General features: G+C 36.8%; 4 protein-coding genes across 5 annotated transcripts; 1 reads left to right on the top strand and 3 right to left on the bottom strand.

Moving 5' to 3' along the window:
• Nucleotides 1-2,843: 2,843 nt before the first annotated feature.
• On the bottom strand, nt 2,844-5,353 carry LOC144432449 (uncharacterized). The gene is made up of 2 exons (XM_078120594.1): nt 4,350-5,353; nt 2,844-3,075 (listed from the first exon to the last, which is right to left on the bottom strand). Exons 1-2 carry the CDS (start codon nt 5,092-5,094, stop codon nt 3,053-3,055), a joined length of 768 nt encoding a protein of 255 aa, XP_077976720.1. The 5' UTR covers nt 5,095-5,353; the 3' UTR covers nt 2,844-3,052.
• Nucleotides 5,354-27,765: 22,412 nt separating this feature from the next.
• On the bottom strand, nt 27,766-30,693 carry LOC120334450 (modulator of macroautophagy TMEM150B-like). The gene is made up of 5 exons (XM_039401962.2): nt 30,577-30,693; nt 29,242-29,503; nt 28,902-29,085; nt 28,533-28,558; nt 27,766-28,276 (listed from the first exon to the last, which is right to left on the bottom strand). The coding sequence occupies exons 1-5, from the start codon at nt 30,687-30,689 to the stop codon at nt 28,007-28,009; spliced, it is 855 nt and encodes a 284-aa protein (XP_039257896.2). The 5' UTR covers nt 30,690-30,693; the 3' UTR covers nt 27,766-28,006.
• A 3,046-nt stretch (nt 30,694-33,739) lies between these two features.
• LOC120334451 (transmembrane protein 150A-like) lies at nt 33,740-40,830 on the bottom strand. Of its 2 annotated transcripts, none has more exons than XM_078120595.1 (5): nt 40,511-40,830; nt 36,111-36,372; nt 35,195-35,378; nt 34,652-34,677; nt 33,740-34,393 (listed from the first exon to the last, which is right to left on the bottom strand). In XM_078120595.1, exons 2-5 carry the CDS (start codon nt 36,294-36,296, stop codon nt 34,136-34,138), a joined length of 654 nt encoding a protein of 217 aa, XP_077976721.1. In that variant the 5' UTR covers nt 36,297-36,372; nt 40,511-40,830; the 3' UTR covers nt 33,740-34,135. The 2 variants fall into 2 exon arrangements, with proteins under 2 accessions (XP_077976721.1, XP_039257897.2); XM_039401963.2 differs by lacking the exon at nt 40,511-40,830 and adding an exon at nt 37,185-37,396.
• A 5,974-nt stretch (nt 40,831-46,804) lies between these two features.
• LOC120333955 (protein disulfide-isomerase A4-like) lies at nt 46,805-49,413 on the top strand. Its single transcript, XM_039401384.2, has one exon. It carries the CDS (start codon nt 46,871-46,873, stop codon nt 48,740-48,742), a length of 1,872 nt encoding a protein of 623 aa, XP_039257318.2. The 5' UTR covers nt 46,805-46,870; the 3' UTR covers nt 48,743-49,413.
• The last annotated feature ends 22,676 nt before the right edge of the window (nt 49,414-72,089 follow it).

Raw genomic sequence — 72,089 nt, 5'->3', positions numbered from 1 at the left:
AAGATCAATTGTAAAATGAAAAGATTTAGCCTATACATTAAAATAACCCGGTTAGAATAGTTTATAAGCATAATAAAACAAATATTTGAATGTACACAATGGGAGTGCTTGATCTACTAATTTTAAGGCACAATTCAAAGCAGTATAATTACAAGGTTGCAAACATACACATGTATATAATACAAGTGAAAGTCATATGTGAGGTAGTCACTATGTTAACACCATAATTGGTAAACATGCAATAATAAGAAAATAAATGTTGAAAAGAAAACTGTGAATATACTATACATGAAATGGCTTATTACATTCTACTGACAGATATACAACTCGATTCTATTTATACAACTAGCATTTTCTGCCGTTTTCTCCTGGTGTAAACTTTAAAAGGCACACTTTAAATGTTGTTACCGATAATATTGTTCAGTCATGACAATACATGAAATGGCTTATTACATTCTATGGGATAGAGATACAACTTATAACAACATAATTTCAAATTTTGCGACGTGATGGAAAATAAATATAAAATAAGAAGCCTTGCAAGAGAATGGCGGCAAAGTCCACCATGAACCATGCAAATGTGTCGCAGCAGTTTGAGGCACAGGGTCGCACAGAAGATAAACAATCAAAGTGCCAATTTATTTATCGACGTCATTTCAACACGTGGCAAAGCGCTAAAATTCGTTTGAATATTTCTCTTGAGAAAACAACAACACCGCGATGAGGGCGAACTTAACTGTGAATCGTAGGGTCGGCTTATATGTGATTTTTATAAAATCGCAGTTTCAAAACAGTTTTTCATGGAGTCGGCTTATATACACGACCGTCGTATAAACGAGAATATGTGGTAAGTTATTGTTCACAGTTTAGGTATGTGGGCTTCAGAATTTTGATAAAAAATGAAAATGTAGGTAAAAAAGCACAAGTATTTGCAAAGTGTGTGAACCAGGTATAAATAACAATTTATACACATATCCACATCAGTATCCAATTTAAAATGGTACTTATTGGCTTTACAGTTAATATTTGGATATGATGTGTTTCATGAACTCAGTTTTAAATTTTCTATATGAAAATGTTTTGAAAATGTCAGGAATGTCATTCCAAATTTTGGGTCCCATGATTCTGATTGAATTTTGAGCAAATTTAGAATTTGTTCGAGTAATAAAAAATGCACCCTTAGAAGCAGAGCGCGTGTTATAAGAATGCACAGAACTGCAGTCGGTAAAATACGAGATAAATGCCTCTGGTAACATATTATGTCTGAATTGGTACATCAATTTAGCAACTTCATAAATAAATACATCGTTTATTTTTAGAATATACAAACTCTTGTAAATGGGGCTCATACTATGACGCAAGGGAGTATTAGTCATAACTCGAAGAGCTCTATTTTGTAGAACAGAAAGAGCATTAAGTCTAATCTTATTTGCGGAACCCCATGCCACTATTCCATACTGTAAGTGAGAAAAAAAGAGAGAGAAATAAACAGTGCGCATGATTTTTTTAGGAATCAACCTTTTTAGTCTTGTCATTACTCCAACAGCTCTAGACAGTTTTAGTTTAAGGGAGTTGATGTGGTCATCCCATTTAAGCCTATTATCAATGAATATACCAAGGTATTTAATAGAGTCGCGTACTTTCAAACTGACACCATTTAGAGTGAAATTAGGACCAGGTGCATGTTTATTTATATTACAAGGATGATTAATTAATAGAACTTGTGTTTTCTCAGGATTTATAGTTAATTTATTAGATTTCATCCACTGGGAGACATTTAGTAGGTTTTGTTCAACTTGACTGGTCAAATCAATAACACTGGAGGATATTGACGTTGTGCTCGTGTCGTCAGCAAAAAGTTTGACAATTGCTGAAGTAGTGTTCACCACATCATTAATGTAAACAAGGAACAGAGTCGGGCCAAGAACTGAGCCCTGGGGCACGCCGACAGAAACAAGTTCATGAGGTGATTCATTGGCAGAGAATGAGACAAATTGATAGCGATTGCGCAGGTAACTAGAAAACAATTTACTGACAGTGCCGCGAATTCCATAATGTTGCAATTTGCTAATAAGTATTTTGTGATCAACTGTGTCGAATGCTTTTTTTAAGTCCAAAAATATACTACAGCCAACCAAGCCCTTATCTATGATTTCATAATATTTACTGATAATATCTAGAATTGCATGTGATGTTGAATGTTGATTTCGAAAGCCAAATTGATCGCTATTAATAATACAATGTTTATTTAGAAAATTTTGAAGGCGACTCAGCATCAACTTTTCAAAAACAATAGAGAGACATGACAGTATGGAAATGGGTCGATAATTGGATACCTCGTCCTTTTTTCCAGATTTATATACAGGAACAACTCTGGCAACTTTAAGATGGTCTGGAAATACACCATAAAGCACAGAGTAATTGAAGAGTTTACAGAGTATGGGACTTATGGTACTGCAGAGAAGTTTTATGAGATAAGCTGGTAATTGATCGTATCCAGTTGCTTTGTTTGTTTTTAAAGAATTAATAATGTTTACTACTTCATTTAATGAGGCATCTTCCATGAACATGGACGACTTATTTGGGGCACTCATGAATTTCAGGTGATCATGATCACTTACATTGTGAAAAGCAGAAGATAAGGTTTGTCCAATCTGAGAAAAATAGCTATTGAACATATATGAAATTTTAGCACTATCATGAACAACCTTCCCTGAGTGCTGGTCAATTAATCTTTGCGTAACATTATTATTAGTTTTTGAATTTATTAATGAATTAATTGTATACCAAGTCTTTTTTGGGTCATTTATATTTTTTTCAAAGCGTTTCGCAAAATATATCTCTTTGGCTTTCTTTTTCAAGTGGCATAATTTGTTTGCGTATCTCTTATAGTGCTGTTTTTGTTCAATGGATCCGTTAATAAAGTGCGTTTTATGCAATTTATCTCTTATTTTGGTTGAGCGCAAGATGCCAGCTGATATCCAGGGCTTTCTCTCTAATTGACGTTCCTTTCTGGTTAGGTTCCTTAGTGGTGCATGGTTGTCACATACACTTAAAACTTTAGAAATGAAATCACTGAAATGAAGATTAAAATTTTCAGGATTAACATTAAAAAGGTCATAAGAGGTAAAAACATTCAGGGCGTCTTGAACAAAGTTAACACTATTAAAATTTCTCATGTCACGTTTTAATTTATGTTGAAAGTGGGAAGATGCATGACTAAGTTGAATTTGACAAAAAATAGGATAATGATCTGTCATACAATTTTGCCAAACTAAAGACGAAACACATTTTTCAGATATGTTGGAATAAATATGGTCTATTAAAGTAGCACTTGAACTAGTTACTCTTGTCGGGAGGGTTATTACTGGAATAGTGGCATGAGACATCAACATTTCAAGAAAACCTCTTGTGAATGTTGAGAAGCTTAATAAATTAATATTAATGTCACCTAGTATAATGAATTTCTTTTTATCGAATGCCAAATTCTGAAGCGTGTTGCTAAGTTCGCTCATGAAATCAGATTCATTGGATCCTGGGTGGCGATAAACAATACCAATAACAATGGAAGAAAACTTTTCAAAATGAATAGGTATTTCAACCCAAAGCTCTTCACATGAGTTGACATTTAGCTTATATTTAGGCACCATTAAAGGATTGAGATGAGACCTAATATACAATCCGACTCCACCAGCATGAGTTTTGGTTGGTGCATGGAAAAAATCATAACCTTCAATATCAATATTAACAATTGGGTCTGCTTTAAGTTTAGTTTCAGAAAGTGCTATTACTGTAGGAATTGAATTTAGATCAGATATAATGTTTGACAGTTCATCGATATGCTTTTGTAAAGACCGAATGTTGAAATGTGCCAAAGTAAATCGCTTATCAGGTGTACCCGAAGAGCCTAAGGTGTTATATACATTTTCAATAGTCTCAAGTGATGAGCAGGGTTTAACATTCTCAAAATTGAAATCAGTAGTATCAAGAGGTTCTAATTCATTGTCTGTTATATATGGGCAGCTATAAAATGGAAAAATTGATTTCAAACAAGCACTGCAAAGACTACTATTACTTGTAAAACAGTTAAAGCAATACTGCTGGGCAGCCATTTTACAGGTCCAGTAGGCTACACAAATATATCAATACAATAATTTAGGATAATTTATCCAAATCTGAGAGCTTGGTAATTGGGATTCTAGGACTATCTTTAGATTTCTTCAAATAAATGTTGCCATTGGTTGTCCATAGTCTCTCAAACATTTTAGACTTTTTTATTAGTCTCGAGTTATAACGAAGATTGTTCCTGAAATTAGTGAGGTTTTCGTTTATGTAAAGTGAGGTCATACCTGTAATCCCAAAGTCTTTGATTCGTGACGCGTCATACTTTTTGGCTATAAACTCATTCTTTTTATTTCTGTTGGTGAAACGCACAATGATGGGCCCAGTTTTGGACGAGTCTCTCCTTGGAAGACGATGCGAAACTGAAATGTCCAGCCTTTCAACAGTTATGCCCAGTTTTTTCCCTATTCCCACAACTATTTTATCTGTGTTTTCACCATCTTTGTAAGGAATTCCATGAAATTCAAGATTTTCTCTTCTCATATATTGCGCGAGGTCTTCGAAGTCATGATCAAAACGCTGCTGAAGGGAGTTACAAATGCTGAGTAGGGTTTCATTTTTTGCAGTCAGATCTCTCACCACCTGGTCCAGTTTTGCAATATAATCTTTTTGAATCTCGAATTCTGCACCAATAAATTCTTGACTAGCTTTGACAGTGCATAAGTCGGTGTCCAATTTAGTATTGTTGAAACGCAGATACTCCAGTTCTTGAGTTACTTTGGAGAGCTTCTCAACTAATTGGTCAGTCTGGAGAAACATTGTTTCCAGTTTCTCAGTCATTTGTTGGGTATTATTCATGACTGAGTCGTTGATTTGACTTGATATTTTCTTATCGTGTTCAGTTATTGAATCTTCAAGTAGGTCCCTTATGCTCTCTTCTACGATTGCTTTGATTTCGATTTTTAAATTCTTTGTTATGCGTGATTCCATCAGTTCCAATGTTGACTTCAGTTGGTCAATTTTGCTTTCCATTATAATCAGATTAGAACGACTATATAAATTAGTTTTAAGTAAGTATATGCAAGAACCTGTGAATCCTTAAACAGGGAGTAATGTTTGTTTTCGGAAGCATGGACTTGTTGGTGGAGGAAGCCGTAACCGATCAGCGGTTACGTGAATCACCCAACGGCGGCGAGGAGTCCAGCAATCCTCTTGCACATAACCATCCCTGCATGGGATTCGAACCTGCGGACCCATGCAGAGTAATTAGAGGTGCGGTGGCGAGCGTATTCCTAACGCTTAGCCCGTTGAGCCACACCGCCGCGCATGGGATTTACATATTTATCCAAGGGTAGAGGAAAGCCGAGAAGAATGCCTAAATATATGGCAAACCACGGCCTCTCTCAATCATAGCTCTGTCCTCCATATGAATCACATGGCTCTGCGAGCTATTCGTTTACTTATTAAAAATACTGATTTTAACTATTTCTCTGGGATATCTTGCCATTGAAAACAAAAGCCAGAAATTGGAAGAATAGCAGAGAATGAAATGTGTGTATTATGTAATGAAGAACCTGAGTTTGTTTCACATATTTTCATGTATTGTAAATTTACAAAAAATATTTATGAGGATTTTGTTTTGGATATATTAAAATTGATTAGAATACATTTTGTTATCAATATGATTCTTGCATATTATTTAATTTCAACGATCCTTTATATAGTCATATAGATACTGTTGATTTGGATGCAATTATACTTTTGTAATCAATAGTGAGATATAAAATTTTGACCATGAGAAATTCTATTATATTCGAAAATAAAACACCCCATTTTGCCTTTCTCAAAAAGCAGATAAAAATGGCCATAATATGTAGAAAAATATAGAGAATTATAGAATAAACAACCCATTTGAGAGGGAATTGCAAAATTTATGTAAAGTGTTATTTCAAAAAGAAAATTATATGTTTATGATATGTATTTTATATTGACTAATTTCATTTTTATTGTTTTATATCAATGCATTTATTAAAATAACCTAATTATGGTATGGATTACTACTGGAATTGAACAAAATAAATACTGAATCATGGATGCAACATGGAATATGAACTTATTTATATTAACCGTAATTAAAATCACTCAATGGGTGAACGAATGAGCATACTGTAATGCTTATTGGGAATACATACCATTTATTAGGCAGAAAACTTAACTACAGAACAGAATATGAACCAGCCAAGTGGTGACCTGGGATATTGTATTCATTGATATAGATAGTTTATTTTGAAAAGTCCACAATCTGACAATACAAACAAATAAAAAATGGAGAGTTCTGGAGAGCGAGCAAAACCTTTAAAAAAGTTTAAAACACGATGAGTATCATGTGCCCGCCGTGTTATAGCAAGTAGTAATGTGTAATGAATTTAATTCACTGTGGTAAATGAATTGCTATCTTTTTATTTGTTATGAGCACACTTGCTGGAACTCCATAATCTATTATTTTATTTGTTAGTAACACTTTTTATAAAAATATCAAATTGTTTATCATACTTGCATCCATATTTCGCCCTAAATTCTATGACACTTTCTCTGTATCCAAATATCTATGTACATGACCACATTATTTATTTTTTAGTAATACTTCGTTTAAAAGTATCTTAATGTTTATTATACTTGCTATTCTGGTATTTAATCAATTTTTTGCCTTGAATTTTATTCTATGATACTTGCTCTGTATCCAAATATCTATATGTATATGAGCACTTTATTTATTTTTTAGTACCGGTAATACTTATTTAAAAATAACCTATTGTTTATCATTGCTATTTCAGTATATTATCAATATTTCGCCTTAAAATTCATTCTATGATACGTGCTCTGTAGCCGAATATAGCACTTGAGTACATGAGCACTTTATTTCATATATATAACTGCTGGAGAAGGGTCAAATCCTGATCATGTATTAATGTGTGTCACTATCCTCCAAATCACTTGCCAGTCATAATCAAGTATTATAATTTGATGTGTTCAAATTATAGTGTATAAAGAAATATACTCATGATTTCATTACTATTATCAAATGTTTATAATTAAAGTGCTATAATAATAGAATTTTCCTCATCTTTGCTCATAAAAAACCCATGTCCTATCACATTAATTTTTAGTAGACAAATTTTCCAAATAATAGGTATCCTTGCTAACCCATTTTTATGCAGTTGATATGCAATACATGTCAACTTATCAGCTGAATAAATGATGATCTTAGGACAAAACATGATTATTTAGTACTTTCCAAATCAAAAATTCTTGTGAATAATGTATATAGTGAATACGGTATATGAGAGCTATTGGAGAATTTAACACCGAACCTGTTAAATGACCCCAAATGTTGTAACGTTGTCTCCCAGTCAAACACCTGAGCATCTGTTTTTTTTATTATAATTCATATATGTTCATGGTTTGACGAACGAAATAAACTCTCTCTCTCTATTAGTTTAAAATACTGACTTCTGGACTTGGCTAATTTTATACATATCAAAACTTGTAAATATTTGCATATCAAAACTTGTCATTTATTTCGTTCCATCCATGTATTTTCAACTGTTTTTCCAATAAAATGTACTTATGCCTTACTGTTATTTGTAGCTTATTATTGTTAGCTAACTATTTTGAGGTGGGGCGCAAGACTTCACAAATTCTAAAAAGGGGGTGCGGCTTGAAAAGTTTGGGAATGCTTGTATGTAGTAGACCCTAACCTGGTACACATGGTTCCGGTGTCTACCAACTGGGTTTACATACTTCAATTTGTATTACAGTTGTAAAACAGAAAAAAGCTGAATGTCGGTTTTATTCCATCTGTAAATTTACCAAAATCTCCACAAAGAATGAACAATGTGCCAGACCATGTGTATTATCGATGAAATGAAAAGTGACATATGAAAAATACAGAAGCTGTAGAAAATATTTTGCATTCCAAAAAAATTAGTTCACATATTAAATATTTTACATTACAAAAAAAATGGTGCTCCAGAAGTATGTGTACCAATATGAAGGTAACTAATTTTGTTCGCCTATTTTATATCAAGTTGTGTAAATGGACTAAATTCTATCGGTAGGGGATATTCACTTGTGTAACACAGACAATTCCCGAACTTTTAATAGAACAAAAATAAGGAGAATCGTAACCTAACCTGGTACACATACTACAAGAGTACCGAAAAAACAGCCCACATAGTAAAAGCAGTTATGGAAATACTTGCAGAAAAATTAATTCACATAGTAAATAGCAGACGCAAGATGTATTTTGCATTGCAGAAAAAATAGCTCACATAGTTAATAGCAGTCCTGAAATATTTCTCACTATTGATAACAAAAGTATAATTGCATCCAAATCAACAGTATCTATATGACTATATAAAGGATCGTTAAAATTAAATGATATGCAAAAATCAAATTGATAACAAAATGTATTCTAATCAGTTTTAATATATCTAAAACAAATTCTTCATAAATATTTTTTGTAATTTACAATACATGAAAATATGTGAAACAAACTCAGGTTCTCCATTACATAATACACACATTTCATTCCCTGATTTTCTTCCAATTTCTGGCTTTTGTTTTCAAAGGCAAGATATCCTAGAGTAATTTATAGTTAAAATCAGTATTTTTAATAGGTAAACGAATAGCTCGCAGAGCCATGTGATTCATATGGAGGACAGAGCTATGATTGTGAGAGGCCGTGGTTCGCCATATATTTAGGCATTCTTCTCGGCTTTCCTCTCCCATGGATAAATATGTAAATCCCATGTTATATCAATGAATAAATACATAAATAACCGCACCCCTCTCGGCGACTGGTTCATATTCGGTTCTGTAGATACGTTTTCTGCCTAATAGATATGCATTCCCAATAAGCATATGCTCATAGTTGTATGCTTTCAGCGTACCATACTTCGAAACCCAAAACCAAATATGTATTGAAGAATTACAGCGCCAGTTATATAATAACGAGTGTTTGTCCTTTATTGTGTGTTAATAAGTGTTTGTACTGCCGACGCATCTGAAGCGTCAACTGATTACGATATGCCTCGCTGATTTCGTTTTCCTCGTATTATTTCTCTCGCGCAATAGCGCGTGTTATCGTGGATAATAAATTCACCACTGTGAAGCTAGTAGCAAACCTTCTTCTAATTTTGCGCAGCGGTGCGTATAATCTCGTTTTTGTGCTCATTGAAGGGTGATATGACAGTTTTGTGCTTATTGAAGGGTGGTGGCGTAAAACATGGGCGGGTCCTAAATTCCACACAGAGAACAATGATTAAGTTTGTAGACAGGCTGTGGAAGAAATACATCACGATAAGCAGTAAATTCAAATATATTTGACGGCAACTTAGGATACAGCGTGGAGAGCATCCCGGCGGTTTGATCGCCTATGCAGTTTCATTTGTCATAGTACGTTGTCGAAATTAAATATACTCGGCTGATAAAATTGATCAGGACAAATATTTTGACAAAAAATGTTAGATTACGTATTCATATAAGCTTGAAAATATAACGAAACGAGTGTTCCATGTCACCTGCATAGGTTTCGGTAATAACTGCTAATTAAAAGCTAAGTCATGTTCAATTTATGTGACATTTTTTGGAAATACTTCTCATGCCTGCAAACATTTATACAGAGGTGCAAGATGGTACGCGAACTGAGAGAAATAAGCAATATCAACCGAGCCATTGAGTTGAGGTCCAAATCGTCTGACCAACTCGATTTACATTATTAAACACTGTGATACCGATAAAAATTTATATGGTGCCCATTCCGTGATGCTTTATGCGCGCTGCTTATTTTGCTAAAGTGTTAATTCAACCAAGAGCCCCGAGCATTTTTGTATAACTTTAAAAATATTTCAAAACCAGCCTACTAAATTACAACATTTCGTAGCCGTAAAAGTGCTTTACTTCGTTTCAAACTGTGTATTGTATTACGTAACAAACGTTAAACTTCATTATAATATGTCTTAGTAATCTAAGAAGTTTCACATGCATTTTGTAGTATAAAGCAAATTCTTCAACACATGCAATAAACATAACGTAAAAATTGTTTTGTTTCAATATGTCTCACTGGCGCTGAAATCAGAAGTCAGGTTATTATATGTCGTAAATTATCGTTATATCGTAATTTGGATATTTTGAAGATCAGCATAACGTCTCTTCTATATTGGTGGCGCGAAATATTAATTTTTTATTCAAGAGATGACAAATTTCCAGAATTATGTGCAATCGTGTCATTAATACACGATAATTTTATAAAAATGGTACAAACAAAATTATGCAATTTGCAAAAGTCAAAAAAGCTAATTTTGGCAACTTCCAAATCCCAGCAGCACACTCTCCGCACAAGAGGCATTCGATTTGATTATTTTATGTTAAAGAAGTTTATCTGAAGTTTTTCACACAACTAGAACCTAAGCCTTTTTTAATTTTAGAATCTGGGGTATTCTCATAGCGAAAATGGCCTTATTTGGAAAAATTTCGTATAGCTGAAAAAGCTAATTTAGTCAATTTTCAAAGCCTAGCAGCACACCCTTCCGCACAAGAGGCATTCGATTTGATTCTTTTATGTTAAAGAAGTTTACCTGAAGTTTGCCACACAACTAGAACCTAAGCCATTTTTATTTTAGAATCTGGGGTATTCTCATAGCGAAAATGGCCTTATTTGGAAAAATTACGTATAGCGAAAAAAGCTAATTTAGTCAATTTTCAAAGCCTAGCAGCACACCCTTCCGCACAAGAGGCATTCGATTTGATTCTTTTATGTTAAAGAAGTTTACCTGAAGTTTTCCACAAATATAGAACCTAAGCCTTTTTTATTTTAGAATCTGGGGTATTCTCATATCGAAAATGGCCTTATTTGGAAAAGTTACGTATAGCGAAAAAAGCTAATTTAGTCAATTTTCAAAGCCTAGCAGCACACCCTTCCGCACAAGAGGCATTCGATTTGATTCTTTTATGTTACAGAAGTTTACCTGAAGTTTGCCACACAACTAGAACCTAAGCCTTTTTCGCTTTAGAATCTGGGGTATTCTCATAGCGAAAATGGCCTTATTTGGAAAAATTACGTATAGCTAAAAAAGCTAATTTAGTTAATTTTCAAAGCCTAGCAGCACACCCTTCCGCACAAGAGGCATTCGATTTGATTCTTTTATGTTAAAGAAGTTCACCTGAAATTTTCCACAAAATTAGAACCTAAGCCTTTTTTATTTTAGAATCTGGGGTATTCTCATAGCGAAAATGGTCTTATCTGGAAAAATTACGTATAGCGAAAAAAGCTAGTTTAGTCAATTTTCAAAGCCTAGTAGCACACCCTTCCGCACAAGAGGCATTCGATTTGATACTTTTATGTTAAAGAAGTTTACCTGAAGTTTGCCACACAACTAGAACCTAAGCCTTTTTTATTTTAGAATCTGGGGTATTCTCATAGCGAAAATGGCCTTATTTGGGAAAATTACGTATAGCGAAAAAAGCTAATTTAGTCAATTTTCAAAGCCTAGCAGCACACCCTTCCGCACAAGAGGCATTCGATTTGATTCTTTTATGTTAAAGAAGTTTACCTGAAGTTTTCCACACAACTAGAACCTAAGCTTTTTTTATTTTAGAATCTACGTTATTCTTATGGCGAAAATGGCCTTATTTTGAAAAATTAAGTATAGCGAAAAAAGCTAATTTAGTCAATTTTCAAAGCCTAGCAGCACACCCTTCCGCACAAGAGGCATTCGATTTGATTCTTTTATGTTAAAGAAGTTTACCTGAAGTTTTCCACACAACTAGAACCTAAGCTTTTTTTATTTTAGAATCTACGTTATTCTTATGGCGAAAATGGCCTTATTTTGAAAAATTAAGTATAGCGAAAAAAGCTAATTTAGTCAATTTTCAAAGCCTAGCAGCACACCCTTCCGCACAAGAGGCATTCGATTTGATCTTTTATGTTAATGAAGTTTACCTGAAGTTTTCCACAAATATAGAACCTAAGCCTTTTTCATTTTAGAATCTGGGGTATTCTCATATCGAAAATGGCCTTATTTGGAAAAATTACGTATAGCGAAAAAAGCTAATTTAGTCAATTTTCAAAGCCTAGCAGCACACTCTTCCGCACAAGAGGCATTCGATTTGATTCTTTTATGTTACAGAAGTTTACCTGAGGTTTGCCACACAACTAGAACCTAAGCATTTTTCATTTTAGAATCTGGGGTATTCTCATAGCGAAAATGGCCTTATTTGGAAAAATTACGTATAGCTAAAAAAGCTAATTTGGTTAATTTTCAAAGCCTAGCAGCACACCCTTCCGCACAAGAGGCATTCGATTTGATTCTTTTATGTTAAAGAAGTTCACCTGAAATTTTCCACAAAACTAGAACCTAAGCCTTTTTTATTTTAGAATCTGGGGTATTCTCATAGCGAAAATGGCCTTATTTGGAAAAATTACGTATAGCGAAAATGCTAGTTTAGTCAATTTTCAAAGCCTAGCAGCACACCCTTCCGCACAAGAGGCATTCGATTTGATACTTTTATGTTAAAGAAGTTTACCTGAAGTTTGCCACACAACTAGAACCTAAGCCTTTTTTATTTTAGAATTTGGGGTATTCTCATAGCGAAAATGGCCTTATTTGGGAAAATTACGTATAGCGAAAAAAGCTAGTTTAGTCAATTTTCAAAGCCTAGCAGCACACCCTTCCGCATAAGAGGCATTCGATTTAATTCTTTTATGTTAAAGGAGTTTACCTGAAGTTTGCCACACAAATAGAACCTAAGCCTTTTTTATTTTAGAATCTGGGGTTTTCTCATAGCGAAAATGGTCTTATTTGGGAAAATTACGTATAGCGAAAAAAGCTAGTTTAGTCAATTTTCAATGCCTAGCAGCACACCTTTCCGCACAAGAGGCATTCGATTTGATTCTTTTATGTTAAAGAAGTTTACCTGAAGTTTGCCACACAAATAGAAGCTAAGCCTTTTTTATTTTAGAATCTACGTTATTCTTATGGCGAAAATGGCCTTATTTTGAAAAATTACGTATAGCGAAAAAAGCTAATTTAGTCAAATTTCAAAGCCTAGCAGCACACCCTTCCACACAAGAGGCATTCGATTTGATTGTTTCATGTTAAAGCGGTTTACCTGAAGTTTGCCACACAACTAAAAGCTAAGCCTTTTTTATTTTAGAATCTGGGGTATTCTCATAGCGAAAATGGCCTTATTTGGAAAAATTACATATAGCGAAATAAGCTTATTTAGTCAATTTTCAAAGCCTAGCAGCACACCCTTCCGCACAAGAGGCATTCGATTTGATTATTTCATGTTAAAGAGGTTTACCTGAAGTTTTCCACACAACTAGAACCTAACCCTTTTTTATTTTAGAATCTACGTTATTCTTATGGCGAAAATGGCCTTATTTTGAAAAATTACGTAAAGAGAAAAAAGCTAATTTAGTCAATTTTCAAAGCCTAGCAGCACACCCTTCCGCACAAGAGGCATTCGATTTGATTCTTTTATGTTAATGAAGTTTACCTGAAGTTTTCCACACAACTAGAACCTAAGCCTTTTTTATTTTAGAATCTGGGGTATTCTCATAGCGAAAATGGCCTATTTTGGAAAATTACGTATAGCGAAAAAAGCTAATTTAGTCAATTTTCAAAGTAAGGCCATTTTCGCCATAAGAATAACTTAGATTCTAAAATAAAAAAGGCTTAGGTTCTAGTTGTGTGGAAAACTTCAGGTAATCTTCTTTAATGGGTAATAATCTAATCGAATGCCTCTTGTTCGGAAGGGTGTGCTGCTAGACTTTGAAAATTGACTAAATTAGCTTATTTCGCTATACGTAATTTTCCAAAATAAGGCCATCTTCGCTATGAGAATACCCCAGATTCTGAAATAAAAAAGGCTTAGGTTCTAGTTGTGTGGCAAACTTCAGGCAAACTTCTTTAACATGAAAAAATCAAATCGAATGCCTCTTGTGCGGAAGGGTGTGCTGCTAGGCTTTCAAAATTGACTAAATTAGCTTTTTCAGCTATAAGTAATTTTTCCAATTAAGGCCATTTTCGCCATGAGAATAACGTAGATTCTAAAATAAAAAAGGCTTAGGTTCTAGTTGTGTGGAAAACTTCAGGTAAACCTCTTTAACATGAAATAATCAAATCGAATGCCTCTTGTGCGGAAGGGTGTGCTGCTAGGCTTTGAAAATTGACTAAATAAGCTTATTTCGTTATATGTTATTTTTCCAAATAAGGCCATTTTCGCTATGAGAATACCCCAGATTCTAAAATAAAAAAGGCTTAGGTTCTAGTTGTGTGGCAAACTTCAGGCAAACCTCTTTAACATGAAAAAATCAAATCGAATGCCTCTTGTGCGGAAGGGTGTGCTGCTAGGCTTTCAAAATTGACTAAATTAGCTTTTTTCGCTATACGTAATTTTTCCAATTAAGGCCATTTTCGCCATGAGAATAACGTAGATTCTAAAATAAAAAAGGCTTAGGTTCTAGTTGTGTGGAAAACTTCAGGTAAACCTCTTTAATGGGAAATAATCAAATCGAATGCCTCTTGTGCGGAAGGGTGTGCTGCTAGGCTTTTAAAATTGACTAAATAAGCTTTTTTCGCTATAAGTAATTTTTCCAATTAAGGCCATTTTCGCCATGAGAATAACGTAGATTCAAAAATAAAAAAGGCTTAGGTTCTAGTTGTGTAAAAAACTTCAAGTAAACCTCTTTAACATGAAATAATCAAATCAAATGCCTCTTGTGCGCAAAGGTGTGCTGCTAGGCTTTGAAAATTGACTAAATTAGCTTTTTACGCTATACCTAATTTTTCAAAATAAGGCCATTTTCGCCGTAAGAATAACGTAGATTCTAAAATAAAAAAGGCTTAGGTTCTAGTTGTGTGGAAAACTTCAGGTAATCTTCTTTAATGGGAAATAATCAAATCGAATGCCTCTTGTGCGGAAGGGTGTGCTGCTAGGCTTTCAATATTGACTAAATTAGCTTTTTTCGCTATGCGTAATTTTTCTAATTAGGGCCATTTTCGCCATGAGAAAAACGTAGATTCTAAAATAAAAAAGGCTTAGGTTCTAGTTGTGTGGAAAACTTCAGGTAAACCTCTTTAATGGGAAATAATCAAATCGAATGCCTCTTGTGCGGAAGGGTGTGCTGCTAGGCTTTTAAAATTGACTAAATAAGCTTTTCAGCTATAAGTAATTTTTCCAATTAAGGCCATTTTCGCCATGAGAATGACGTAGATTCAAAAATAAAAAAGGCTTAGGTTCTAGTTGTGTAAAAAACGTCAAGTAAATCTCTTTAACATGAAATAATCAAATCAAATGCCTCTTGTGCGGAAAGGTGTTCTGCTAGGCTTTGAAAATTGACTAAATTAGCTTTTTACGCTATACCTCATTTTTCCAATTAAGGCCATTTTCGCCATGAGAAAAACGTAGATTTCAAACTAAAAAAGGCCTCTTGTGCGGAAGAGTGCGCTGCTAGCCTTTGAAAATGGACTACATTAGCTTTTTTCGCTATACCTAATTTTTCCAAATAAGGCCATTTTCGCTATAAGAATACCCCAGATTCTAAAATAAAAAAGGCTTAGGTTCTAGTTGTGTAAAAAAATTCAGGTAAACCTCTTTAACATAAAATAATCAAATCAAATGCCTCTTGTGCGGAAGGGTGTGCTGCTAGGCTTTGAAATTTGACTAAATTAGCTTTTTTCGCTCTACGTAATTTTTCCAAAAAAGGCCATTTTCGCTATGAGAATACCCCAGATTCTAGAATAAAAAAGGCTTAGGTTCTAGTTGTGTGGAAAACTTCAGGTAAACTTCTTCAACATAAAAGAATCAAATCGAATGCCTCTTGTGCGGAAGGGTGTGCAGCTAGGCTTTGAAATTTGACTAAATTAGCTTTTTTCGCTCTACGTAATTTTTCCAAAAAAGGCCATTTTCGCTATGAGAATACCCCAGATTCTAAAATAAAAAAGACTTAGGTTCTAGTTGTGTGGAAAACTCCTGGTAATCTTCTTTAATGGGAAATAATCAAATCAAATGCCTCTTGTGGGGAAGGGTGTGCTGCTAGGCTTTGAAAATTGACTAAATAAGCTTTTTTAGCTATAAGTAATTTTTCCAATTAAGGCCATTTTCGCCATGAGAATGACGTAGATTCAAAAATAAAAAAGGCTTAGGTTCTAGTTGTGTAAAAAACGTCAAGTAAATCTCTTTAACATGAAATAATCAAATCAAATGCCTCTTGTGCGGAAAGGTGTGCTGCTAGGCTTTGAAATTTGACTAAATTAGCTTTTTTCGCTCTACGTAATTTTTCCAAAAAAGGCCATTTTCGCTATGAGAATACCCCAGATTCTAAAATGAAAAAGGCTTAGGTTCTAGTTGTGTGGAAAACTCAGGTAAACTTCTTCAACATAAAAGAATCAAATCGAATGCCTCTTGTGCGGAAGGGTGTGCTGCTAGGCTTTGAAAATTGACTAAATTAGCTTTTTTCGCTATACGTAATTTTTCCAATTAAGGCCATTTTCGCCATAAGAATGACGTAGATTCTAAAATAAAAAAGGCTTAGGTTCTAGTTGTGTGAAAAACTTCAGATAAACCTCTTTAACGTGAAATAATCAAATCGAATGCCTCTTGTGCGGAAGAGTGTGCTGCTAGCCTTTGAAAATGGACTACATTAGCTTTTTTCGCTATACCTAATTTTTCCAAATAAGGCCATTTTCGCTATAAGAATACCCCAGATTCTAAAATAAAAAAGGCTTAGGTTCTAGTTGTGTGAAAAACTTCTGGTAATCTTCTTTAATGGGAAATAATCAAATCGAATGCCTCTTGTGGGGAAGGGTGTGCAGCTGGGCTTTGAAAATCGACTAAATTATCTTTTGTCGATATACGTATTTTTTTCAAACAAGGCCATATTCGCTATGAGAATACCCTTGATTTTAAAATGAAAAAGGCTTAGGTTCTAGTTGAGTGAAAAACTTTTCAAGCTTTTATTATTTATTTTTTGGTTATATACTTGTTATTTTTCCTAAATTATAAACATATTTTCCATAATAGTATGCTAATTTCGTTTATCTTCATTTTTTCGGGTGTAGATTCTGACACGCCTCCATTTCTGCCGTAAATATTAACCTTTCCGCTTCGCCGCACACAAAGGTCAAATTGCTACTAGCTTCACAGTGGTAATAAATTCATTCCTGTTTTGGATTTCATACAAGACGTTGCTTGTTTTTCTGTGTAAGGTCTTTGGCATTGTAAGATAATTACGACCAATTACTGGCGTGGTGGCAGCGAAGACGAATTCTACGCTGTATATCTCCTATACTGAGGTTAACAATGGCAGCTGTTAAAGCACCAAAGCAGTGGCCTCTGAAGAAATGTGAGACAATCACTTCCTTCGAAACATGGAGACAAAATCTGCTATACACTTTAGCCCTGGACAATAACTTTATGCCTTTTCTTGCCCCTGACGTCCAATGGGAGAAACAAACCAAAGCTAACCCACTGAGAGGTCTGACCGATGATGGAGAGGCAGTACCTGAAGACCGCAGAAAGTCGGCAATTCAAAAAAACGCCACTTTAGAGTTGATGCTCGGACAAATAGCAAATTATTGTCCGATTATGTCTCGCAACACCATCGTCAAGAATTCCACATCTTTGAACTGTATTTGGCAAGCGCATGCATTTTGGGTTCCACACTACCGGCGCCCATCTCCTGGAGTTAGCCAATATCAAACTTGAAGATGGGGAAAGAGCAGAAGACCTTTACCAACGCCTAATGTCTTTTTTTGAAGACAACCTCGCTACCACAATTAGCTCAATTACTCATCACGGCTCTGTGCCAACGGAAGACGAAGACTTAACTCCTACCTTGGAAAATACAATCGTTTATTTCTGGTTGTCTTTGTTGCACCAGGATTTACCAATGCTCGTTAAGCAACGTTATGGAACTGAGCTGCGTTCTCGCACACTAGCTTCTATCAAACCTGAAATTTCAGGAGCGCTCGAGTCGCTATTAGACGAGCTGGCCTCCATGGAATATGCCAAAGTGTGTAGATCTCTTCACTCTCAAAAGTTGAATTCAAAGAAGGATAGTTCCAGCCGCCGCAACATTAACATACGTCAATCATGCCCTCTGTGCAAGGAAGGGGGTCGACCATTCAAGCATTACCTGAGCCGCTGCCCTTTCCTTCCTGACAACGATAAGCAATTCATGGCTAAAGCACGTATGATCAGTACGGATCACGATGACATGGATCCTTTGGTGGACATAAGTTCAGCATCTTCTGACTGTCCTGAGGTAAATTCTAACTCTAACCATTATATTTACCGCTCACGACGTGTTAACATATGCCATTGCCCTCACCTGGTCTTGTACTGTAAAGGAAAACCCATCCGTATCGTGCTTGACACTGGTGCTGAGTGTAATATGATATCTCTATCCCTTGCTAGTCTTTTGGGCGCCAAAATATCAAAGTGCTCTCAAAAAGCTCTACAGGCTGACGGATCATCATTTTTAAATGTACTTGGCGAAACAGCTATTACCCTATCACTTGATGCTGTTTCTATGCCTTTTAAAGCACTGGTAGTTCAGCATTTAGATTCCGACATTTTGGCTGGCACCCCGTTTATGGTCGAGAACGATATCATTTTGCGACCTGCAAAGCATACCATCAGTATTCGCAACCTTCCTCCACTGTCATATGATGATAAACGTCTCAATAGTGAGGCTAGTCACCCGCCTCATATTATTAGACACTCCAGCAAGTCACGCGTCCTTTGGCCTGGCGAAACTATGACAGTTCCCTTACCAAATCATTTGCTTGATGTTGACGAGGTGGCTGTCGAGCCTCGCATCGATTGTCAGTCCGTTACCACTGAAAAATGGTTAACGCCTTGCATTGCTCCCCGCCATAACGATTACATCCTTATTCAAAATTCATCATGCGAACCTGCACGTATTGACAAGCATCAACAATTCGCCCAACTTTTACCTGTTATATCTCAACAATCCATTACCCAGTCTACCAACCATAATTCCTTCGTTCGACCATCCCCTCCGTTTGCAACCAACATAAAAGTCGATCCTGAACATATCCTGCCCTCAGACGTTGTCGCAAAATTTCAACACTTACACCAAAAGTTTGATAGCGTGTTTAACCCGAGCCCTCCCGGTTACAATGGAGCTGTTGGTCCCTTCAAAGCTGTGGTTAATATGGGACCTACCCAGCCCCCTCAACGGAAAGGTAGAATACCTCAATATTTGCGTGATAAATTAGTTGAGTTACAGCAAAAGTTTGATGAACTTGAGGCATTGGGTGTTTTCCAAAAACCAGAATGCGTTGGGGTCACTGTAGAATATTTAAACCCCTCCTTCTTAGTCAAGAAAGCCTCGGGGGGTTATCGTCTAGTCACTGCATTCGCAGACGTTGGGAGATACTCAAAACCACAACCTTCCCTTTTACCTGATGTTGACTCTACTCTGCGCAAAAGTGCATGTTGGAAATACATAGTCGTGTCGGATCTCACAAGTGCCTTCTATCAAATCCCACTTGAAAAGAAGTCTATGAAATATTGTGGTGTGGTAACACCATTTCGTGGTACCCGGGTATATACCAGATCTGCTATGGGAATGCCTGGATCTGAAACTGCATTGGAAGAGCTTATGTGCCGGGTTTTAGGTGACCTATTACAGGCTGGTATCATAACTAAAATAGCAGACGATTTATACTGTGGGGGAAATACTCCTGAGGAATTGCTCTGTAACTGGAGTAGTGTGCCTTCTGCCTTATCAAAATGTGGTTTATGTTTATCTGCTTCCAAAACTATTATAGCCCCCAAGTCAACCACCATCCTTGGCTGGATATGGTCAGAAGGCATAATTAAAGCATCCCCACATCGTATTGCCACATTATCCACATGCGACCCACCTAAAACTGTAGCAGCTATGCGGTCCTTTTTAGGAGCTTACCGTGTTCTTGCTAGAGTCATACCCAAATGTGCAAATTTTTTGTGTGACCTACAAAAAGTCACTGATAACCGTGCTTCCCAAGAAAGTATTTTGTGGAATGATGAGCTACGTCAAAGTTTTCACTCTGCTCAATCTCATTTATCTAGCAACAAGTCTATAACATTACCAAGACCCAGTGATTTATTGTGGCTAGTTACTGATGGTTCAGTTTCACATCCGGGTTTAGGAGCCACACTGTATATTACACGTGAGGGCGAGACACACCTTGCTGGTTTTTTTAGTGCTAAACTTAAGTCTCGCTTCACTTCCTGGATTCCATGCGAAATCGAGGCCCTCAGTATTGCATCTGCTATCAAGCACTTTGCTCCCTATATCATCCAATCTGCAAATACTACACGGGTTCTAACAGACAGTAAGCCTTGCGTTCAGGCCTTTCAAAAGCTATGCCGAGGAGAGTTTTCAGCTAGCCCAAGACTCTCAACATTTTTATCAGTCACAAGTCAATATCAAGTCACCCTGGAGCACTTAGCGGGTTCTAAAAATCTCCCCTCAGATTTTGCTAGTCGTAATGCACCGCAGTGTTGTACTAATAACTGTCAAATTTGTGCTTTTATTGATGATATCAAGCAACAACCTGTCATGCGTGAGGTTTCTGTTCGCGACATTTTATCAGGCCACACTAAAATGCCGTTTACTTCTAGGTCTGCCTGGCTTACGATTCAAAAAGAATGTGCGGATCTTCGGCGGGTCCACGCTCACCTACAACAAGGCACCAGACCATCAAAAAAATTGACTAAGATCATTGACGTGAAACGTTACCTCATGCATGCCACTATTGCTAGTGATGGATTACTTGTTTATCATACATCTCGCCCTTTTTCCTCTCGCCAAGATCGTATTATTATTCCACGTCATTTCGTTGATGCTATTTTAACTGCTTTACATATTCAATTAGAGCACCCCTCCGCTCACCAATTGACATCTGTATTTAATCGTTATTTTTTTGCTCTTGATTCTGATGCTATGATTAAACATGTTTCTAATGCCTGCCATCAATGTGCCTCCCTAAAAAAGTTTGTGTCCCGCCCCATACCACAAACTACCAGTGATAACTTACCATCCGTCGGATCAATGTTTGCTGCAGACGTTATTAAACAAAGAAAACAATTGATATTAGTCATACGAGAATGTGTTACCTCTTTCACACGAGCCTGCTTAATTGAAAATGAAAGAGAAGAGACTTTACGTAATGGTCTTGTGTGTTTAACTTTGGATATGACCCCTCTTGATGGTCCACCAGCATTAATACGCACAGACTCTGCTCCTGCCTTTGCTTCAATGGCAAAAAATAACAGACTAGCCAAGCATCGACTTACACTCGAACTTGGCCATTCGAAGAACATCAATAAAAATCCCATTGCTGAAAAAGCCGTACAAGAAGTGCAGGAAGAATTACTAAGACTTGCACCGGACAATCAGCCTGTTTCTCATGTCACATTATCAGTGGCCCTTGCTAATCTCAATTCACGACTACGCAAGAGGGGATTATCATCACGAGAAATGTGGACCCAAAGAGACCAATTCACTAATCAACAAATTCCTATGGAAGACAGACACATGATTGAAAAACAATATGCTAGTCGACTCCAGAACCATAAGCCCAGCCAAAAGTCAAAATGCCGTAACCCTATTCCTATATCTCCCATGATTCGTGTAGGTGATCTTGTATATTTATATGCTGACCGAAAAAAAACTAAAGCCCGGGACAGGTACTTGGTTGTGTCTGTCAATGGTGACTGGTGTAATATAAAAAAATTCATTGGTAATCAGCTTCGAGCCAATTCGTACAAAGTTCGAAAGTCTGATTGTTTTTTAGTTTCACCCACATTACCTTCCCCTTCCCAAGTTATACCAGATACCACAATCAATGACGAGAACTCTGAGGATTTCTATCCTCCGCTACTACCAAGCTCATTTGTAGATTTACTCCCCCAATTACCTACTGCGAATGTTCCCCCTCCTGGACCACCAGAATTATTTTTGCAAGATGGCCCAGCACCACAATCTCGCTACCCCCGTCGTGAGCATCGTAAGCCTTCATATTTGAGTGATTACATTTTAGAATAAGCCCGGTTTTGCTTTTGTTTTGATTACAATTTCGTTTACTATGGCATTCGGTTTTTAAGTGACCTATACTTTCCCGTCATTCTACTAAGTTTTAGTAATGTTTTTCATAGTAATACCCATTATGGGAGCGAAGGAGAGAAGGAGGGATGCGCCAGTTATATAATAACGAGTGTTTGTCCTTTATTGTGTGATAATAAGTGTTTGTACTGCCGACGCATCTGAAGCGTCAACTGATTACGATATGCCTCGCTGATTTCGTTTTCCTCGTATTATTTCTCTCGCGCAATAGCGCGTGTTATCGTGGATAATAAATTCATTCCTGTTTTGGATTTCATACAAGACGTTGCTTGTTTTTCTGTGTAAGGTCTTTGGCATTGTAAGATAATTACGACCAATTACTGGCGCAGTCCTCAATACGGCCAATTTCGCACCCGACTCGGCTGAAGCAAGGGATTTTGGCAGCGAGCAATGCGTTTTCTTAATATGCAACGAACCATTTAGCTGGACGACGTAAAAATGCAGGGAACAATACCAAAATGAGCAAATCTTTGCAAGTTTCCACTCATTGTATATATGCTCATTGCCGTAGTTTACTACTGGATCGTTTTGTTTTTATCAAGTTATTATCGCTCTGGGTATTTTTCTTCGTGTCATATAAAAAAATCGTATTTCTTCCCAACTCCCGAACCAATCGCTTTGAAATGTTCACTGTTTGAGGATTGAATTTTTCTCTAAAAGTATATTATTTTCATTCATTTCGAATATTGTTGTGAGCTGTATGGGGTTGTTGTTTGTGTGGTATGACGTCTTCAAATTTGCCACCCACTGGCGGTTACGGGAACACATGTCAACGGATCTCTTGCTCAGCGAACATCGTCGAATTTCGTGCTTAGCCGAAAAGTTAAAGATTTTATGAGTAATGGTAGACTGCGGTACCTGATTTGTTAATACAGAAATGACTCCGGATCGCTTGGTATTGAAAAAAGTATTCCCCAGTGTTCCCCCTAAAAATTGTTTGATCGCAACTTAGAAAAACATTTAATAGCTGAATATAATGTGATTCAATATTATGCAAATCTTAGTGTAAGCTGTCAAATCCATATATTGAATATGACTCCATCTTTTTATAGCTAGGTTTCTGTAGATTTCTGTGAAAATTATTGAAGATGCTATTATTAATATATATATATATATAGCTTTGGAAATTGGCCATTTTTTGCTTTTCCCATACATATATATAAATTGCCTCATGCTGGTAAATTGATTTTTTGTCTAACATAAAGTAAAACAAGATTGGGAAAATTATAAACATCTCTAAGCCCTTCCTATTCTTTTCGCACGTTATATCACTGTTGACAATTTTCATGATTTGCATTGTTATGTCTCCGAATACTGATACCGCGGCATATGCTGAATGTGAAAGCAAATTTACATAACGGCTTTTATGCTTTTAATTAAAACCGTAACATGTACTATTCTGAACTTCCAAAGTGTGCAAAACTTTTTGAAGCCTGACCTCGTGTTGTTCCCAAACAGCATAGAACAAAATGCGTTTGCCTGTTCAGCTTGAGAACAGAATTACTATTGGGAGAAGTGCATTTTAATGGGTAATTACTATAATAAGGCTCATAAGACGCAATAGGTTTGGTCATATTTCCGCTTATCGCTCGACTAGGTACAAAATCATCGCATTCGGAGCAAAAAAATTGTTGGGAAATAAAAATAGAGGTTTTTATATATATTTGTTTTTTATCAACTATAAAAAACAGCCTGTATTAAAAACGAGGTCATGTTTTTAAATCATTTTTTTTTGTATCTTTCGTATTTTTATTGAAATACCCCTTGCATCGCCGTGAAACTACGCCAAAATGTTTCATTCTGGCTGCTGCTCACTCTGTCGGAATAATAATTTCAAAAATGCAAGAAAAAATCCTTGCTTTGATGTTCTCTTTCATCGCCTAACTTTATCGTTAGTTTAGTACCGACACCAGAGTGATATGATTTTAACAGGAATGTTTTAAACGAAATATCAGGTGGACGCTTTGAGCAAAAAAGACAAGAAAAATCATGAAATATAGCTCGCGGGCCTACTAAAACCCAAAAGCAGTTGGATCAGGGTCCCGCCCACCGCCTAAATTCGGCAAAACAAGTGGGTTAATACAATAATGGAGATTATACTTAGATCGGCGGCAACCTACGTAGGTTCGAATCGGGGCCGCATTTAGACGATGAGACACTCTAGAGCCCTAGAACTAGGGCTAAGCTGTGCTAATTATGAGGCCTACTATCACATCTATATCTGTTTCAACATCATAATAGGATTGCTAGTTCATGTATAGGACATCACGAGTACAGTTTGAAATATCCTGAATTACAAAACTACAAGATACATACTTACAAAACGTCATGGCACTAGAAACCAGATCATAATACTCGTATATTATGAGATCTGGCATAGTAAAAATTATAAATATTAATGCTTACATTCTTTGTTGCTTTGATGAATTAGTATATATACTAGCTATATGTCGATAATTTTATTTTATAAAATAAAGGCATTATTACGGTGAAAACTGTTCAGTTAATTTAAATTAGCATTCTTTGTTTTTGAGGTTAAATGAATAGAGTTTTTCAAAGTTATACAAAGTCATTTATTCGGTCGTATTTTAATTATTTATTGTTTTAAACGGTAAATATTTGGAATGATTAACTTAAATAAAAAATATGAGATCTGTATTATCTGGACCAAGCCTTTTGAATTTAAAAACGATTTAAAATGAATAATAGTTTAAATTGATTGGCAATGCCCTCAAGGTTTGAGGCGCTTAGGCATGTAGCTTACCTTGCCTACTGATATATCCAACCCTGGTTAGAACCCCATGAATGATGTAACCAAGTGCAAGAAGCAGTATGTTCCCCAGCTTTTAATTTTGGGGGGGGGGTGTTGAAATTTAGGAGGTGATAAATAATTTGCTATTAGCGATGAAACTATTTGTATTCTCAAAAGTTTGTATGTATTTAAGAAATGATGTACATGAGGGGTCCTCTAAGTTGATTGTCGGCGAGCCAAAATACACAGCAGAAAAAAATTGTAGGGCCAGAAAAGGGGAGCGAGGGAAAGTGCGCGACGACACGGCTGGGGTTCAAGGCGCGCTTAAGCGCCCTGAGAAAATTTTGAGAAATAGGCACCAAAATAGGCTCTAAGCTTGATTTCAGATACACCTAGCATCGCAGTTTGTTATGTAATGAAATTAATAATTATAATATTTAGCTGATAGAATTCCCGAGGAATAAATAACAAGCACGGCTTTCAGCAAGTAATTTACAACTTATAGTGAATAATAAAGTTAGTTGCTCATCTAGCATATTGCATCGTATGAATGGCTACTTATGGCTTGTTTTGTTACACATTTCACATTTTTTTTGAACATGTTTGTTTGACGTTTGTACGAATCAAGCAATGAATTAAATTTCGAAATACGCGCGTCAACTGATCATAATGGCGAATAATGTTGTATTCCTTCAGAACTGAAATATTTTGTTGGCAAGGAAGACAAATCGCTGAAGGTTGATTTTTTCCCATAAAGAAATAAAAACTGCCATTCATCTAAAAAATGTCTGTTTTCAGTGCCTAGTTTTCGTTTTGTGACATCTTTAAGCTTTCTTCATATATGGCTAATACGGTATCTAAAACACTGCGGTGTGTAATCCTAATACCCATGCGTATACATAAAATACCGGCATAATTCAATTGTTACGAAATAAATGGGCTTAAACTGTGATAATGATGTAACGATAGACGGAATCTAAAACTCAAAAGGTACCACATGAAGTGTTAAACTATTTCACTCAAGTTCGACGGGCTATTTTAAATCGTTACGCGGGCCGTAATTGGCCCGCGGGCTGCGGTTTGGAACCCCTCGTCTACACTGAAAAATATTCCATAGTCGTTATATTTGAATACAATTATAATTGAGTTAGGGGGGGGGGGGGGGGGGGGGTGTAGGGAAATCACTGGCAAGAAGATTACTTGACTCTTTGCCGTCGCAGGGCAGTTCACGTAATGACTTGTTGGTTGCGTCTTCCTCCGCAAACCACATTTGCGGACGCACTGCGCTACAGTTTGAGAGAGCGTGTATGAGCAAATCATCGATATTTGTGGCGTTTTGAAGGGTTTAATCTTTTAACAATTCTTTCTGAAAAAAAACCTAAGTACAGTATACAGATAAAAATAAGTCGAAACTGTACAAGAGCTCTTCTCTAAATATGAGGAAAACAATTTTTACACTAAACTTAGTATTCAGTGTGCATATGCAATTTATCAGACTTTGTTAATGACACATTTTTTTCATGTACCAAAACGCAACCACATGAAACTGCAGAAAACTCTATAAATATGATATGTTCGTCACCGTCATTCGGAAGTCTATATCCAAATTCACACAAAGTTTTTTTCAATCTTCATTTACCGTTAAACTCCCAAGTCAATTTTGCCCTGTCAATTATTGTATGCAATTTGCAACCGTTAGATATTTAGGCCGAGTGGGGTGACCATACGTCCTTCTTTTTCGTTAAAAATTATACGTCCTTCGAGGACGCTCTAAAATGTCGAAATATCTATCCTCTTTGTTCACAAGATTGAATATTCAAAATTCTCTTATGAAATATTTAACAGTTTTTCATGTGTTAATAAAATTGAAGTCGAGACTTCAAATATCATTATACATATGACAACCAGTGTGTTGCGTTGTGATAGCATACGGGGTTAATTCCATTCCAGAATTTATGGAGGTTTAAAAATAAGCAACTTCAATCTAATTCAGTTTGCTAATGCAAACTTATGGCACATGAAAGTTGGACAGAATATTTTAAAACCTACATCAACAGCGACTTTTACAGCGATCAGGCAAAGATCGCATAATATATTACTTCAGCATAACGCCAAAGTTAAGCGCATTTTTTCTTTAATGCAACCTCAATGATCGAAAAAACGATAAAACTTCCTATTTGAATATGTTGCTAAAATACTTTGCCAATTTTTTTTACAATTTTAACGACATTTCTTGCAGCCAGTTTTACGATATTGCAAAAATAACTCGACAATGATGACGAAGATTAAAGGAACTGGCAAGTAACCATGGCCTCAGGACAAATGAATTGATTGTTCTGTAGATGTTTTTTTAATAAAGACAAACCTGCTATATTTCATTGTCGTCTCTTTGTTTTTTGTCACTTCTAAATCTAATGACAGAGAATTTAATAAATATATATTGTATATCTCAGGCACAGGTGAAATATAGACCTCAGATATAAATTTATCAATAAGCGTCCCGAAAAACGTATGATCGGCTCCAGACCCTAAATTACAGTTTGTATCATATTATTGTGTGAAGATGCACAACACTCTTCATTTGTTTTTATGCACTACAGCCTACATTTATCAGCAACCCTACGCCCGTAAAACTTTATTATGAACACCTCCAAAACAGAATTCAAAACAGGTTCCCCTTCTTATCGAACTCACTAACAACAGTTTAGCGGGGATTCGATTTTGATATTTTCAGTATCACCAACCAGAGGCCATATCAGCAGAACACGTTTTGTCTTACGTTAGATTTTAAATTCATTTTGTATATATATTTGTAAACATATATATAAAACGACAAGGTGCACGACAAGCTTCTTCAAACTTAAATAACTATAAAGTGTAAAAGTTAATTTGGTTAACCTGATAACATGGTCAGGAATTTGAAATCATAACCGTTGAAACAATGTCAACAGTAAAGGCGTAACGCAACAGTTTCAAACAAATGGTTACACGCCATTTGAAGATGACGTTACTTTTACAGTATTTTCTGATTCAATTACTTGTTCCACTTTCGGAGATTCAAAGATTTCCATTTCGACTACCTCATTGCAAACACCATGTAATGTTCTCGACGATTTCTTGAAGTATTTCAATTCGAGTTGAATGAATTTAATGTTACTAAACTCGTGCGACATACTTGTATAAAAAAGTAATTGTGCAAACAACATTATCCATTCCGAGATGACCGCGGGCTCTCTTTTTTCCCAATTTGACAACTGAAAGAAACAAAGGAAATTTAATGAAAACTTTTAATACGTAAGGATTAGAAAATAATTTTTGATTTGCATAGACTTTCGGTCAGGAACAACACTATTTAAGGAATTATACCATATTATAAAATCTGGATATTATTTACAGAAATTAATTCACAGCTATTCACGATAACAGAGACACCAAATTATTATGTATTCTGCGTTATTTACGCCATTTTACTTCTCTTTATAATTAAGTGGACAAAATCAGTATACTTACGAATATTAGACCAAGAAAGGAGCCAACTGCTTCTCGAGTTAAGGATGTTGATTTCACATTCAAAAAAATCAGCTCATTTTCAGTATAATTTTTCAAATAATATGTATGTATTCAACTCTCATTGAGTGCTATGTTTATAAACAGATCTGTATTTATAGGAGTGTAAAAACTATGTGTGTCGTGGCTCTTGTTTAAATATAACATTAAGCGTACTTTAAAAATTAGTGAGCTCTGGAAAGACTCATAGCCGCGCAGGTGCCGATGTCAGTGTTAATGATTTGCATTATAAGCTCGTTTTCAACAGTCATTTTATCATCAAACTATAATATAATGCTAACCTAAAGTTAGCTTGGGTTTTTGAAAGGATACGTAAAATAATGCAAACGGTGTGAATCGATGCTATAGTTATTCTGATGAGGAATAAATAAGGAAAACCGGATCTCTTGCGACAAAGCTTCCATGTAATTAAACAAATCAGCCAGCACTGTAACGTTCCACCACAAAACGCCATCGCTGCTCCAGTTATGTGAATTCCGACTAAATGATCCCTCCACTAGGTAAACAAGATGATTAGTTTTGTCTTACGTGGTAAATTAAATCTTTGAACGATTATCACAATTGCAGATTACTCTACGTAATACGCATAAATAGGGAAATAGAATCTGGAATGCTGGTCTCCAACATGACAACAATAGCATCAATCACTCACCGGAAAACAAGCAACGACGGTAATTCCACTTGACGTGATGCAGCCAAATACAAACGCAGCAACATTTAATAATGAATTACCCAACTGTGCACAGACAAATTTGTAAAATGATAAACACATAACAAACAAACACGCAGCACTCCAATTGAAAACGAATACAAATAGAGATGACTCCGGTAAATACATTCCGAAATGACTGACATAAGCGGGAGTTTCATTTTGTCTACGAAGAAAGTTTTTTTCCAAACTGGCAATCCCATAGCTGAAAAAATTGAAAAAGGTAAACATGTATCGTCTAATAGCATTGTTGAGTTCGGGGCGATACTAATAGCATGCAGTGTCAAACAAACCACTCGTGCACGTACTTGCAGGGAACGACACTAAAGATTCTGTACATTACGGGTATGAAAGTTCCGAAATTATATTTTTGTAGATGGCAACATCAAAGAAATGAATCCCATTCCCACTGACAAGCCTGTTAGCAGCACACAGTTTGACATGTCTAATTTGTTAAGCTAAATACCGCCACAATTATACCTCTACACAGGTATTAGGTATTGTGCTACCACGGGCATTAATTCCTATTTTTCTCAGCAAACTATACCTTAGTTCAGAAAAACGCACATTTTATAACACGATCATCGTCATAATCAAGTCAGTGAACCCGTTTTCCAACCGCTAATGACGGAGTAAAAACACCGAAAATTGTGTTTTATTTTTCAAGTGGCGCTGATTTTATTATTTCATGTCGGCCATTATGCTTTTATTTTTGCTTCCAAGTCAATACCGCCAACTTAAACTGGACGATATTTTCATCAACCACGCCGGGCTAACAATAAAATCCTTGATACGCGGTAAATTGCAATAAATGCAACTTTCTCGTTACGCTGAGTCATAAATACGATCGAAACAGAGGATGAAAACAAAAAATTATGCTTTCAGATTTATGGCCGTTGCCGCTCAGACTATCTTGACTATGTTGAAATGTACGATAATAATTGTAAAATGTTTCTAATCAAAAGCATCCCAGACCTGCTATAAGTACTTCAAGTCGGCGCTAATTTAAATCCTTTCAACTCGACTGTAATTAATTGCCGCGCCGCGCGTATCTGTCTTTGATTACGAAAAAACATAGAATGGATGAAAGCGTTCAAATATAAAAGTGCATTACAGTAATCTAAATGACACGTATGTTTCATTCATTTCCATATTTTGCTTGTCTCTCGAGTACATTTTATTCAATATCCGCTGGTGTAGAAAGATTGATAACCACTACCCAAGATATTTCTTGATACTGGCGCGAAACATTCAGTAGGACATATTAACGAAACTTACCAAGAAAGCAACCCGCAGACTGTCAGCACTAAAAATCCCAATGGCAGAAGCATGCAGCTTTTGAAATTCCACATTTTATAAGTACACATCACACTGTAAACAAGGCTTTTCATGAACTGCCAGAGGCAATCCTACGCGCACCGGTCCCTTATCTAACAGATCATCACAGTCGCGAGCAATTACTGGCCCATTTTATTTAGCTGGTTCAGCTAACAAAAGTTACATGAAAAAAAATTCTACTATTTGGATTATGATCTTAACACGACCACGTAATAAACAGAATTGCACCGGGCTCACAGACTGTCTGTTGTCGGCAAGTTTTTGTTCACTTAAAACTACACTTTTTTGAAAAGACAATATATCCAAGAAAACAAATGAATGATGATCTAAAATCTAAATCAGTGGTTTTCAAAGTGGGCGATATCGCCAAAAAATTCGAAGAGGGCGACGGGGGTTTGGGGCGATTGCGCATTCTCGAAAAGTCAAATATGGTTAAAATCGTCCAAAGTTTTATTCATCATCACGTGGGTATTTCGGGCGTGAAAATCATATTATATATTTCCGCGAAATCTCCCTACCCCTGAAAATGTGCGAGAGGATGTCGGTAAAGATTGTTTTCTCGTCCGGAACTGTGCGTAAAATGCTCGAAACTCGTTATTATGCGATCATCTGAAACGTGACGCTGAATACAACTTAAGAATTGAATACGCAAAATCCAGTTCAACTGCAAAATAGGCAAGTGTTATATTAAGTATAAAAGAAGCGGTTTCATAATATATGTATATATAAAATATGTAAAACGGAAAAAACATAAATTTTGTTCTAGGAGTGCCGCGACAGATTAAAATCTCTATATTAGACGTGTTTCAATCGCATAATTTTGGAATTTTCGATCGGAAACTATGTCGTAGTCACCTGAAGTTGGTCCATTCCACTATCCATTATTAAATTCCAGCCGGGTCTTACACGTGGGCTTTCCTTATTGTGAAGATGATATAAAACTAATGGTGCTCCCGAAGTATGCGAACCAAGATGGCGGACATCGGAACGTAACATGGGTAACAGGTTAGGGTTAGGCGATAATTTTTTTCCAATTTTCCCTATTTTAGTCCTATTATCAGTTCGAAGACTAGCCAAGAGTCTCCCGTAGTATTATTACCTAAACTTATGGCCTAACCCTAACCTAGTACACATATTACATTCCGATGTCCGCCATCTTGGTTCGCATACTTCGGGAGCCCCAAACTAATCAATGTAATGATGTAAAATTTATCGTCGACCTTAGGATTTTGCTAACAGCGATATCTTGAAATGTAATCTTTACCAGCTCAAATTAAAGTTACCAAGATCGCAAAAATGGGAAGCAATTATAATTGGGCAGTATACCATATATTTTTTGTACGCAGATTGCAGTATTTCAGAGCAATAATTTTATTGTAAACAGGCGCAACGGGATGAACTTTTGCCAACAACAAAAAAACTATCATCGCTGAAAAAATCGGCAATTCTAACAAATGGTATAATCGACAGCAATGACTTTTTCGATCGGATTTTTCGTTTCCGATTTTTAATACAGAATAAAATTTAATGAAAATATAGTTTAGTGCAAGTTATCTGGCATTTTTGAGGAGGTATAACTGTGGATTCCTTCGTTTCTAAGATCTTATTTGGCAGAAACTTAGTCATCCAATCAAAGAATGATGATAATGATTTGAGATTGTAACTTATTACATCATGCACCATGATTAGTCTATTCGTTTCATTGATTTGCAATAAATTTTCTTGTAACTTCATGTTTTTCACAATTCTCATTTGCCGTTAAACTCTCAAGTTAATTAGTCAATTTTGCTTCGTCAATCGTTGTATGCGATTTCCAACCATTGGATATTTAGTACAGAGTACACATTCAACCTCAGATATGATTTTAACATAAGTGTCTTGTGTCTTCAAAAATGTATGAATGATCTGCTTCAGACCCTAAATTACAGTTGGTATTATATTGTAGTGTATTCTTAGCGTTGGCGTTATAGTTCCATGTTAATCATATAGCCGTAAAGATTCGCCAATAAATTTCTTCTGTGTTTATGCACTTTAATTTGAATATAACGCTGCTACATTTGCGAGAAACCCTACGTCCACACTAACACCCACCCACACCGTAACGTCATTATGGTATTCTAACTCTATTATGAACACAATCATATCGTCACGCTAATAACCGAATTGCCTAAGTCATTTTTGGCGGTTTTGAGTTTTTCATAAAATAGGTATTTATGTAATGCTGCGCACCTGTCTGTTAACTCAGATTTTATTTTAAGAATTCCGAAACCCATAAAAATAAAGATTTTGTATGATACGCAAATTTGTTCAATTGTTTCGTCATAATGAATTATCATTGTCAACGCGGTACTATTATGACGTCACAAAGGCAAAATAACCTCGGCGAAGGATTTTCGAGTTTTTGCATCTCAGATTCTAGCTTAGCGCTTATAAATTTCAGTTTAAACTACAGTATAGGAAGGCGTGCACTTGTGATATTCACTGTCTGAATCCAATTCACCTTGGTTGGCTTTTATATAAGGGTACATTGCTGTTTTATTCTTTATATTTAACTTTAGTCTTATTTCGGTGGATGTGCAGAGCGTGTTTTTTTGAAATATATATTTTTAAACATAAAAAATAATGTAATTGAAACAGATTAGCTATTTTGGGGATTAGACATCGTATATACTAAGAATTACATTCATTTTTGGATTGTTTTGTTTTCAGGACTGGTACATATAGTCAAGTTGCAAAATTGCGTATGTCCCCTAGTCATAGACACATTTCTGCCTAAGTCACAGTGCGCCATTATGACGTCACTTGACTGCGTCATACAAATTAAATTGGATCCGTCTACGATCGAAAAATTGAACTATGGCAAATTATTGATTCTCAATGGCATAGCAATTTCATTAGGAAGTTTTTTACGATTTTCTCAAAACTGCTAAAAATGACTTACGCAATTCGGTTATTAGCGTGACGATATGCAGAACTCAAAATTTGACGAAAAGTTTCCCTCGTTTATCAAACTCGCCAACAACAGTCTAGCGGTGATTTGATTTTGACATTTGCAGTGTCACCAAGTAGAGACCATACGAGGAGAACACGTTTTAACCTACGGTTTCATTTTAAATTCAGTATATATATTTGTGAACTTATAAAACGGCAATGAGTAAGATAAGCTTCTTAAAATTCAAATCAAAGTTGCTCGGTGTGAATTCAAAAGAGCCTAGTCAAAAGAATAAATAATATATATAATGTGTAAAAGTTAATTTGATCGTAACTTAGTCAGAAACTTGAAATATAACATAATTATATCCGTTCAAGGCAACATAAGGGTATAATATTATGGTGTGATCATGAGATCAAACGCTTTGTATAGGAAAATGGAAAAATATAAACACAATTGCGAATTTAACAAATCATTTAAACTGCCCTGAGCATCAAAGTGAAAAACATACAACGTCGGCGGTAAATGCGCAGCACAACAGTCTCAAACATATGGTTACACATCATTCTAAGATGACATTCCTTTTACAGAATTTTCTGATTCAATTACTTGTTCCACTTTCGGAGACTCAGAGATTTTCATTTCAACTACCTCATTGCAAACACCGTGTAACGTTCTCGACGATTTCTTGAAGTATTTTAATTCGAGTTGAATGAATTTAATATTACTAAACTCGTGCGACATACTTGTATAAAAAAGTATTTGTGCAAATAACATTATCCATTCCGAGATGACCGCGGGCTCTCTTTTTTCCCAATTTGACAACTGAAATAAACAAAAAACTTAATGAAAATTTCTAATACTTCTGCATTAAAAACAATTTTCATTTGCGAGGACTTTCAGTCAGGTCAACACTATTCACGGAAATATAACATATTTTAGAATCGGTATATTATATACAGAAATTAATTCACAGCTATTTATTACAGTGCATTTTTCACGCCACCTTAGGTGCTTGGTGACTACAGAATTGATAATATCATTGTAGCAATGTAGCAAACAAAATCAGTAACCCATACTCACATATATTAGACCAAGAAAGGAGCCAACTGATTTTCGAGTTAAGGATGTTGGTTTCACATTAAAAAATGTCGTCTTATTTCCAGTATAATTTTTTTTAAATAATATATATAATACAGTATCTTCTCATTAAGTGCTATATTTATGTAGATATTTATATTTATAAGAGTGTAAAAAGTTATGAGTGTCGTGGATCTTGTTTAAATATTACGCTAAGCGTACTTTGGGATGGACTCAAAGCTAAGTGGCGATGGCCGTCTAGCAGTGTTCATAATTTGTAGGTGACCGTACATTTGAGCCCACGTACATTTGAACCCATGTAGATATCCGCGGGTTCAATCTATATGCGGGTGCTAAAACCCATGGGTTAGGGTTGGTATGGGTTCAAATAACGTAAAACAAAAAAAAATTTCATGGGTGCAATTGTCGTGGGTTCAGATGTACGGGAACCTAATTTGTATTATAAATACTCGTTTTAAATAGTCATTATCATCAAACTACAATTTAATGCTAAACCAAAGTTAGTTTGAGCTTTTGAAAGGATACATAAAATAATGCAAACAGTGTGAATCGATGATAAAGTCGTTCTGATGAGGAATAAATAAGGAAATCCGGATCTCTTGCGACAAAGCTTCCATGTAATTAAACAAATCAGCCAGCACTGTAACGTTCCACCACAAAATGCCATCGCCGCTCCAGTTATGTGAATTCCGACTAAATGATCCCTCCACTAAGGAAACAAGATAAATAATTTTGTTTGCATGGCATATTACAGTTTACACGATAATCAAAATTGTAAATTGCTCTACGTAGAACGCATATCCCATAGAATGATTGTTTTTGATAGAACATGAAAACAATGTGAGCTAAATACAGGATTGATGTTGTTGCATTAGTTATAGATTATATTATACAATAGCATACGGTTATTTTCCTAGAATAAAGCTAAATGGAACTGGAAGTTTCATAAAATGAGAAGTATAATTTTGTTAGATCATCGCCCAATTTATGCAGGGAAAACAGCAGAATACCACGCACAGATAGAAAATATTTTACAATTAGTTGAGTAAAAGTATCGGAAAATATATCTTTATTGATCGAGAACCCGATAATAAAGAAAACGACCAGATTTGGCGGTCAATGGAAGAATAGTTAGTTCACTCATTTTAAAACCAATCTGAAAGACATGAAATTATCGAAGTGAGTTTATCGCATTAACGAAGTGTAGTCACAGGGTGAATATTCGACGATTGACAAAATCTCTAGTTAGAAGCTATTTCATTAGTTATTCCGGTAGGTCTACAACTCATAAACGTCCACTTGCTGATATGCTTATAAGTGCTCCCCGGTAGCGAGAAGTATGTGGTATTGAGCTTGTGAACACTAGTCACACTTTCAGAATCATAGCAGTGAATGCTGGTCCCCACCACAACAATAGCAATAAAAACGTTCTATTACTCACCGGAAAACAAGCAACAACGCTAATGCCACTTGACGTGATGCAGCCAAATACAAACGCAGCAACATTCAATGACGAATTACCTATCTGTGCACAGACAAATTTGTAAAATGATAAACACATAACAAACAAACACGCAGCACTCCAATTGAAAACGAATACAAATAGAGATGACTCCGGCAAAAACATTCCGAAATCACTGACATAAGCGGGAGTTCCATTTCGTCGGCGAAGATAGCTTTTTTCCGAATTGGCGATCCCATAGCTGAAAAAATTGGTGAAATGTAAACATGTATCGTCTAAAAGCCATCTTTGTGGATGGCAACATCAAAGAAATGAACGGCCAATTTCAGAACTTTTGTCAACGTCGGTACCCAAATTATATTTCTCACATACATGACATGTAATAACGTAATCGGGTTTTACTAAAATACGTCCACATGTCCTAACCACGCTGCATATCCCTTGTAGCAGAGCGATCATGAAACTATCTCGATTCGTGAATAATTTTGAGCCATACCGGGATAAGATAATTTTAATTTAATTAATTAAGTTTATTTTACCCGGTTAACGGTTAAAGTGTTTACCCTGAATTTCCCAGCCCTATTGATTGTAGATCAAACGAGAGTTCGTGCTAGTTCAAGTTTACGTCGGCATTCTTGTGTGACGACCGAATCAGATAATACGTGTGTAGATGTATGTAAATTAACTTAGCGTTATAGATTATTTCCAAAACTACCGCCAGGCAATCGTTCTCAGTTAAATGCCAAATTTAACAACAAAAGACGAACGTCATACTTACTACGCGACGTTAATTTTGTCAATTCGGTTAAATTCGGAAAAGAGGCGGTTGCGCTAGAGTTGCGTATAATTACGAAGCTCTTAAAACGTTATCGACGTATGCGTTATTAAAGTATAAAAGTGCACTATAGCAGTCTAAATGACAATGCTTCATAATTTCAAGATTTTGCATTTTATTCAATATCCGCTGGTGTAGAACGATTCTTATACCAATGCCCAAGATATTTCATTATACTGGCGCGAAACATTTTGTACAACATATTCAATGCAACTCACCAAGCAAGTATACCGCAGACTGTCAGCAGTGATAATCCCAAAGGTAGAAGCATGCAGCTTTTGAAATTCATCATTTAGTAAGTATACATCACATTTCTAAACGAGGCTTTTCGTGAACTGCCAGAGGCAACTCTACGCGTACCAGTCTATTACCTGATGGATCATCACAGACACGAGCAATTACTAAGTAGTCGATACAACCAAGAAAACAAAAGAATGGTGATCTTATAGCATAAATGATTGTAAATGAATGGTATGTTACCGTATATTGCTAATTTGTAGATTGTCTCTGACTTGCAAGTTACCCGTTCACCCTTCAGCTTCAACGCCCACGTCAATGAAGGAAACTTTAGAAAACTCTGTTTGATTTTATTCTCAGATTTCCACGATACACAGAATATAAATCTTATAACATTTATCCCTACTAGCTTTGAATAGTATTCATCGTCCTCCCCTTGAAAGATAACGAGTCGTATTTATACGTCCATCATAAATCTTATTAAATACTGTAAACGTGAGCTCGTGATTCACGTTATAAACAGGAACTCCTATTATCTCAATAAAGGTAATTATGTACATCGTACGGATGGGAACTTAGATATAATTATTTCAATCAGTGCCAAAGGTCTTGAGAATATAAATTTTAATTTGATAATGACTGGGTGGAACATGTTATGTTTCTTAAACTGGTGTAATTTGATTCCTACGAAAGTCTTTGTTCGAATTTTGGGAAAAATTAACTTTGTTTTGATGATTTAAACATGAAATGGGGTACATTTGGGGGTTAGTTGCTATATTATCTCCCCATCTTACTAACTGGAAGTTTAAAGATTTGGCACCCTCTAATAAATTGAAAATATATATATAGAAAAATACAATACACAATGCTAAAATTAATGATATAGGTCAAAAAAAATATTTACATGTATATGATCTACAATGAGACACGACATTGAAATAAAGAAGAGTTTATAGAAAGAGTAAAGATTGTAAAGTAGAATTACAGAAGGATGGCGTATTTTTATTTGAAAAATTTTGGTTTGGACGGTTTAAACATATTTTCAATTTAATGTATTTCGCTAAGTTAAAATACTTATACTCGCTTTATCGCATTGTTACGATATTGTAGACCTAGTTGGTCAATATATGCTTGTCCCATGTTGGGAAGAAAAAACGCGTTGCGACCTAGTTGGTCAATATATGCTTGTCCCATGTCGGGAAGAAAAAACGCATTTTTAAGTTTATGCCATCTCAGGGCTTTTTTAAAAAAATAACGCTTTTGGATACAATTTTTGTTAAACGAGCTTATTATTTTACCGTTCTATATGACGGCTTTGTAAATAATTAAAAGTATGACTCGCTCGAATCTACTTTTAGAAAGCATTTTAATTCAAACGAAATCTATTTAATCGAAAAGGAATGCTAACCACAAATATTCAATAATATAAATCTCTTTAAAGGTATTTGAAATTAGAATATTCAAAGTTTTACCATTAATTAATTTATAAAAATTGAAAGCCGAATGAAACGCCATGTATATATATATAAGAAGAAAAAGAAGTACTTTACCTTAGTATTAGTGGAAGAATGAAAAATGTCTGTCTCAATGAGGAGAAAAACCTGCAAATCATGAAACAAATTGTAGAATTACATGCTCCTGATCTGTATATCCAATAGGTAAGCGCGACAATTTCTCTATTGTTCGGAATAGAGCGCGTAATTTACAGTAAAACAGTCCATGTATATAGTTCATTGTTTTCAACAGTTTGTTTTTGATTAGGTTTTTCATCTCGAACATATACCATGTTCTAAAAGAGTTCATTTCGATCGATGCTCAATACAGTCCATATTCATAATTTTAACGTTTCCAGAGTCTGTTACCATAGTGCAACTGTTTTCAATTGAGTTTATTGTCTTTTCATAATGTTTTTGATTATTTCGGCTTGCCAACAATTTGCTACTTCAATTGTTGTTCCAGGCAATTTGAATCTCCCCGACGTTCGTAAGTTGGTCGAATTTGATTTTCGCACGTTTTGTAGAGACGGTTTCTCGGCAATTGTTGAAAGCTTTCGCTTGGTCAGCTTTTTGGTTGATTCCGTCAAATTGTTGCCTGTCCTGATTGTTGCCCGTTGATCTGGTCCGTTTCAGAAGGTTAATTCAAGTCGGTTTTGTCACCATTTATAGCATATGTGATTGGTAGATGAATGAGATTTCCACAACACACAGAATATAAATCTTATAACATTTATCCCTACTAGCTTTGAATAGTATTCATCGTCCTCCCCTTGAAAGATAACGAGTCGTATTTATACGTCCATCATAAATCTTATTAAATACTGTAAACGTGAGCTCGTGATTCACGTTATAAACAGGAACTCCTATTATCTCAATAAAGGTAATTATGTACATCGTACGGATGGGAACTTAGATATAATTATTTCAATCAGTGCCAAAGGTCTTGAGAATATAAATTTTAATTTGATAATGACTGGGTGGAACATGTTATGTTTCTTAAACTGGTGTAATTTGATTCCTACGAAAGTCTTTGTTCGAATTTTGGGAAAAATTAACTTTGTTTTGATGATTTAAACATGAAATGGGGTACATTTGGGGGTTAGTTGCTATAATCTAACTTGTATCAGGCTTTTTAAATTTTAACTGCAGTCTAGGACTGTGCCTTCTATGTATATTGAGACTTGTGCCAACTTTTAGAATAACGCGGCTTTCAATATATGCGTTTGAGGCACAAATTAGCATACTTTGTATAATATGTATCTCTTTTCTGTTACATCGTTTATTCAATATTATATGGTTGGCCAAAAGTAAGATACTGTAACTCACAACGCATTCTCTTTCTTACACCATTGTGCTGTGCCTAAGTAATCGATAAAACAACGGCGGCTTGATCGCGGTTCGCATCGCGAATAGTACTGCTATATAGTTTAGTCGATTCGCCCACTCCTTGCTTATTTTATTTTTTTAAAACTAATCATAGTGAATCACAAAAAAATAGTCCTACCCTCTCGGTTGGTCTCGCGCATAAACTGTATTCTTACCCTGTAAAAGCTATTAAAAGAACATGATTTTCACGAACGGGCTGTGCTTAGCAAACACATTCATTCATCTTTTGCGACAGGCTTTTTGAGGGAGGAATAGAGGAGCCACAAACGCTGTCTAATAAATATAATGTTTTGATATATGAATGAATTTAGAGTAAAGGCTCTACCAATCACCATACTTTATCTTACCAATTACTCACTTATCTTACCACTTGAATAGTGTTTAGATTAATGAATCACATTCTGAAGCAATGAAGTGTAACCTACCTTACTCATGTTCTGCCGCGTCGATATTATAACGTATTCATTCGTGTCAGACGTGGTGATTTCTAGTCCAGATTTGAGTTTCACATTTGGAATCCTACTCCACCGGGCATTAGAAACCAGATGACTATAATCCTTTTTTTGCATTACTTTTATTTCTCCTACTCCTCGTGTTCTCATTCCAATATTATAAAACGTACTTTAACGGAGTAAACTTCCAATCTGAACCCCTTTGGAGGTCAATAAGATGCCAAACGTTCGTATGTTCCAAGCTGCGTAATCGAATCGAAATGATCTAAATACAGATATATTAAAATATACACTCAAACTTTAACATGAGTAATAGAATTTAAATCCAAGTCTGTAATGCAACAAATAAAAACATTAAAAACACTTATTTTCAACTCTAGGACGGAGATCGAAACACGTTATCGATGGCTCGGTACAGAAAAGCGCTACGTAAGGACTTCACTATTGAAGTAACGGGCGCGATAACCTATTTTAAATCGATTCAGCGTCAAGACTGTCTCCGTTTGGATTTTGCGAATTCGGTGCTTGCTCAACAGAACTGTTTTAGTATGGGTACGGTAGGCAACCGGGAGTCCAGTATAACGACTTGGCAGTGCAAATAGCATTTGCAAAAATATTTATGCCACGTCCAGTAGAAGTCCTTGTGGTACTAAACTGCACTAGATGCACAGTTACGGTAGCCGTTCAATAATTCCTGCTTCGTTCAGAATATGGTTTTAATGAAATTATGGGTAAAGTATTTCGTTTTGGCTTTCGCGTCTATATATTTAAGCTTTGCTCCCCTGTTTATTGTTTTATTGGATACGAAGTTTTGTTATTGTTGTTGTGAACAAAAAAGCTTCCTCTTTACATACTGGATCAATTGTCTTGGAATTTTCGGTAGGTAAAAAGTGTTGCTGTCGCTAGAAGGCTATTCTTTTATTTATTTCCAAAATCGTATGGTATGAGACAATGGATCTTGACCCTTTTTTCGCGAACCTAGTTTTCGTAAAATCAAAGACGACAGATACTCGCGACCCCACATCTAGAAAATTACAGTAATTTCAAACACCATTATCTATATTCGATTATCTTAATGAGAACAATGTACCTGTATGTCGACTGTAAGTTTGGGGGACGTTGGTGTGACGTTATTGTACGTAACTGTTTGGTGGTTCACAATTATTTCCACCCTGGCGTGCAAGCAACATCAATTAAAATAGGCTCGCGGACCAGTAATAAAATATTGAAATGAATAAAACAGAAAAAATACCCGTGTGTTAGAATCATATTCCAAGGTTTTAGCACAGACTCGAACAAAAAATCACAAAACACCCAAAACAGGTCAGACAACAAGCGGTCGATTGTAGTCAAATATTACCTTCACATTCACGTGGACATCAGTGAACATTGGCCCAAAATTTGATCATGCTCCGGGAAAACGAGGTACCCTTAGAAGATTTGATAACACATGGCATCGTATGAAGACCACGATGTAGAAATCACCACCGAAGCGAATTCCAACTCAGAATGGTCAACTCAGCCGGAGAATTGTTTTTTATTGGTAAAGTTGGTAACACACAAATAGATTTTAACCGGCTTAAGTTTTAACAGATATTGGTGGCGTCTTGAATTGTGGATTTCTCGTGCATGACCACAGTTCAAAAGCAATAAAGCTGTATCTTTAGATCCCCTCGTATACCAGCAATAAATGATGACATCTGAGCCTTTAGGACTTAGATGAACCACATAACATATCACTCATTTATCTAAAAGTTTCACGTCGTATCGATTTTCTAACTAAATTGAGTAGGCTATTGACTAGTTCAATAGGACTGGCATTCCGGAGATGAATACACGGGAAAATCTGGTACTTTACAAGAGCGCTTTTGCATATGACCAGTAATATGATTCTGATTTTTGTTGTGGCTGAAACTCGCCGTCTTTCAGTATAGACTCTCAAAAATCAGCTGTAGGCTACATCGAATCGTAAAATTTCATCTAACTAAGTACGGTTTCAACTTTTATACGGTTCTCTTTTGTGTTTGAGTCATTTCTTATTGTGCACCTCACATCCATTTCAGTATGTATCAACCCAATATACTCATTGATCAATGTCATTGCGCCCGATGTCAACTATTCGTTAACGCTGGTGCTTCCCTATGCTTCCAAATATATCAAAACGATCACGTTTCAAAAAGTTTATTATCAAACTGAAAACAATAAAAATCACTAACGACTTCATGTTCTCAGAATTTATTTCATACCGGTACCAAAATACATGTAGGCTACATGTGTACAGGCATCATTGTACCAGTATCTACTGACAGACCCATCTCATGTCCGACTAAACCATGTCACAAAACTGAAATAAACCTTTAATTCTAATCCCACACTTCATATCAATATCACATAAACAACAAAACTACGGTACGCATCAAAGCAATATTTCATCACGCCAGCAATAAAACATGTCCTATTGCTCGAAAAAAATAGAGCAGCAATAAATTCACTCAAAATATTGCCTAAATTCACAAAGCAATAAAGTTTCACGTGCGGGTGCAGGTTCAATAATCAATATTGGTTCTGAAAAATATACTGCGTCGCAATAAATATATTGCGGCTGTGTGCGCCTGGCCTAATTGTTGGCCATCTCAAATCTCGTCGCAATCACGATGTTCATTCTGATCTCATTTAGCTCAGAGGAGCTTGCCATATTATCCAAATTACGATCAAAATTACAGGAAGACGAATTGAACCTTTTATTTTGCAATAAATTTTTGCTATACAAGTAATTTTTTGAACACAAAGTGGACATACAGATCGTTTTGGTATTATGTTGCTGTTTTTGTTAAAATTAAAGATTGTAGCTATTACGTTTATGTATTTTGAAAAATTTTGTTTCAAGGGATTATTTTTTTTGTATGCGATTTTGTCTACTGTAACAGATTGAAAACCCATACTACTTAGTTCGGGCCTTAGTGTTCTTATTTTTGAACAACGCTCTTGTTTTTTTCATATGGTATTGTTTAGGTGGGGATGTTTTCTCTGTAAGCTATGTCGAGGAATCGAAAATCGGAATCAAAAATGTAAAAATCGAATACTTGTAAGTAATCACACTTAGCATCCTTACTAGCAACATGTCGAGTCTAGCAACATGTGCTATAAAAAGAAATGTTAAATCATAATCATAAGATTGAGCACTTTCATTGTACAGTAGGCCTGCCTTAAAACAACAATTAAAATATTTTACAAATGTTTTATAGGCCTACATTTGAAAAGATGTACAAGTGAGCTTCATTTTCCCAATGTGTTGTAATGATGCCTTTATTGTTTGAATTTACATAGATTACAGAACCCCTTCAATATATTATCTTACACTGCGTATCAAAATTAAGTTGAAGATTATATGACATTATGTATGCCCACGTCGAAACGCCACCGCTCTGTTTTTTTTATAAAATCATGTCTAATAGTGATTTGTTCCCCCCTAATTAATGGAAATGCTGTCTTTATTATTTTTATTTAATGTAGAGGTTTTTGAGGAATGAATGTCGAAAATGAGCTACTGTGTAAATTCTGCTCATTTTTAAAAAATTTAGCGGAAGTGCATAGTAAACCCTTATAACTACGTTACGGACATATTGTCGTTTTTTAATATGTACTGACTAGGCCATGTGTAAAACTGATAAGTGCTGTTCTTTATTTCCTAACGTAAACGTAAACTTTGTATTAGTATACCAAGAAATTAGTTGGAACGTCTGGTATTATGCGAGGGCATTTTCTAAGAATACTTCCGGCGCTAATTCCTCGAACTTTACAGAGTTCTGTTTGAATGGACTCTTCAGGTTTGAGACAGTTGTTCCCTTTCGGCGATATCCATTATGGCATTCTTCAAGTTTTTGCAAACGTATACTATCGTGTTTCCCCGAAAATAGGACTGGGTCTTAGTTCAATTTTCTTGCGAAAAATACCACTAGGGTTTATTTTCGGGGGATGTCTTATATTTTCCATTACAAAGTTACAAAGTATAGAATGACGAGATTTTCAAATATACAAAATATGAAAATCGATATTCATTTACCGGTACTTATAAAAAATAACACGTTTTTATTCAAAATAGCTGCAAAACATTGATTATCAATTTTTTAAAACGTGTAGTAGAGATTCTTGCTATCGACTAGGTAAAAAAAAAATTCGCGTTATTAACTTGGTCTTATTTTAAGGGGAGGGCTTATTTTAAAAATTCAGACTTGGTCTTATCTTCGGGGAAACATCAGAATCTTTTAAACCATGGAAAGATCTGTCGTTTCGACGTCCTTCGGTTTTGCATATCAATGCCAATCCACCTATATTCACACATGAATTTCATAATATCGAGTAGGGCATACCAGAAATAGGCTCATTCGCGATACGAGTGCTTTATGTATGGCTCGGAACTGCACAATATTGGTACCTTACAAAAGCGCAGACACTGACTGAATTTATGGCTCCGACAATCATTCTTATTTTACGTGGACCTCACGTTATATTTCCATTCCGTGTATGGTGTGGGAATGGTGAACCAGTTATTTCAGATGCATGGACTTGGTCAATAATTCATCATTAGTTTGTACGGTTATGCCAGTGATTCTCAAACGACGAAAAAATCCTCAAATAGGAAAAGAGATGTATGTGTCGGAAAAGGTTGGGAACCACTGGCTTATACGGTATATTTCTTTTCGGGATTCCACGTACGCAAGGCAATGCTTCCGCTTACGGAATGGTACCGAGAAATGGAACAATCGGCACTTTACGACAACACAACTGATTTGTATCGCCGGTTTTGTTCACGGATTGTGAGCATAACGTTTAATAGTTTCCTAGTTTTCGGCCAATCAGAATATGACGCGCTTCGTTCAACATGTATTTATTTATTATAACTCGTGTCATGAACCCGGATGTTTAGGTACGTGTATCGAGCTGTGCCGCAGTTGCGCGTGGTTCGAATTTCGCATTAAAAGGAACAAAATTAACTTACTTATTAGTGAGCGGTTTGTACCTATTGTTGACAAACCAGAGACTGAGTAGGCACTTGGAACCGTAATCATTGACTAAGATGTCTATAGACGATAACCAAGCAGTTGGCAAGATAAATAATTTTTGCGCATGTCTGCATGTGACAATTTCCGAAGACAAAAGGAACAGGGTTTTGTTGCAAATTGAGAATATAGAATATTTCAAGTTAGGATCAATCAAAGTACCGGTATTTGCAAAATATTGATTTTTTTAATTGTGAATTTTAAGGTTTAGATGTCTTTGTCAGATGTGATTTGCTCTGTCAGTCTGTACCGTAACCTGTTTACAACCTAATACCGTATTACAGTATTAATAAAAAGAAATGGTCAATAATATGAACCTAGCCTGCCATTTATCGAAAATCCTATCTTTTTCATTCATTTGTAAATAATCATCATTATCATAAAACCACCAATATTTTTAACATAGGTACAGTAAAAATTTTAGATCTCAGCTCACGTATTGAATATTTTTGCATAGAACCCACAAAACCTTTTTTCCAAACTTATGATGCTTCTTTGTAGCATAGTAGCCTCCTGACAGTTAGACACTCCCTGACCTTTGAATTATTCTGGTAATACCGATAAATAAGCTCTTCTGTTTTTGTAAAGTTGTCAAATAAGCAGATGAATGAATGCAGTGATTACTTTGATAGTCGAACAACTCTAACAAGTTGGTAGTCGAGTAAAAAATACTGCAGAACCCAAACGAAAATTTGAAGCTCGAACACCCAAGCCGAGCGTGACAGAGTGAGATGACGTCACTCGAACCGCGCATAGCCTATGAGGTGCCTATCGACCTTTTCAACATGCTGAGAAATTTTTGTGATTTAATGCTTTTTTGCTGTTAATCATGGCTCCAAACAAAAGTATTGATAAAAGGGAAGGAGAATAGAAAAACGGTGAGAACAACTATCGAGTTGAAAAAGAATAATTGCGAAATATGAGAATGGTGTTCGAGTGTCTGATCTCCCCTTACAGCTTTACAGTATAGCATGGCAAAATCTACTAATTCCATAAAAAATAAAAATAAAATATTCGGGGTATTTTGGAATGCGTAAATCGTGTTAAGATACCATTGCCTCTAAAGACAAAAAAGTTTCGATAATTGAACAAATCCTGAAATAGGTAGTCTAACGCCCATTCCAAAGAAATTATGTCCCGACTACTGAGGTCTGGAGGTATCACTGTATGCTGGTATACGAATATATATCCAGAATATGTCTTACTACTAATATTCTTCTAACGCCTCCAGGTTTAAATATAATTTTTAGTTTTCAACCGAACTACTGTAATCATGGATTTGAATAAATGGATTTGGTTATTTGTCGTCCTTTTTTCTCTCACAATTCAACAATGTGTTGCTGATGATGACGATGAAGGGGATGAAGATGGTGGAAGCCAAGATTCTGTTGCTCCAGAAGAAGAAAATGGAGTTTTAGTTTTGACAGATGACAATTTCGATGATGCAATTAAAGATCAAAATGTTGTTCTGCTAGAATTTTATGCTCCTTGGTGTGGTCACTGTAAAGCATTTGCTGCAGAATATGAAAAAATTGCTCAAACTTTAAAAAAAGATGGCATTCCTGTTGCCAAGGTTGATGCGACTCAGCATAAATCCGTTGCAGGGAAGTATGATGTTACTGGTTACCCGACCATTGTCATTCTTAAGAATGGAGAACCAATTAAATATGATGGCCAGAGAACTGAAGACGCAATTATACAACGAGTCAAAGAATTATCTGACCCGAACTGGAAGCCACCACCGGAGGCTGTTATCACTCTTACAGATAGCAATTTTAATGAGGTTGTTGATAACGCAAACATTATTCTAGTAGAATTTTATGCTCCCTGGTGTGGTCATTGCAAAAAACTTGCCCCAGAGTATGAAGCAGCTGCCCAGGAGCTCAAAAAAGCCGACCCCCCTATTCCACTCGCAAAAGTTGATGCAACTGCTGAAACTGAAGTCGCAAAACGTTTTGACATCAGTGGCTATCCCACTATGAAACTATTTCGTAAGGGACAAGTTTATGAATACAAGGGTGGCCGTGACAAGCATGGCATTGTTACATACATGCAAGAGCAAAGTTCACCTCCTTCAGTTGCTCTGGCAGATTTGAAGAGCACAAAAAATTTACTTCATCAAGCTGATGACATCACAATTATCGGATTTTTCACTGGAGAGGATGACTCTAGGTTGATGGTTTTCCAGGAAGCTGCAAACAATATACGAGAAGATTTTAAATTTAGGCATTCATTCGATGAATCCATTGCAGACCATTTGGGCACTGAATCTGGGAATGTTGTTGTTGTACATGCTGAACGTTTTCATTCAAAATATGAAAAGAGCAGAAACATTTTCAAGGTGACTGATGAAACAAAGGCATCTGATATTGAGGCCTTCATAAATGAGAAATCTCTTCCTTTGGTTGGTCAAAGAAATGGTGCTAATGCCCGAAAACGATACACAAAACGTCCCCTTGTCGTAGTATATTATGCAGTTGACTTTGGATTTGATTACCGAAAAAATACCCAAATATGGAGAGAGAAAGTTCTTGAAGTTGCCAATGAAATGAAGGACGTAACATTTGCAATTGCTAGTGAAGATGAATTCAATGATGAATTGCAAAAAGCAGGCCTTGGTGATTCATCTGAAGATATTAACGTTATTGCTTTTGATAAAGAAGAAAAAAGATACCCAATGGAACCGACTGATGAATTTGACAGTGAAGTTTTGTCAGAATTTGTTACCAGTTTCTTGGCTGGTGATATAAAGCCTAAATACAAATCTGCTCCTGCTCCAAAGAAAAACACTGGGCCGGTCAAAGTAGTAGTTGCCAACAATTTTGATAAAATTGTGATGGACGAATCAAAAGATGTTCTAATTGAATTTTATGCACCTTGGTGTGGTCATTGCAAGAAGTTAGCTCCAGAGTACAAAAAACTTGGCAAAAAATTGAAGGATAACAATGATGTTGTCATCGCAAAAATGGATGCAGTAGCTAATGATGTTCCTCATTCCAAATACAAAGTTGAAGGATTTCCCACAATATATTGGGCTCCTAAGAATTCGAAAGATAGTCCGGTAAAATACGAAGGTGGAAGGGAATTAGACGACATGTTAGAATACATTAATAAACATGCTACAAAGACAAAAGATGAACTTTAACTACCGTACGTGTTATAGATTATAGAGATAATAGGGAGAAAACATGATTTATGAAAAAAAGGGCCAAGAAGAAATTTATTCCTATATAAATGAAGCTCGATATTATTGACCAAATTATATTTTAACAAGTGAAGCTTCTAGAACCTTATCTGTATTATGACATTCTACCAAATGTAATTATATATATGTATATTGAAGCCATATAGTGAATATGGAAGCAATATTCTGTTTTTTTCTATGTTTTCGGAAATTGATGCTTTTCAGCTTGGATAGTAATTGTGCCATAATTATTTTTAGTTGGTCATTTAATTATTGATTTCCTCATCTTTGCAAATTCTAAATTACACATACAAAAGTAACAATCTGTTCTTACATTTTTCTTATTTAAATTACTCATATATTATGTTGAAGCTTTACCTACTGAAGGTTCTTGTGTGTACACTATAGCAAGCATGGATATCTTGTATTACATGTCTGGCTCAAACTAAATTCTCTACTTTTGAAGATTTGTGTATCAAATTATTTCTGTTAGAACACTCTGTTGTTTCATTTTTCTATTGATTTCAAATAGGACCAATTCAATGATGTATGGTGTTTATAAGAAAGAGATAATGTTGATGTGCTTTCATTTGATGCTGTCGATTTGAATAGAGTTTGGCAAGTAAAGTTGAAGCAAAGTAATGTATCCTGTTGGCAGGGATGGCCATTTTCGAATACTAAACTATTCCGAATACATTCTAAAATAATGTTCTCGAATCTGGAATTTCGAATACATTCTAAAATCGAAAATAACACATTTTTGTTTTAGTTTATTAAAACCCAGTAAATTAGAAGATAAGATTCAATAGAAATATCAGAATAAAGCCACAAATCACCTATATGTACACAAAGTAATTGATAGTTTATAGCTATCAATAAAAATAATAGCAACTTGTGACACAGTCAATTTATTAAAATTGTACACTTAGTACAAATGACCATATGAAAAGATAGCCAAGGAGTTGTCTGACGCTTTCTATCATTGGTACCATGATATTACGATAATAGTCAAGTCTATTGACAAAAATACCACTTGTATTCAGATAATTGTGCATATTTTCTGAGAGTAATAAAATGCATTGGCAATACAGGCAACTGAAACAAGCAACAACAATCGAAAATCCATTATGCCTTTAAAAATTCTAATATTCTACTACCTACTTCCTACCAGTACATTTGTATATTAATTTATGTGAACCATATTGTTATTATGTGTAGCATATTGTTGTGTTTGAAATTAGAAATAAATTAGTAGAGGATAGATGACCACCACTGCCAGCCGCGCAGCCACGATTTTCGAAATCGGAAATTCCCATTGCCGCCTGTAACACCCACCGCGATTCCGCGCTTGTTAAAAGAGCCGTCTTTTCAGCGTATTATGATCATCCTATTATGTAAAATATTCAATCCATGACAACTACGAGATTCTAAAATATCTTTATATATTAATTTAATGTGTCCAACGTAACTCGCGGTTGCTTCTTCCTACGTCAAAAAGAAACATTACTATTCGGTCCACGGCGATCTGTGACCTGAAAGTACGAGATAAACTGCCTGATGTATTTATACGTATTTTTGCAATCTTGCAACTCGTTATCGCCGTTAGAAAAATCTCAAATAATGATATAAAATCCTGTTGAGTGTCGAGTATAATTCCTTTCATACAATGAATATACATTTAAAGTTTAGCAGTAAATCAAAAATACATATTCATCGCCGCGATTATGCCACCTGTTAAAAGAGTCGACTTTTACAACAAATAATATAACAGCGAATATATATTTTTTCTGTTGTGCAAAGTGATGAATTCGTGACCGATACGGGCATATTTAAAATGTCTTGCTTTATTAATATAATTGTTTTCAATTTAACCTGCGGTTGCGTCGACAAATAAAATCCTCACCACTCTTATATACCATTGCAATCCGCGGTCATAAAAATAACAACGTGTGGTAAACTGCTCGATTAAATAATGTTTTGATCCGTACTTTGCGAATTCGGCAAATATTTAGATGTACTTGTTAACAGTGACTCCGCTCAATCGAAATGCTGCCACTCTGATTATTTTTAGAACGTTTAACCGTTCGAAAAATCCACAAATCTGCTGTAACATCTCAGAGTAAAGATTATTTGATCACAATAAAATTGATTGAATATACTTTAGATTAATTATGTTATATACATCCTCACAACCCGGGAAAAAGTCGCGTTTCAAACCTTGTATCATGTTAACACGAAAATATTCGACGGCAAATCAAAGTAATGGATAATCAGGCAAATACCGCCCTCAATTCGTGACGATATGTTTCTAAACGCCGACCAAACGTAATGTGTGCAAGAGGCATACGAAATTTCGCGATTTTCACTGCCTAGAAAAGCGTTTTTTAAATTTTCGCGGGCCTCAATAAAACTTATATTGTTTACGGTTTTATTTTCAGTATTTTAAATTGCCGCTTTTCAATCGAAAAGTTGCGTTGTCTTCAGAAACTCGCCGCCGATGAACGTATTTACCAGATTTAAAATTACGCGCGCGTACAGAAATAAAATAATTGTCTTCGTTATCGTGGAACAAATTTTCGTTTTAGAAAAAATAACGCAAATGTAAAGGCGTTTACGGCCTAAATAACACGTTACGCCGATGAGTGATAAAAACAATCACGCGCAAGTTTCTATCGAGAATGTTTTCATTCAACGGAAACGTCTTGAAAGCGGCGTCGAAAATGTGTGACGTCACACAAATATCCGATATTCTTATGAACGCTAATTCCGATATTCGAATACTTTATTCGAATTGGCCATCCCTGCCTGTTGGTGATCTTTGGGGTTGTTACGCATCCATTATTCCAACTTTATAGCATTGAATGAAGCGAACTGTTGCTCTCTCGGAGGTCACAAGTTGTGGGAGGAAATATCGATATTGCTTGGTCGAAGTGTATATTGGGAATCCAATAGATCCTTGTTGGGGTTCGGATTGGCAGTTCATGGTATGATTATAGGCCATTTTACTGATGATAACTGTCCCCACGATAAACTTGAATGATCCATGACATGATAGTATTACACGTTTGCTGACATAATTTACATTAAACTGACAAGATACATGTTAAGGAATGCTTTCACTAAAATAATGCACTCGCAATATATTGTTGGTAGGAGTCTGGTCCTGAGAATTGCTCTTTAGATCGGCCCCCTTCATAGGAGAAGGAGGTTGGTAATGTTTTTTTATTGTTATATATCGGGGTGGCCAACCTGATTCCGACCGCGATGGGCCAAAATATCTCGCGATCGACTGATCGGTAATGACGTTCTACACGAAACAAACTAGTATATACTGAATATGCAGATAACTGCACACACGCATACAAAAAACTCCACCGCTGCCAATAAGATCGGCTCTGTGGACGCATTTTTAATGGAATCGCCGCAAAATTTTGCATATCCATTTCACATTTAATTTGTGAACTTGATTATGTAACTGTACCTGTAGTACATTTTCATCATATTTAAGATATATTCGAATTATACAACTCAGATCTAAAGCTGACTAATTTTTGGTCGTAAGTGTTGAAAATTCCCCAAAAATTCATCATTTCTAAACCTTTCATTTGTTATAACTTACGTAATAATAGGCTCTATCGGGTTTGCCCAGACTCAAATACTGTATGTGTATATCGTATTTGGTGCTTGTACATTACTGTATTCCTGCTGTTTCGAAACATACAACAGGCGCTGCATGAAACTGGCGCAGGGTAATTTTTGGGGTATTTCATTGAATTCACTTAAAATCAGTCTCGAGACGTGGCGGTCGACGTGTTGGTAACCCCTGTTATATATCATAAGCACATCGTAATGAATGCATTTCGTGCAGATCTAATAATATTCACATTTTACATAAATATAAGTTAGTACATTTATCGTCAAATATACAGCCCAAATATTGATTGCAAAATTATGCATCGCATGAGGGTTACTCCTCGTGTACTGTTACAAGTGGTTACCATGGGATTCGAACATTATACCGAATGTAATGCATGGCCTTTAGAATCCGAGAATTTGGCTAAAACGTCATTTACAGGGTTGATCTGCTAAGCCGATGACTACCATTTAACATACAATTCTGGTTATTACACTTCGAGTAACCTGCGTTTCCATTGACAATGCCACCGTTAGGATTGACATATGCAAAAATTGTTATGCTACTACCACTAGTAGTAGCCTACTTTAGGTAAGAAACTACACTAGAATCAATATTTCCATGCTGGGTTGCGAGAAATGTGAAACAAAAACTGATTCAGGTCATTGTTGCAGATGCGTAGTGGTGCCGGATGGATACCATACACCGTGGAGCACGGACCCAAATAAGATAGCCAGGGCGCCTTGGGTTATGGGAGATAAGTACAATTAGGCCCTGGTTGAAACTCAAGATTACAATTATTTTCTCAAGTGTGTTCGATATATATTTTCTTGACTATCTCCCAAATAGGACAGAATTCCCTGCGTTTCCGGGCAAATTATGCACAGGGAATAAATTGAGAATTTTGGTAAGAGAGTGCACGTCACGAAGTGAGATTGTTTACCTATATATATAAAGGTAGTCTTCAGCGTTTACCCAATTGTGTTCCCCGAGCGTGTTTCGTGGAAAAGGGATCAAAATTACGACTAAATTGGTCGCCATGGCGAATTCAGGATCGTAGAGTTGTCGCCCAACGACCGTTCAATATCGCGTGACTGTCGGACTAAGGCGGAACAACGTTTTGAGGGTATAGTGGCATTTTCGTTAACAGTCGGTCTGGTAACGGAACTTTAGTGTACGGGGATTTGCTTGTCTGCTAAGAATGCTTTCCGAATTCCTCAGAAATATTGAATGACGCTATTAAAATTGGAGGTCAGAAGATTTCAATTGATACTCCCGGGAGGTTAAACCATGATTCCTGCTTTAACTCTATTATAAATGAAAACATATTATATATATTTATATTCGCCAACGATCAAGAAAGTAGTCATTGTAGCCGTTCAGTCGCAAAGTAAACGGAAATAACGCAACCAAATAGAGTACACAGTTGTAGTGAGAATTTGTTCTCTAAAAGCCAAGAAATAGCATACTGGCGACCAATGGAATACGATGGCTAAATTTTCAATAGACCAATTTCGAAATATTAATCATCAGTGTCAAAGTAACTAACTCCTAGAATAAATAGGTCAAATTAGTGTGCTTCTGGACTCGGCTATGAATCGGCCGTTGATCTCCGTCATTTCTCTGTGGTTGCCCGGTAGTAGTAGTAGACTCTTTAGACATGGGTGAATTGACTCGGCCGTTGATCTCCGTCATTTCTCAGTGGTTGTTCCTCGGTTGTGCGTCCTAGGACGACACTTTAAGACCTTCCGGACCTAGCACGGAACCTTCCAAAATTGGTCGTGAATGGAACTCGATAACGATTTCTTTCAGTAGTCGGGTGGGACTCGGAGTGACGACTTGAGCTGTGTCTGGGAGAGCCTTGGTTTCCGCTATGCTTCTTGCAAATTCGTGTGTTTCTGGTAGTATTGAGGGCACTCATTGCGACAGCAGTGAGCATAGCCCCTAATCTTTCGGCTTTGTTTGACATTAGCAAATTTCTTTTCGTATTCGAAACAGAACTCATTCTTATACTGTCTCATTGTCTGGTTTGTGCTTAAAAACAATATCCCAAAGAACTAGCAGTAACTATTTTAACTGTGTCACAGTTTGCATGAAAACACCGCAAACCCCATGCCGTTAACAGAAACAGTCCGAGACAAGAGGTAACTGTGGAACGTGGAGAATTGATGCGCTACAATAATAACACAGCGAAGCGCGAATAATAATAAAAATCGTCTTTCGTTTCCACGGAAGATATCGCGTGCATCTAACAGACAGACAGACAGACAAATACCTATCAACATACTTCTCGATCTAAAGATCGATAAGTAACAACATTCTGGTGTATACTAAAAGGATGTTAAACCAAAAGTAATATCACATAAGTGCTTTAATATTATAGCAGGAGGAGGATGAAAACAAGTACCGTACCCTAAAAGTTGAGATGCAGAACTTATGCATTTAGGTTGAAGTTGATATAGAATAACTCGAAACGTGGAAAAGTACAAGTTGTTGCCTATGCATCATAAAGTCTTGATGATTTTAAAATTTGTTACTATCAAATCGAACGTAAAGCACTGTCTTTTCGATGTTTTTACGGACCACAGACTTCTGGTTAGTAGATTTTCAAATGTCACTGGAAGTTCTAATATTGGTGGAAGCCTAATTCAAGGTGATGGAACCTGACTCAATGGTGGAAGACTACATGAAAAACTGTCCAGCTTGTGTCGCTGTTACAAAAGATGAAAGATTGCAATTTATACGAATGAGTGAATTGCCGAGAGCTGTTTGAAAATCTCTTGGTGCTGATTTCTGTGGACCGTTTACACGCGATAATTATCTTTTGGCAGTTATTGACATTTGACAATTAGCCTACTCGAGTTTTCCTGTAGTTAAACTCGTAGAATCCATAGACCATTCTAAAACTAATCTATGTGGCAGACTTGTGTTGTATTCCTAATTACATTATTTCAATATATATTCTGTGAGCAATTGAAGAATGTGCTAATTGAATCTAAAACAGTGCTCTTCAACAATAGTTCCGCGGAACCTTAGGGTTCCGCAATACATGCAGGGGGTTTCCGTGAGTTTATAGGGTTCTTCAGGGGTTCCGCGTTTCTATTTTTTTTTTTCAGAGAAAATCATTTCTTGCTTCAGCATGTTGATGCGTCATTATAAATATTATTCTTAGACCACCGTGTCTCATTCAAACTCCAAGTAGCAGAGGCGTAGCTTAGGGGGGGGCAGTGGGGTACATATGCCCCCGGGCGCCAAGGTACAGGGGCGCCAAAATGGGGCTGGCAAAAATTTCACAACAAAGGTAAAAAACGGTCACAAGCAAGATCGCACCGGCGGCAGACATCTAATCTTAGTACATGGCAAACTGCACACTTGGTCAGACCACTTACGACTGCCGACGTCATCACGCACATAGCACGGTCAGATTTCCATCGTAATTACATGGCCAAAAAAATTTGGCCGGAAAACAAAGCAAAATTTGATTTGGTAACGTTAGGTAACAAAATGCACCGGGTTAATTACGTGGTTCTGTATCGTTAAGTTCTTGCCTGCGCACTCGGATGTAAGTTGATATTAGTTCTGTGCTGGAGACAAATGGAAACGGAATTTGGTTGAATGATGTTAATACATGTTTTGAGTAATACGTGGATTGTATTTTGTTGTCAAAGTACCGTACTTTGCGGCAGAGTTACATAAAATATATTATAATGTGCTAAAAGACCTCAATGCCGTTTTCGACAATTCGTCGAGATTGCACAGATTTTGCAAATCTCTACCACACGGACATCAATGGCCACGAACTTTTCACCGAAATTGGAGATTGCAGAATGCTGCTCAGTAACAGAACTGTAGATCAACCAGAAACTCCTTCGGCTCTTCTTGGTTTTATTGTGTCTTTTGGAGACGACGTTTTATTCAATCTGCGAATTTCTCTACAAATTTTGTTAACAATATCAGTTTCAATTGCAAGCTGTGAACGGTCTTTCAGCAGATTGAAACTTATTTTGTCGTATTCGCGTGCATCAACGGGACAGGATCGTCTCCGTGATCTTGCATTTCTAAGTGTTGAAAGAGAAACATTGGAAAAAAAACAGATTTTGATGACGTGTTAACCAGTTTACGACAGTGAAATTGAAAAAATGAATTTATTTTAGACTATGTAGATCATCTTTGACAGTAACTGAGTGGGACATATGCTCTATTTTGTATAGCTTTGCTTCTTTTTTAAATAAAATGTTCCATTAAAATTTGAATTTACATATACATATATTTTTGAATAAATAATAAAATATATAAATACATATAAATTTGAATTCACATATCGTCACGCTAATAACCGAATTGCGTAAGTCATTTTGGGCGGTTTTGAATTTTTCATAAAATAGGTATTTATGTAATGCTGCGCACCTGTCTGTAAACTCAGATTTTATTTCAAGAATTCCAAAACCCATAAAAATAGAAATTTTGTATGATATGCAAATTTGTTCAATTGTTCCGTCATAATGAATTATCATTGTTAACGCAGGACTATTGTGACGTCACAAAGGCAAAATAACCTAGGCGAAGGATTTTCGAGTTTTTGCATCTCAGATTCTAGCTTAGCGCTAATAATTTTCAATTTATACTACTGTATAGGAAAGCGTGCACTTGTGATATTTACTGTCTGAGTCCAATTCACCTTGGTTGACTTTTATATAAGAGTACATTACTGTTTTTTTCATATTTAACTTTAGTCTTATTTCGGTGATGTGCAGAGCGTGTTATATTGATGAAATATATATTTTTAAACATAAAAAATAATGTAATTGAAACAGATTAGCTATTTTGGGGATTTTGGATTGTTTGGTTTTCAGGACTGGTACATATAGACAAGTTGCAAAATTGCGTATGTCCTCTAGCCATAGACACATTTTTGCCTAAATCACAGTGTGCCATTATGACGTCACATGACTGCGTCATACAAATTAACTTAAATCCGGCTACGATCAAAAAGTTGAACTATGGCAAATTAAAGACTCTCAATGGCATAGCAATATTATTAGGAAGTTTTTTTACGTTTTTCTCAAAACAGCTAAAAATGACTTACGCAATTCGGTTATTAGCGTGACGAAATATAATTTTTTTTACATATACAATTAAATGCAATAGAAAACATGATTAAACGTGGGGGTCGGGGCGCCAATTTTATATTCTGCCCCGGGCGCAAAATATGCTGGCTACGCCTCTGCCAAGTAGGCCATTTCGTTAAACAGGAGGTTTAGGCACAGTGCAGTTAATAGACAAAACAGAAATATTTTCGGTTGTTGTGTCACTTTAGTCATTGTTATGCAACTAACAAGAACGCTATTGTTGCACTATAGTTACATGATGTTCAAAGTATGTAGATATTGCTCGAGACTAGGCCTATATACTACAAAATAGAGTTGTTGTTCAGCTTTTGTTGGAATATAGTAAAAATAGTGTGAAACCCAACATCTTAATATTTAGTAAATACAGATGAAGCAAAATACTATATTTTCTTATGTGAGGCGAAATAATAACAGCGGTGAAGGTCAGGCCGGCAATGAGCAAAGCAGATCAAATGCAAAAGAGGCACCTGCTCCTCTTCCGAATCGAACCAAATGTAATTCAATTGCCAAAGTTAGAAAATGGGATGAAACATATTTGAAATACGGCTTTTTTGACCGATGACCAGATTCTGAATGCAGCTCCACAGCCCGAATGTCTGATTTGCAGTAAGAGACTTTCTAATTCTGCACTAGCTCCAGCTAAATTATAAAGACACTTGGAAGCCAGTCATCCTTCGTATATGACAAAGACTATTTCATACTTTAAACATGTGAAAAGCGGCGCATACCAGCAAAAAGATTCTTTCTTAAGAGCAGTTAATACTGATCAAGATTTGTTAGTGACTTCATATCGACTTATATGAACAAATATCTACCTATTTGTGTGAATCAGCGTTTTCTGCTTTAACAACTATGAAAAACCAAAAAAATAAGTTGTTCAAAGAGTGTAGACATGAGTATGAGAATTGCATTGAGCGCAGTGGAGCCACGATTCAAGAAGATTGCAAAGGAAATGCAAAAACAACCTAGTCATTAAATTTCACGCTTGGAACCTTTTTTCTGTTTCGTTGTTGAAGTAGAAATATTTGAATTATAAATATTTTGTGTTACGAGTGTTTCGTGTTTTGTTTTTTAATTTTGTTAATTGGGGTTCTATGAAAAACGAAAAATTATATCAGGGGTTCCACAATAACAAAAAGGTTGAAGAGCACTGATCTAAACCCAAATATTACAGCATATGCGTACCACACCGTGTCCACATATTCGAGCATCGCTCTCTTGTTTACAAAAACATAAAGTAAGGAGACCGTCTGTAGAAAAAGATTGCCCACCCCCGGTTTAGACCACCAGTTTTCGAACTATTTTGTATCGTCCACCGAAAAAACCCGATGATTAATGATGCGTTGGTAAATACCGATTGACGCGGGACTTGAGACAGGACAGGAATCTGATCCCACATAACTGAAGTTTTTGAAAAGAACTTTCGACTGTAAATTTATGTCACGCTGACTGTATAAGGATGCGAGCTCGCAGCGAATCGAGTATAAACGGCAGAATACCTTTTTGAAGCGATAAGTTGCAAAAATTCAGAAGAACAAACCCCGTTATAATACTTGTAAAATAAACGTGGCGATGCAACATTAATGTTATACATACGACAGCAAAATGTGGCGATTTGTGTCGCTACATTATACTGTATGCATTGCACGAGAATATAACGGTTATGATATGGTCCACCTTAATGTTGTCACTAATCCTTGATCTTTACTGATGATATAGCATACGCCTACACAATGATTAAAGAACGTAGGCATTGCATTGTCCATGAGAAATATCCTAGGCTATGTGTAAGACTTTTTGCGACAATAACATGTATTCACCGCAGAAAATCAAACCAATGTTTCGTGTACTCAAACTCAAAGGGACCGTTTGAAGCATTAATTAAATATTCGCCATGCCTCCGATTTGAGTTCACTAACACGGTGAGTGAAATATGCAAGTATTCTCTATGACTCATGAGTAAATGAGAATGTGTCAATCTTCTGTTACAGCAGAAGGCAATTATTGCGAACAAGCTGTCAATCAACGTCTTGCGTGATTGGCAGAGGACAGAACGCATTCTGCATTCGTCATACTTCCGTTTCAGAATACTATAAGGTTTGTCGAAGTCGGTATTTTGTAAATACTGCGATTTCGGGACACTATGAAGTCAGTACGAAAGTAATCAGTAGTGGAATATTATCCATAGCCTCTGGACAATACTATGAGTACAGAAAAACCAAACGATACCGTCAATCATTCTGCTGCGTTCCGAGACACCGGTGTGAACGTTAATCATGACTTTGAAGCGGAGAGGATAGCAATAAGAACTATAACGGCAATTGTGTCTGCACTCTCACTTTATCTGGCACTGTGTCAGATTGTACTTTGGTTTCGAGGAGAATGCTTTCGGTGCAAAAAGTCGGAAAACCACACGCATGCATCTTCAATTCAATTTCTTTGCGTATTTGCCGCGGTTATGACATTTTTGCGAGTTGGAATACCCTTGGAGGAAATGTTGCAGAACGAAAACACTACAGACTGTTTCATAGCATTTGAATTTCGAGTCATTACCTATGGGCTTGCACTGTCTTCGCTATATATTATATTATGGATGCGCCAAAGAGTTTTTTACTGGTCTCCTGCACTAAGCGATTTAACGTCGCCGATTGTTCGCTTTCTCAGCTTCTCGATGCCTGTTATAATATCTCTAGGTTGTATTGGAACTATCATTCTGGTGAACATCACAGAAAAATCTGTCGGAACAAGACTTGGATGCGCTGTCGTGAAAAATCCGTTTAATCGATTGTCATGGATTTTCAAAGGAGTTGCATTTTGCATAATGCAAGGTATTTTATTGTCCTTGCTTATATACCCATTATTGAAGCACAGGAAGTCAATGAGAGCAACAGTCTCGAATGAGACGACTCAGATTGATTTCTTGATTAAACGTGTACTAATCACTACCGTGATTTGTGTTTGCGCAGATACAATCACCAATCTCGTTGGATTTGCATACAGAAGAGATTTAACATTAGTGCATCATTTTATTTATGACATTAACATAAATATAGACTTGGTAGCTGTCCTCTGTTCATTCAAAGACTGGCGAGAGAAACTCTTTCCATGGGGCAGCATATCATGCATACGAGAGCCCCAAAACAATGGAAACAGCGTTTAAATGACTAAAATGTTTCAAGAATCAGGCAGACATCGTAAAAGCCTGTTTTTTTTTTTTTATTTCACACGAAGTGTTTTTATAACACCACCTGAAAATTAAGACTGTGAAAGGTTATCGAACCACCGTAATGATCTAGTAAATGTTGTATAATTGCAATAGTTACTGTATTATGTATTTATTACTTTACTGCAACTAATTTGCTCAATTTCAAAACACTTTTATGACAAATGTTTATTACTGTACTTATTGTCCTCTGTCTAATCAGTAAATAAGTTCACATTCGAATTCTGAAGTTGAAACAATGCCCTGAGCAATGATACATGTTATTTATGTGTTCAAAAGCAAATGAAACATAATCTATGAACGGGATATTTTGTTGACTTACTTCCCAATGTTTGAAACAATCTGCCTTGAAGTGGTTCTATTGCTGTTTTCATATCCTCACCTGAAAAAGAGAATAAATAAGGTTATTGAACTATTCCAACAACCAGTACAATAGAAATATTGTATACTTGTGATATTTCACATATTATGTAATTATTGTATTACAAATGTTCTCAATTTCTCATAACTGTCTCTTTATGTGACTGAATATACATTTTGTTTTGCTTTTCCATTATTTGTTTCAGCGAAGTTCACTTTTGAACTTTTTTATTTTAAACATTGTCCAGAACAATGACATATTCGTTTATATGTTTAAGACTTTAAGAGCAACTGACATTCACACGTATCAGCATTTCTCGCCTTTGTTTACCTGGTTAATCGAGAATACCCTACGGGTTATCTGGTGGTATAAGGTTTACATACATGGTGGGTTAGAAGGCCATCTCGTATAACCTTTGTGTTCAGTGGATGAATTTGGTGGTTCAGCTGCCAAAGCTACTCTCACGCCAATGATAACAGAGTTCTGAAAACTCAACTCCCGAGCTTACTGATTAAATTAGATATTGAACCTTGGGTGTCGCTGCTCGAGAACCAGTTTTGGTTCCCCGCGGCTTCCACCACGATGCATATCTTACACAATCCACTCTAATCAGAGAGTTTGGCGTAAACTAACCAATTGCAAAATGTGTCCTCCTCATTTTGGAGAAATTTGCCACGACTTTGTCTAACGGTATTCAGAATAGTCACGTTTTTCGGACCATCCGAAGTTAGAAATCTGTATCTCACAGCATCGGTAAGCGGTGTGTGTTTCTCGAGAACAAATTCAAGATCGTTTGGTATACCCTCATTAAATATAGGTTGATCATCAGGAATAGAAGTGCTAAGCGAAACCGAGTAGAGATTACTGATTCTTCTAACTAAGGGAATCAATATTGAGTAACTAACCGGAAGCGCACTCAGCAGCCTGTGCCAAAACTGCCCATAAAACAAATGTGTGGGTAGTTGTGACGTGTCAATGCGTGGTAACAAGCCTGCGTGACGAGTCAGAACTGTCACCTAACCGTAAATGCTACAAAACCGGTTGATTCAAAAATGAAAATTGAGGAGTATATGTCGTTTATATCCAGAAATAAATCCGTGACTTCCTTTAAGATTTATCAAATGACTGTGTGCGTGCCCGAGACATCGTTCTAGTTGTTCTGTTTATAAAACCTTACACATAAAAAAACTGACAAACTACACATAAAATCCAGAGCAAAGCCGCTCCCCTGATTTTCAAAGATATAGAACCTTCTTCGACCTTTGAAACGACGACGACGCAAACCGAGGACGTGGTGCAGCGGCATTCAAGCGTAGCGAAGTGCCTTGAGCAAACTACAGATAAATTTTCAGTACAAACATGATATATGCCAGGGATGGCAAACCTTTTTCAATGAATGGGTCAAAAATTATATTTTTATCGCGGAACAGAAGAGAGTGGGTCAGCACAGACAGATATTTAATCAATGTTTGTATCTATAAGAAACTTCTGAAACTAATCATGATACAGCGCTTGTTAATGTTGATGTTGGTGTAATTTAGTGGTTGTTAATGTTGGTGTAGTTTAGGGCTTTACTTATACAGCACTTGTATCATGGACTTTTTATGGCACTCGAATTTATGAAATTAGAGTACGCATATGAATTACGTTTAGGATGATGCGGCAAATTATTTCAATGTTCCAAAGAGTTTGGAGGGAATTCCACTCTGATAGTGTTATATTTTTCTATCAGCTTTAACCATATTAAAAGCAATTTTACACTGTCCCATTGTTATTTTAGATTTTTATTTCAAGTCTGAAAGATTTTGTATTCTCAACAGCATTGTAGGCGAGAAACTAATAAAATGCAAAGTAGCATCTAGTTCTCGTATATCCCCTAAAACTGTCGGCAGAGGCACTTCTGAAAGAAGACAAGACGTTGCGAGAAATGAACATCAATTGCATTGTTTTGTCATAAACGGAGCGAGGGCCACTTTTGTGCGACGGCAAACAGGTCGTGACCCCCGCCGGTCGCTAGTGCGCTGAGTGGATGCGCGAGTCGACTCAGCAGCGGCGCCTCAAACGTCTGCAAACCGAGACGGCGCGCCCCGCGCCCAACTGAAAGCGATTGCTCGGACTCTCTCGACGCCTCTTCCGGCGACGCAGCACTCTCTCGCCAGCCGCCGAGGTTCCGTCCCGTTGAACGCCCTGCCGGCGACCGCGCTACAATCACGTGAGGATTTCACATCGGGGCGCGAGCCGATGGGAATAAAAAACGTGGATAGGCGGGCGGCAGCGACGCCTCCTTTTCGGATTGCAAAATGAAACGTGGGATTCGTCGTGCTGGGATGAGTGACGGCTGGAATGCGAATATGATTAGACCTGGTCTGGAACGTGCAAAGGCCGATCTTGCACGCATGGGCTACGCACGGCAGACGGCCAGCTCGACTCCTCATCGAACCTTGCTTAAGCGCCGTCCGCCTGCCCCGCCCGGCGCTGTGAAAATAAGTTTGACGCCGCTGACGTGCCCGCCCGCTGGTGTTCTGGCGCGTTTAAAAAATAAAACAAGTCTGACGCCGGTGTGACCTTTTCTTGAGCACCTCCCGCCCGCCGCAGTAAAAATAAGTCGGACATCACAATGACGCCGCCGACGTGCCCCGCCCGCTGGTGTACCGGCGCGTTAAAAAGATAAGACATTTCTGACGCCGCTGTGAAACTTGCTTGAGCGCCGCGCACCCGGTGGGGTGAAAATAAGTCCGACACTACGATAACGCCGCCCGCTAGTGTGCCGGCGCGATAAAAAAAATAGGACAAGTCTGACGCCGCCGGCGCCGTGAAAAAATAAGACATGACCGACACCGCAATGACGCCGTCTGCCGGGTCGAGTCGAAAAAAGCAAGTCCCAATTGGACAAATCTTAGATCTGAAAAATGACTTTCAACACATCGCAGTGAGAAACTGCTCTAGTGGGTACGACATCCCTATCTTAAACTAGGTCGTCTGCAAATAATTTAGCACCTCGCCTTCTCAATGGCTGCCTCGACTCGACTTGCTAGCAATATGCTCGTTCGCGCGAAAGAGTCGAAACACTCGACTTCGCCGGCGGCCAGACGGCCGCTTAACTTCGCCTCGCCTGCGGCAAGACACCAGATTATCGTCGCTACTTAGGCGGGATTCTGACTTCAGAGGCGTTCAGTCATAATACCCCAGATGGTATCTTCGCACTATTGGCTTATCAGCCAAGCACATGAACCAAATATCTGAATCTGCAGTTCCTCTCGTACTGAGCAGAATTATTATCGCAACAAAACTATATAAGTAAGAAAAAATAACCTGTCTCTAGGGATGGCGGAATCGAGTCCGGATTCGAATACAGAATCGATTCTTCGCGGAATCGACTAGAATTGATTCCGATGCATTGACATCGATTCTCGGGGTTAAAACTTGTGTAAAGTTTTGTGGCAATTCCTTCACATATATGTATAAACTGCTTCACTGCTATGTTGAGTTGCTACGACGACGCTAACTTCACTATTTATAATATTTCGATGGAAGGCTTTAACGTTTATTTATTTTAAAAATTTCTGTGGGTTCTGAGGGATTCGTTTTTTTTTGTGCGATTTTGTCTCTTGGGACAGATTGAATACCCATACTACTTAGTTTCGGCCTTTTTGGCAGTCCAGAATTTGAACATCGTGCTCTTTTTTGATTTCATATAGTATTGCTTAGGTGGGTATGTGTTTTCGGTAAGATATGTCGAGAAATCAGAATCGAATAAGAATCTAATACTTGTAAGTACTCATACTTGGCATCCTTACCTGTCTCACGACGGTCTAAATCCAGCTCACGTTCCCTATCAGTGGGTGAATAATCCAAGGCTTGGTGAATTCTGCTTCATCATGATAGGAAAAGCCGACATCCAAGGATCAAAAAACAACGTCGCTATGAACACGTGGCTGCCACAGGCCAGTTATCCCTATATGTTAACTTTTCTGATACCCCTTGCTTGAAAATCGCAAACTCAAAGGACTAGAGTCAAAGCTCATCAGGGTCTTCTTCCCCGCTAATTCCGCCAAGCCCGTTTTCTCGGCTGTGTTTCCACCGGAAAGCAAAAAGGGTCATAGGGAATTTCGCTAAGCCATTCACGCGCGTCACTAATTAGATGACGAGGCATTTGGCTATGTCTCTATTTGGAGGCCGAGTGATTTCCACCGCTTCCATTCTTTGCTCCAATCGATAGTCCTGGCCGGAGCTTGGGCATATTTTAACCGGGCTTCTCCGAGTTGTCGGCTTCTAGTTGCGTCATAATAGCGACTCTTCAGTTCTTCCTGAAGATCTTCTCCTGATGTTGCAGAGGTACGAATTGTCCTCCAGCACGCGCACAGACATCAGTAAGAGGTCCGCCCTTCTGATGCCCACTTTTTCCAGATTGTGTGCGGATTGCGGGCACCAGCGTCCCCTTCAATTTGTGATTATGTAGGAGAATTGAACCTGATCTTTTGGGACCGCCATTTCGCGGGCCACAAACTCTCTACTAGACTTGGTGTTGTAGTATTCTATTTGCATCGATGGCCCGCTGATAGCGGCCCTTCTGCAGAGTCTAAGATTATCTGGGCATTAAATACCCAGGCACCACTCATCTAACTCCAGCAGATCAGGTCGGGCTTGCGCACACCAGCGGGTGTTGGTATCGTAGGTTCAATCAGGATGCGCATGCCCCTCTGTCCGAGTCTGCCGGCAACAAAGTTTAGGAGTCGGTCTTGCCGCCGGATCGGAAGTCCCCACATACCTGGGCACTGTTGGCTGATGTGCCCCTGAGTCTCTCGTCCCCGATGAAGATTGCAATGTATGTGAGGACAATATGGATCCGCGTCTGGGCGGCCTCTTAGAGACCGCCTCCTGGTTCCCATTAAGTTTCCTCTGGGATGGAGTGACCGCGTCGATAAAGTTCCGACCGCTGAGTAGTTTCGAGCTATATGTAACCCAGCGGTGGACGTGACTAACGAGGCTTGCTTCGGCGAGGCCTGCTCCATCAACGGTGTTATAGAGCTCCCTCGCCCAAGCTTGTAGGTTGGATGCGAGCGCACTTTTAGCAGTTCCCCACCGTGCGAGCAGACTCTGTGTGTTAGAATGTCTGCTTATGGCTTGAACGGTAGGGTCAGTACATGTTGCCATTTTGCTAAAGCACTTGAAACCACCGGAGAAGAGCACGCATTACTTGAGAAACACATTTTTATGGACTGGAAATTTCAACTCCCAAGTAGAGATATAAATGTTTATGGAGAAAGCGCGAGTGGCATTCAATCTAACACGTTTGTGCCAGCCAGCAACCCAACCCACAAGATAAGGAAGTATGAGTTGGCTGAGACTCGTCAAACGATTTAAATAAGACCTGAAGACTATGATGGTTGTTGGGTTGTGGTCGGTGTTTATTCCAGGAATTGGACGGTCGTGTTTACAGAACGACAGAACGATTCGACTTTGACAATAATGTGGCTCATCGTGATAAGCGTTAGGAATACGCTTGCCACCGCTACTCTGCGTGGGTTCGAATCCCATGCGGGGATGGTTATGTGCGAGAGGATTGCCGGACTCCTCGCCGCGGTAGGGTGGTTCACGTGACCGCTGTTCGGTTACGGCTTCCTCCACCATCAAGTCTATGTTTCCGAAAACAAATAGGCTAACTAACTAATCCCATTCCGACTTAGAATGGTAACCGGGCAAGAGGCCGTGGTTTGCCATAAGGTTTAGCCGTCTTATCGGCTTCTCTCTCCACCGGGATCAATATGTAAATTCTATCTATATTGCCGGAATCTGAAATCGCTACTAATTAACACTTTAAGCAACGGATCCCAGCGGGGCGATATGCTAAATACAATATTTTACATATTGTATCTATTATAAATGTTTTATTGTTTCTTATTCTAATTGCTTTGTATATTAATCAATAAATTCATTTCACCCACCGTATCTATGTCATTTACTCTCTGTTACGTAGCGTATGCCTTTATTCATGCGTAACGATGGAGGTATACACCACTTGTTCAATTTTGTGAGCTTCAGTATCTTTATCTGCAGAACCAAGTTTAGCGAACCTGAGTGATTTTTTGATATTTCAAAGAAAAATCCGATGTAGAGAAGGAAGAAGAGTGGACATTGGCTGTACTCTATTAGGCCTACATACCGGTGCAAAAAAGCATAAAGAACACATCAAACGATCACAAAATTGAGTTTTATTTAAAAGCAGGAATTTTTTTCGTGTAAGTGCGTCGAGAGTTTTTCCCCTGATAATCTGGCGCCCCACGAACAAAAATTTTGGGAACCGCTGGGGTATGAACGACTTTGCCTGACCACCGCACAGATAGCAGCGAACGCAATACCGCCACAAGGTGTGCAAAATTTGATTACGTCATCGAACACAAAAAAAAAACGGATTTAATAGGTTCTACAAAAACTTTTTAAAGAGATAATACTGCTGTAACTACTAAAAAGTCCAAAGCAATTGGTCCGGTAGTTGATAAGAAAACCAATAACAGCAATTTTACAAAACTATCCATAGGTCATTTATCTTTTCCACCAATCTTAGTCATGATAATAAGATGTTTCGATAAATAATCTAGCAAACCATTTAATAATTAGTGCTTAGGTTTGTTTATTTTGCGTTTCATCTTGGAATAAAGAAAAATATTTTCTAACCTACATTTGTTCGCGTGTGACTTTAATATGAAGTTTTATAGAAAAGAAGACTTGATTTTCGATATTATTGCTGTGGTAAACCGGTTTGAAGTCGGATGTTCCCCCGATCGTTGACACCAGGAATATTCTTCCTATTCGTTACCGATGAAAATTTCAGAAATTGGTTTGGCTAGTTGGTATATATAAACTAGTTTACGTTATTCAGACCAATATTTTGATTTAAAATATTCAACCACCGGCACCTGTCATTTAAAAGTATGGTACCTGTATTAGTAAAAAGTTTGCCCAGGGCGAATTATGCCCCCCTGCCCCTTTATGTATAATTTAATTACAAAAAACAATTAACCACATAAGTGTATTATTCATTAAAAATAACCACAACCAACAGTAAATAAAACAACTTCTACGAACATTTTTAGGTTTTTTAACTGTTTTTATACCCGATATATATATCGGCCGCACGCAATATCGATTGAGCTCTAATCCTGAGGGAGTGTGACAATAAAAATTCATGCGTCCAGTCTCAACGTGAATCGAAATACCAAAGGATACAAGTCACAACTGTAGTTTGAAATTTAACCGGTAGCCTACCTAGTAGTCTACCTCAGGGTAGTTCAAGGTTGCTAGATTGAAGGACCACAAAAAGTTTTTAGGAGGTCTCGCGGGCCGCAAGTCGAAAAATAGCCAAAAGTGATCAAAATATTGCGAGTTTACTTACTTAAAATTTAATAAACAACTAAATTTCACCGTTCTAATCAGACTATTAATATTTTTCATGGTTGGCGTTTTTTTTAAGAAGATGTATAAAGCTTTTAGTTATATTTTAACATTAATTACCGTTGTATTTTCCGCATCTTGCGTTTAATGTCGCTTCAAATTATATTCCTTTGTGACAGATATTACTTGCAATGAAACCAGACAGTATGTGATGGGCAAGGAAATACGTTTCCGCCGTGACTTCCTTATGTCACCTTTCTTGTGACACTCATTTTATTACGAATAGGGCTGGGCATTTTCGAATACCTTGTGATTTCAGAATCGAATAATATTTTTCGAATCGAATCGAATCTCGAATACTTGAAAATATATAATTGTAAGCGATTTTATTATAGTAATTGTACCTCTCAACAAATGAATTACCGAAGACATAGAATAAATCACCCAGATAGATTACTGAGCGCTCACACAGAATAACAAACACGTTTTATCAATAACTCACTACAGAAAATAGTCATATGTTAGAATTTCGTTGAAAAAATATGACTCCAATGAAAAAAAAATTGGGGAATTCACCTCGACCATTAGCGGAAAGATAAAAACAAGATGGCGGCGATTCGAAATTTAGCTCTGAACCGATTCGAATAATTTACTATTCGATTCGAATATTCGATTCGAAATGCTCAGCCCTAATTACGAATTGTTATTTTTGAGTAATTTAAAAACTTGCAGCGTGAGCAAGCTTAGCGTCATCGTCAAATAACAACCGAGTCCGTCTAAGTTGGTATTTCAGGACCTGGCTAAAAAAAACTGGATTGCGCGGTGGTGGCTCTGCGCACCGTCACTACTGTCACATGGTTCACGATTGAAAACAGAGAAGTGTTTTTACTAAAATAAAGGCGCAAAACGTTAGAAAAAAAGATTTGAATCTCGGGATCCCAACCCCAGTTGGAATAGCTAAAAAAACTCAAAAACGTTCTGCTATTAGTTACAAATTTACGCTAAAATTATTCTGTGGGCTGCACGGAATGTATCAGCGTGACAGGGTTGGACCACCCTGATCTACCTTATCAAAAAACTCCCGACTTTGCTGACCACTAGATCGCTAAAATGCGATCTTCGAACCACCACATAGTGCAAATAGTCCATTGGTCCAATTGTTGAAGGGGAAATAAATTTTTTTAAAACAAAATTGCAGCAACAAGGTGAATACTAGGTAGAAAAAGCAACAAAAATATGAGAAAACGACTCATAGGCCCATTTCGTGTCAAATAAATAAGTTTCAGTGTTTATATATTTTTTTAATAAAGAATGGTAATATGATACTTGAAGATGAAAAATAAGCGAACATTTTAAAGTTCGAGTCGTTTGGTGAACTCGAAATATTTTAACAAACACCGATGAACTATATAAAATTCTGCTCTAAAATATCTGCTTGGTGCCCTAAGCACGTGCTTATATTCCTAGTCTATGACAGCTAATTCAGGACTATTTTTATTTCTGTAAATAAAACTGAAACTAATAGAATGACGATTAGGTTATTTGCTTCACACTTGAATTTCGAAAACACAACCGTAAATATATACTACTACACAACTAAAATCTGAAATATAGCATGCAAAACCATGAAAACGATGTAATGTTTACAACGTGTCTGAGTATCTGGTAAACTTTCTATTGCTATGTCATATTTTGAACCTTGCTGATTAGCTAATGTTATGGAAGTAAATAAACAAGGAAGTCGTTTTCGAGAAAACGTGATTTGACATGTAGTTTTGCTTGGTACCGGAGATTTGTTTATACATTATTTTCACATGCGTACACTTCTAGGGTTTCCCGGTTTGACAAATTAACAAAAACTCGCCCTCACGTGGAACCGACTGGACGCCGCCATTTTGTATATGAAGCAGGCGGCGGGGCTTTCCCTGTTAATCCTGAAATGGTACCGGTAGCATGCCATAGCATAAGTCACTTTGCATAGCACTACGGACTACGGTACGCTCTGACTCGGACAACACTAAAAGGCTGAAGGAAGAAACGGATGAAGTGGAGGGAAAACGGAAGTTGAAGTGTTCCCAAAGGTGAAAAATTAAAAAACACTAAAAGGCTGAACACTAAAAGGAAGAAGTGGATGAAATTTCTTCCGACGGGTAGTTAGGTGGCTGAAGTCACTAAAAAGCTGAACACTAAAAGGAAGAGGTTGATGAAATATTTTCCGACGAATAATGAGGTGGTTGAAGTCACTAAAAAGCTGAACACTAAAAGGAAGAAGTGGATGAAATTTCTTCCGACGAATAATGAGGTGGTTGAAGTCACTGAAATGCTGAACTCTAAAAAGAAGAAGTGGATGAAATTTCCTCCGACGAATAATGAGGTGGTTGAAGTCACTAAAAAGCTGAACACTAAAAGGAAGAAGTGGATGAAATTTTTTCCGACGAATAATAAGGTGATTGACGTCACTAAAAAGCTGAACACTAAAAGGAAGAAGTGGATGAAATTTTTTCCGACGAATAATGAGGTGGTCGAAGTCACTGGTTGAAGTCACTAAAAAGCTGAACACTAAAAGGAAGAAGTGGATGAAATTTCTTCCGACGAATAATGAGGTGGTTGAAGTCACTAAAAAGCTGAACACTAAAAGGAAGCAGTGGATGAAATTTCTTCCGACGAATAATGAGGTGGTTGAAGTCACTAAAAAGCTGAACAGTAAAAGGAAGAAGTTGATGAAATTTCTTCCGGCGAATAATGAGGTGGTTGAAGTCACTAAAAAGCTGAACAGTAAAAGGAAGAAGTTGATGAAATTTCTTCCGGCGAATAATGAGGTGGTTGAAGTCACTAAAAAGCTGAACAGTAAAAGGAAGAAGTTGATGAAATTTCTTCCGACGAATAATGAGGTGGTTGAAGTCACTAAAAAGCTGAACAGTAAAAGGAAGAAGTTGATGAAATTTCTTCCGGCGAATAATGAGGTGGTTGAAGTCACTAAAAAGCTGAACACTAAAAGGAAGCAGTGGATGTAAGTTCTTCCGACAAATAATGAGGTGGTTGAAGTCACTAAAAAGCTGAACACTAAAAGGAAGAAGTTGATGAAATTTCTTCCGACGAATAATGTGGTTGAAGTCACTAAAAAGCTGAACACTAAAAGGAAGAAGTTGATGAAATTTTTTCCGACGAATAATAAGGTGATTGACGTCACTAAAAAGCTGAACACTAAAAGGAAGAAGTGGATGAAATTTTTTCCGACGAATAATGAGGTGGTCGAAGTCACTGGTTGAAGTCACTAAAAAGCTGAACACTAAAAGGAAGAAGTGGATGAAATTTCTTCCGACGAATAATGAGGTGGTTGAAGTGACTAAAAAGCTGAACACTAAAAGGAAGCAGTGGATGAAATTTCTTCCGACGAATAATGAGGTGGTTGAAGTCACTAAAAAGCTGAACAGTAAAAGGAAGAAGTTGATGAAATTTCTTCCGGCGAATAATGAGGTGGTTGAAGTCACTAAAAAGCTGAACAGTAAAAGGAAGAAGTTGATGAAATTTCTTCCGGCGAATAATGAGGTGGTTGAAGTCACTAAAAA

The sequence above is a fragment of the Styela clava genome, chromosome 15 (genome assembly GCF_964204865.1).
Source record: "Styela clava chromosome 15, kaStyClav1.hap1.2, whole genome shotgun sequence".
Lineage (NCBI taxonomy): Eukaryota > Metazoa > Chordata > Ascidiacea > Stolidobranchia > Styelidae > Styela > Styela clava.
This window is presented reverse-complemented; position numbering and strand designations above follow the sequence as displayed.

What these genes read in the sequence shown, in the direction of transcription:
- LOC144432449 (XM_078120594.1), bottom strand. Translation starts at nt 5,094, where the DNA reads ATGGAAAGCAAAATTGACCAACTGAAGTCAACATTGGAACTGATGGAA. An exon ending in CAAAGACTTTGGGATTACAG is followed by an intron (nt 3,076 to 4,349) that starts GTATGACCTCAC and finishes TCTTCATTTCAG; the next exon opens with TGATTTCATTTCTAAAGTTT.
- LOC120333955 (XM_039401384.2), top strand. Translation starts at nt 46,871, where the DNA reads ATGGATTTGAATAAATGGATTTGGTTATTTGTCGTCCTTTTTTCTCTC.
- LOC120334450 (XM_039401962.2), bottom strand. Translation starts at nt 30,689, where the DNA reads ATGAAAAGCCTTGTTTACAGTGTGATGTGTACTTATAAAATGTGGAAT. An exon ending in CCGTCGTTGCTTGTTTTCCG is followed by an intron (nt 29,086 to 29,241) that starts GTGAGTGATTGA and finishes TTGTTTACCTAG; the next exon opens with TGGAGGGATCATTTAGTCGG. An exon ending in CCTTTCTTGGTCTAATATTC is followed by an intron (nt 28,277 to 28,532) that starts GTAAGTATACTG and finishes TGTTTCTTTCAG; the next exon opens with TTGTCAAATTGGGAAAAAAG.
- LOC120334451 (XM_039401963.2), bottom strand. Translation starts at nt 37,258, where the DNA reads ATGATGAATTTCAAAAGCTGCATGCTTCTACCTTTGGGATTATCACTG. An exon ending in CACTGTTTGCATTATTTTAT is followed by an intron (nt 34,678 to 35,194) that starts GTATCCTTTCAA and finishes CTCGAAAATCAG; the next exon opens with TTGGCTCCTTTCTTGGTCTA. An exon ending in CCTTTCTTGGTCTAATATAT is followed by an intron (nt 34,394 to 34,651) that starts GTGAGTATGGGT and finishes TGTTTATTTCAG; the next exon opens with TTGTCAAATTGGGAAAAAAG.